This window comes from Haliaeetus leucocephalus, unplaced genomic scaffold (assembly GCF_000737465.1).
Source record: "Haliaeetus leucocephalus isolate CR32 unplaced genomic scaffold, Haliaeetus_leucocephalus-4.0 Scaffold932, whole genome shotgun sequence".
NCBI classification, from domain to species: Eukaryota; Metazoa; Chordata; class Aves; order Accipitriformes; family Accipitridae; genus Haliaeetus; species Haliaeetus leucocephalus.
The window spans coordinates 7119323-7191411 of record NW_010973368.1 but is presented as its reverse complement, the minus strand read 5'-3'; positions in this window follow the sequence as shown (position 1 = coordinate 7191411).

The window sequence follows — 72089 nt, the reverse complement described above, 5'->3', positions numbered from 1 at the left end:
CCATTTACCTCAGAGTTTTATAATACATCTTTCATCACTGTATGAATGTCTGTTTACATTATTCTAAATCTACAACACTTAAAAGCATTGGGAAAACATGCAATACAAATCACAGTATTCCCTCTAACAGCTCACTGCACAGACTTAAGGAGAGACATCTCTTGATGAATGCCTCATATTACTTCACTTAAAGTTAATGAGACTCGGCCTGCATATTTGACAGAAGACTACAGAGCAACAGATGACTTCGGCAAATATTATTGGTGTACGAAACCTTGCATATTAGGTGTCTAACAAAGTGTGCACAGACAGCTGGAATTAAAGATGGTTGCCATATGATGTAAGTTAGGCAATTTTCATACTGAGTGGTAGTATCTTGAGTCAGACTAAATGATACAGTAGAAAACAGCATACAAGTTTTTGGTACACAAGTCTTCCGCTTGGGCTGTTTGCTGTGTGTATGCATGTTCTTCGCCACTGTGTCTGTAACATAGCAATTACTATGTACTAAACTGCTTCAATGGGGTTTCACCAGCTTTTGCATTCATCTCCCCTAAAATACATCACCTCGAGACATATGACAAAAGAAAACGAAACACTGTGTTTCATCTTCTCCCTCCCAAAATGGGAGATATATTAACAGGGAGGGGTTATGCTGGTAAGGCAGAAAAACAGTTTAAAAGTCACATGTTCAAAAGTTATTTTTAAAGCAGGTCTTAAGTAAGACTTAAGTAGCTGCTTTGCACAGAAGTGAATTTGCTTTATGAGAAGGAGCTTGTGGAGCTTGTATACTGTTCCAGCTGTTCCTCGTTTGTGAAGAAAGAACTTTCATCTTCAAGGCATTCAATTCAACGTCCTTCTGCCAATTTCAAACTCACCACCACCAGAAGATATATATTATGCATTAAAAAGAGAGGACTATACCCCATAGATTTGGGAACAATGTGGAGGAGCTGAAAGGTAGTGCATCCCCCAGCATCACCTTGAAGATAAAGAATAAGTTGTGTACTATGGAACTTCTCACACTGGAATGAGCACCTACTTGCATGGTATAGTGGATCATGCATCAAAGCAGCTGACAATGCCTGTGAAAGCTAGAGGGATTACCCTTAGTACTTGAAAGCAATACAACTAGGCTAACTACAAAGAGGAAAAAAAGCATTGACAGAGCTGAGAGGAAAGATCTGAGCCTAAACATAAAATGCTTAAGCCTACAGACTTCATTGAAACAAGCATCTCCCTCAGTAAGGTACAAAAGGCAGCCAACAATAAGCACTTTACTGGAAAGGGAGCCAGCGTATACGTTTTAGTGAAATTCAATTCATTCTGTAATTGGGTCACATCAGTAAAAATGTATGCAAATTTATGGGCTTGCAATGAGGTTAGCAGTTGCGAATGCCTAATAAATCATTTGTGAAAAACAATGGTTTTGTATTCTCACCCCAAATGCCTGTCCTGTCATTACGCAACCCTACAAATGCCCTGCTGAGGTCTGACATCAAGTATGCACAGCACACATGCACAGAAAGCAGGAAGTAGCTCAAGACTTGTTTTTCTTTGAGCTGCCTGCATTGATGGGAGGAGGTAAGGACATAAACTCTTAATTAAAAAGGTAACAAAATGAGTACTTGAGAAATTAGTGCTTTGGTGGGTTGATGGCATTCAGCAGAAAACTCCACCGGAAAGCAAGGGATGATGTGGGTTTTGGTTCCAGTAACACAGCACTGTAAAAAGATGCCCCAGTCCTACCACCATTTCACAAAGAGGAAGAAATCACTCAAAGCCCTTCCAAAAGGATTTTTTTTAACAACCAGATAGGAAGCCATTTTCTCTAAAGACTTTGGAATGTAGGTCTCAGTGAAGCAGAAAGTGTTTTCTAAGATGATTGAATTACTTACAAAAATGTTGTGTGTTTATTTAACAGGATTAAAAGCACTTCATGTGGAAGTCTCCTGTTCTGCAATGCTTGCAAATAGAAGCTGAACTCCATCTTTGCACTTATTGCACCAGAGACCACTACTTCTTGGAAGGTTCTAGTGTTTTCATTAGCACACTGCTTTCCTATCAGTCTAAAAATTTCTAACAAGTGCACAAAGCCTGGATCAAGCAGCTGAGTAAGGATAACACTCCCTGCTGAGGAATTCACAGCAGTATTAGGCTGCCGTACTCTGAGGGTGACCTTGGCCAGCCTCCTCTCTGCACACCTTCAACATGTGCCAGGGAAGTTAGATCAAATCAAGTCCCAGTGTGGACACTGTGCAGGTGCCCTTTACCCACATGACTTATTCTTATTCCCAGATGAATAACTGCATTTACCCTAGAAGGTCAAGCACTGACTGAGGATCAAGGTCTGGATTCTACCCTGGGCTACACCACTGGCCTCCTAGATGTCAAGTAACTTCTGTGACACTTGGTCCATGCCTGTACAAATGCAGTAACGACGCTGACTTCCTGTCTAAAACAGCTCCAAAAACTACTCATGAAATGCACTCTAAGACATAAATATTACCATGCTTGAAGAGAACAACACATACGCAGAGTTAAGCCAGAAGTTTCCAGCAGTAAGTTCAGTAAAAGCACTATTAACGATGTATAAATGCTCCACATTCTGGGATTGTGCTACTTTTGACACTGTCAGCTAATATCAGGCAACTTAAGGATATAAATACTCAAAGTTACAGTGTAATGAATGACAGGAAATTTTCAGATTCATTTAAATATATTGATAGATATATATATATAACCTTATTCATTTAACAGCAAAACTAGCTGTAATCTTAATGCATGTGCATACACAGTCATTCCTATGCCTCCAATTCTACTTCAGTGAGTTTTCCTGAGGATTTGCAGGATATTCTGAAGGGGGCGGGGAATGGAGCGAAATTGTATTTCCAGAAGTAGAAGTATCCTTCCAATATATTATTTGTAATATACCCAGAAGTAAACTCTTACCAATTATAAAGTGTTTGTTCATGGCATAGTTGTAAATTACTTACATAGTAATAATAGTACCTAGTAAAATACGTAGTAAAAATACATAGCAGTTGTCAACAACTTTCTCTTGAAATGTATGTCTGTGTCTGTGTAGTTTTGGTAGCCTTTCTCCTGTGACCTTCCAATCAAAATCCATGAAGGGGGTCTCAGGAAGGACCGTGAAATCAATCTCAGTGTATTTAAAGGTTACAAACAAGGATTTAAAGCCCTGTTTTTATCAAGTTAGCCCAGCTAAATTTCCTTGCTGCCAAGAGCCACCTTCAGCTCTAAATTAGGCATTCAAGATGACCTTATGTAAACAAGAAGGAAAACAATTCAAATGCTTGTTGATAAAGACAAAATGTTAAAGAAGGGAAGCTTAAAGAATGGTAGTATTTAATGTCTTTTTAGAGGATAGTCAAGATCTAAGATGGAGAAACAGGTGAATAGGCATAAGAAAAAGTTTTACATATATACAATGTGGAAACAATCCACATAGTCTACAGTTCTGACAGTTCTATAAAGTTGTGAGTTACATCCATATGCAAGCTTTAAACAATGTACATGTGTGTGTATATATATAAATGTATTCATTGAGCCCAAGCTGAACAACTTCAACAGGAAAGGATAAGTAAGTCCCATTTGAGAACACTTAAAATATGATGATCACGGTATTTAGGAGGAAACTAGACCTAGTATCAGTTCTCTTCTATAGAGCAGATAAGGAAGAATGGATTGATCTTGGGTGTGCCACAGCTGAGATAACTTCCCTAAGCATGGTTCTGCTGGCTATAGAGTGTTCTGTTGGGTATAGCGTGCATATTGACCCAGCCTTCAGGGTGAATACCAATCCATGGGACGCAGCCTGAGAAAAATCTGCTGGCTCAGATCCTAAGATGAAAAAGGCCATGATCTTGTATCATCCAAGATATGATACTGTCTAGATTATTCTGTGTGAGTTTGCACCAATGTATTTATTTAATTTTTCAGAAACCTCAGCAACTCATGCCAGGAACAGATTGATTCCATTCATCAGCAGGTAGTAATCAATTAACTTTTCAGAAAGCAATAAAGGCTGGTAAAAAAAAAGTCAGAACTACAGTTCAGAGGAAACAATGAAAATTCATTATGCACCTTCCTACTGGGAAAGGCCAGAAAGTTCAAAGGCTTGCAGTGTATTTCGAATTAATACAAATTTGGTAGCCCACGCAGAGTCTACACTGCTAGGCACAGTTTGAACTAAACAAGTCATTTAACATTCTATTTTTATTGAGCTTTCTTATTTCTTTTTTTTCTCTATTCGTACATGTGGCCATCCAACTTCCCAACATGACTGGGCTGAGAAACACCAAAATTTAACATGAAAAGCTGAATCTCAGCTATTTGCTTTGTAAAGAAAAAAATCTCCTGGGGATTTCCTAGAAAATTTCCATCACTGACTCAAGAGAAATTAAGTCCCCTAATATTGTTAGTGTCCATACAACATATTTCAAGAGCTACTTATGTTGGCTCTGGGGAAAAAAAGAACTTAATCACAATTGCTATTCCTTTGGGAGTTTTACCTCAGGGGACTCAGGTTAAGAAAATTAAATACTAGAGACCTGAAAAAGGCAGAAGGATCTGGGAAAAAAAGGAGAGCCAGATCCCCAAGAACTTTTATTACTATCATTCCTTAGACCTCAGAGAAGCCAGTTCCCTCTAGCTGCAGTCATTCTTCTTAAAGCAAGATTAGTCCTGCCACTGCATCTCCAACATGTTTGCAGAAGCGGATGGCAGAGGGATGGGTAGCATCCTTCTGTACTGCTAATGTGAAACGAGTTCTGTGATGCATTACTCTGCATTTATTCCTCAATCTGTACAAGATGAACTTCACTAAATCACAGTAACATTTTGTATTCCAAACTTACAGTGTAAATAAATATTTACACAGCTTATTTACTTTGCTATGAACTGTATGATTGCAATACATATTTCCCACTGTTCCAGCAGTGACATCCAAGTAGGGCCTTGGGGTTGTGCTCATTTCTCTATCTCTGACTCACTGTACCACTGTGGACTAGTCATTTAACCTTTCTGTGCCTGTGTTTAACGTAAATGTAAAATGAACTGATATTATAAACTCGCCTGAAGTGTTTCCATCCCAGGTGTGTTGTAAGGCTTAATTAATCAGTGTCTGTGAAGCACTTTAAGCTCTTCATATGAAAGACAGTATATACTGAGGTACTATGATTGTTTACTATGTTTATTAATGTTTCACAGCACCAGAAGCGATTTTTAAAAAATGTTTTCCATGTATTTTAGAATCTTATTAGGGAGAATTATCATAGGGAAATCTATGAATCTAAGGCTAATTTACACTCTTCCTTTCAGACCTCTGTCTTGGCTCTGGAAGATCTCCTTCTACTCATGGGCTCCTCAGCTGGCTCTCCTGGATCCTGTGTGCACCTAAAAACCCCTAGTACTTGAGTCTGAATGGAGTCAAGGGGCTGCCTATGGCCAAATCTCAAGGCATTCTCATGGGAAACTATCTACATGACCTAGAAAGGTGCTAACCCCCAGGGTTTTTATACTATTTAAGGGCACCTTTTCCAGAAAGATGGATGCTTTGAATTCACAGACTTGCATGTCAGGGTGTGGAGATGGATTGCTGCAGCATGTACCACTCAGACATTCCAAGGGATTAAAAAAAAAAAAAAAAAAAGAAGAAGTTACTGCTAGAGAAAACAATGTTTCATGGACTTCTTTGTTTCAGTAATGCAGTAGCATTCACTGGTCTTAAAAATGTCATTTGTCACCAAGTGGGCAGTCAAGCAGTGCAATAGATTGCCCAGAAATTTTCTTCAGTGTCCATCCATGGTGGGTTTCAAGACCAGATTGGAAAAAACCCTGAGTAAACTCGTCTGACTTCTTGCCTAAGCTTCATGCATATCTCTTCATGCTTAGATGTTCCCTTATACCATTCTTGGTAATTTCCTATCTGCCTCACCGGGGACCTGAAACTTCCCCAGCATGCTTGTAGTTCAGTCACTGTAGTTAACATGGCTTTTTGGCTCTGGACTAGCAAAGATGTTCTGGACTCCCTACCAGAGGCTGATTTCACATCCTTACAGAAAAACTCTATGGTACATTTTTATAAATGACTACACAAAATCTACCAGAATTTAAAAGAGGTGCATAGGCATCCTCAAATCATCTCAGGCCTACCATAATGTCTTCAGATAGCAGATACACAAAATTTCCATTACTGAGCTTTCTGTTCCCTAACCTGTTCTATGGATCATATAATTTTACTCAGTGCAGTAAACAAACTTAGAACAACGAATATTAAAGCACATAAAATTAGGTCATAAACTATGGAGCACCACAACGGCAGGTTGCAGTTCTATTCACTGAAGAATCAGAAATTTAAACATGTAATAATTCTGTTCTGCAGTATATATTGATTTAAAAAAATGTTTCATGCAGACCAATTGTCTGTAATCATTAAATACTCACCAGACACCTGTAGATATATTCTAGAACTACAGAAAACTTTAGGAGTTTATGAATTTTTACAAAAATCATAATACATACAATTCTACTTTTTGTCTAAACAATGTCATTGTGTTAAGACAGTACAACCATTTAAGAAAAAGACAACAGCACCCATGAAGAAAAAAACTAAGTTGAAATTTTAGTCATTGCTACTAAGCAAAAAAGTTTGATCTCTCAAATATGGGGTCATAGAGTATCTCAATGACTTTGTTCTTTTATTTTGGAGTAAATAAAAATTCATATGTGAGCATGTGTTTACTCTAGAGTAATCAGGTCAGGGCAGATTTGGAAAAAATGAAAAGCCACTTGGAACCACCTATCACCACTGCATGTATTTCACCTAAAATTGATATGACTTTGCTCCAACAAACTAATGAGTATTTTGCCTATTAGATTCAGCAGGAACAAACTCCTTCTTTTCAACAATATATGATTAGATTAAAAGCTGCCCAAAATTATCTATAAAAGTTATTAAATTATTCATATGACAAATACTTTCAAAATGTTTTAGGCAAGCTAAAATTACTGAGTTTTCATCTAGTATTTTGCTAAGGTTTTAATGGGGACATTTATTTTCTTTTTTTTTCTTCAAAACCTCTAATAAGATGAATGTTTGCTATGTTAAAAGGACTACATATCTGCAGCCATTTAACAAACAGTAACAGCAATTCAGCCCCTGCCGATTACGTATATGTATGTATATGCACAAATGTACTGTCCAACAGACACAGTCACAAGTTGACATGCACTGGGGTACCAGTGCCTAAGCCATGAAAGAACCCAGGAATCCTGATCTGCAATGCCTACTCCAAGCACAAACAAAACTAATCCTGGTAAATCATTAAACACCTTTCAAAGGTCACTGTTTTAAATGTCACCCAATTATTCTATTAATAGAGGTTTATTTATATGACCACTTCCTTTGTGATATTCAGAACTAGCCTGGATAAAACACTAGCAAACATACACTAGCTGACTGCACAGCATCAGCTTTGAATGATCTATGAACACATTTTTTTAATGGAACTAATTCTCAAAACACAGTCAAACCTCAGAGCTGCTAGAAATGTTACAGTAGCTCCTGCAGAAAGGGAAAAGTGGTATTCTGCTAGGTTTAAGGTTTTAATTGGATTTTTTCTTTGTTTTTGAGAAATCTGTAAAATGAAAGGCTGTTGTAGTTTAAGCCCAGCTGGCAACTAACGACCACATGGCCTCTTGCTCACTTCTCCCCCTGCCCCAGTGGGATGGAGAGGAGAATCAGAAGAAAAGGGTAAAACCTCATGGGCTGAGATAAGAACAGTTTAATAGGACAACACAAGGAGAGAAGAAGTAATAATAATAACAATACTAATAAAAGAATGTATAAAGCGGGTGATGCACAATGCAGTTGCTCACCACCTGGAACCCGATGCTCAGCCCGTTCCCAAGCCACAATCCCTCCTCCCCCTGGCCAGCTCCCCCAGTTATATATTGAGCATGACATGATATGGTATCTAATATCCCCTTGGCTAGTTCAGGTCAGCTGCCCTGGCTGTGCCCCCTCCCAGCTTCCTGTGCAAATTAACTCTACCCCAGCCAAACCCAGGACAAATTGTTTTCCCTTTCATAGGATACCAGTCTGACCTCCTGTGACCATCCAAACTCCTGTTCTGTACAGCAACAGCATTTCCTGTTGGTGGAGGCACTAAAGATCTTCTGTTCCCTGCATCAAATCAGGATTCCTGTGTTACATTCTGGGCTCCTGCTCCTTAGGCTAAAAGTCACTTGACTTCCGTGCTTTAATTGCAAAAAGAAAGCTCAAAAATCAAGGCGAGAAATGACATTAACAGAAAAGATACTTTGCTGTGAAAGTGGATAGCCTGAATCAGCTAACATTCCATAAGTGCTCTGAGATATTCAAATGAAAGATGCCAGCACTAATACCAATTTCAAGCTGCAGTATTATTAATACCATCTAAGGAAGACTGGTGTTTTAAGAAACAGGTTTGCTGTTTTTAAGTTAAGCTACCACTAGAATTGTCTAAGAGAAGCAAAGCTAAGGGCATATGAGCCTCAGAGCTCGCCAGTGTACACAGCATAATAAATGACTCAAAGAATTACTAGAAAATAATTCCACTGAGAGGTTTTGGTGACATCTTTAACCATACAGAGCTCCACCTACATACAGTTTCTAAATATTTATAACAACCCAAGCAGGAAATTAATGTTATACAAATGTCTGCAGAATATTTATTTTGCTGGAAATTATTATATTGGAATAAGGAATTCTAATTTTGTAATGTGACTATATGAAAATGAAAGCATTAATTATTCACACAAATAAAACTAGGAAATTAATATAGGCTGTATACTACAGTTCCAATACAATATAACCTGATCCCCTCCTCCACAGACATGGAACCTGCTGCTTTTGCAGCTGTGCAAAATAGACACAGAATCATAGAATTGTTTAGGTTGGAAAAGACCTTCAAGATCATCAAATCCAACCGTCAACCATGCCCACTAAACCATGTCCCGAAGTGCCTTGTCTACGTGCTTTTTGAATACCTCCAAGGATGGTGACTCAGCCACTTCCCTGGGCAGCCTGTTCCAATGCCTGACAACCCTCCCAGTAAAGAAATTTTTCCTAATATCCAATCTAAACCTCCCCTGCTGCAACTTGAGGCCATTTCCTCTCGTCCTATCACTAGTTACTTGGGAGAAGAGACCAGCACCCCCCTCACTACAACCTCCTTTCAGGTAGTTATAAAGAGCAATAAGGTCTCCCCTCAGCCTCCTTTTCTCCAGACTAAACAACCCCAGCTCCCTCAACCGCTGCTCATAAGAGTTGTGCTCCAGGCCCCTCACCAACTTGGTTGCCCTTCTCTGGACACGCTCCAGCACCTCAATGTCTTCCCTGTAGTGAGGGGCCCAAAACTGAACACAGTACTCCAGGTGTGGCCTCACCAGTGCCAAATACAGGGGAACAATCACCTCCCTGCTCCTGCTGGCCACACTATTTCTGATACAGGCCAGGATGCTGTTGGCCTTCTTGGCCACCTGGGCACACTGCTGGCTCACATTCAGCCGGCTGTCAACCAGCACCCCCAGGTCTTTTTCTACCAATCAGAAAGGTCTGATCTTTTCAAGCTGTGAAAATTTTCTCAACAATGTAGGACTTGTATGTAGGGCATCATCAGTCCAAACCTGTTCAATTAATTTTGTGCGTAGTAATGTACAAGACCAAGCTGCTACCATTACTCCCGGTCCTCATCTTATCCTGCTACTTAGAGGTTTATTTGAAAAGCCCACCCCAAACTTAACATTTTACAAGAAACCAAGAGGCGCAATATTACCAAAGGTTGCAGTTCTACCACAGCCTCCAGTAGCATTTCTCATTAAGTTGAAGCATCTGGAAAGCATGTAATTACATGAGAATTTTCAAGTTTAAAGGAAAAAAAGACCGAAAAGGATAAATTTCTATTCTTGATGAGAAGAGAAGAGAAAAAAAATAAAACCCCCTTATGCACCTAAAAGCAAGAAAAATGCACATAAAAGCACTTTCCTTTCCCTTGAACAACAGAAAGCCAAGAACGGTCCTTAGTCCTAGTGCCAGTTCTGAACAGCTTATACCTCAGTCTACTGCAGTGAGGCAAGCAACTCAGACAATTGCCTTAGACCCCATGGCAGCTTCATTAGGCAGCACTGCAAATCATTAATGAATATGTAGAAGGAGAAGGGACCCTCAACAGAGGATTTTATCAGCATGTTGGTTGCCTTTTCATGGTCCTGCAAGGGTTAGAAGCAATGCTCTGGAAAAACATTTTCTCCTACATTTATTGTTTTGATGGCTGGGCAGATTCAGAACAAAATTACTAATGCTGACACAATAACAGAGCCTTTTGCTAAACTGTCTGTGCCTCAAGTCCCTGCACTGTCAGCTGTGTTTTAAGTAACTGACTCCTATGGCAAGATGTGCAGCTAGTCTACATGCAAGAAGAAAATTCCAGAGCGATGGCTCTGTATTCCCATCCAGCCATGAGGAAGGGGAAGAGCACTGAATCAGTGATCCAGGAATACCATGTCTGAATCTGATCACATCTTATGCAGCTTTCCACCAGTCACAACTGACTGATCACCCACTGCTGTCACATCTATATGTTACTTCCAAGACATTTACCTTTGCTCCATTGGAATGTCATTTTGCAGGGCACCGGCGATGCTCAGGATGTCCTAGGAGTGACTCAGGTGTCAACATTCAGCACTGAGACCTGTTATTGTCTTAAATGGATGGTGACTGAGACATGTCTGGTTCTGTTACAGCAGGTTCCCTCAGCTGTAAAAGGTACCAAGTTTGCCAACAGCAAGGACTGAGGTGAGAGGATATAGCTGTGTGAGGAACAGACCTGTGCCTCCCTTTTGACTCTGCAAATGGTGGCCAACACTGCTACCATGAGCAGTGCTCCATCGCAATTCGGCTGTTATCCATCCGCTCCAATGCATAGCAGCATTATCATGAAGCTCCTCAGCAAAATGTTTTCCAATAATTTTTTAATACTAGATCACTAAATGTTTTCCAGTAGACAGATCTATACTTCCACAAAGGATTACTAGTAACAGCAGGTTTCCTTTTCTAGAACTGGGTTTGCCATTCAAATAGCCATGTTGCTTAAACTGGCTTTAGTACCCTCTGCTTTGCCCCTGTCCCTGAATCATCCTCCAGGTAATGGTGGTAAAAACATTTATGTAATCAGGTTGCAAACCAGAGCAGGAATCTGGTCCAGCTGATAGATAACTCAGTTGGAAATCATCATTTTACTATTATTAGTGTTACTCTTTCTCAGATGGACCAGTTTCCCAACCCAGTTCACAGAATGGCTGCACAAACATATATGGAGAGCCAGCAGAGGACCAGGAAAGCACAGCAGAGTAATAACTACTCAAGACAGAACTGTGGCTGAAAAGCGGTTCATTAGACTGCCCAGGTTGCAGTCTGGAAGCCACAGTGTATGTATGAATACAATGCCTTTTAACATAGCATGGTCAAAATCTCATGGAAAAAACCCATCCAGTTGCACTTGCTGACATTCATGCCATATGCATCCATTAAATTGAAGCTTAAGATAACAGAGAAAACAATATGCATGATTTAAACACTTCTTGTTATTCACTCTGTGCTCCCTGTTAGAAAGAGAAAATAAAAAAGGAGCGGGGGGAGAGAGAGAGAAAAAAGGAACAATCTTTCTAACTTCTGTTTTGTTTACAGGGGATTAAAATTATTTTACCCTATGCACATGGCTGGGAATTTCAGCTCAGGGAGCTATACTTTTTGCACTGCACTAAGACATTAATGTGTTCTCAACAACTTAAGACCAGTATTGTGGGCCCTCTGTAAATGCAAGGAATTAAAGTCCTTTCTGCTGTGTTGCTTCATGCTGAGTAATTCTCCAATTAGTTGAGCTGTTAATTTTCTGGTTTTCTATATCTTGCCTCTATTAAACTGATTTCTTCAATCATGCCAAACGGTCACCTGCCGCCTGTGCTCTAAAGTGTCATGCTTGCCTTGGAAGGTGATTTCTTTGTCACACTTTGTTCACAGCATTTCTAACAGTGGGGCACATTTCCCTTCGTGGTATTTTTACTTGCTTCTAGAAGTACATCTGAAACTATTGGATGAACAGTTTCCAGCTTTCTGCCAGGTTCCCTCCAGCCCTCTTGTGCTGCTCCCAGATGAAAAGGACCTTATTGGAAAAACCCTACAAAATTGAATAGAAAATTAAATTCTCCCCCTGACCTAACTTGTGAATTTTAATAGACATAGTGCTACCTGCTGTATACATTCTCTTTCCAGTAAGCTTTGGATCAGGCCATGAAAAGAGATATATCTCTGTACCAGTGTATTTGAGACAGTTCCTTCTTTGGGGCCAGAAACATTTCAGTGTAAATAAACAGAGCTACATAAAATTAAAAATAGTCTAACACGGTGATATTATCCTGAGCAAAGCATTTGCAAAAAAAAACAAGCAAAGGGCACATATTTGCTTATCTTCTAAAAGCTTATAGAGCCCCTAACGTCGCCAGACTTTAGAAAAATGGCACTGTGACAAGAAAGAAAAACAAAACAGGGCAATTTTCACCTCCATTCTTGAAACTCAACCACTCACACAGATAGGTGAGCATTAAGAACATGAATTGCAAAAAAAGTATCCTGCTATGGAAGTGACTCCTCAGCCTCCACTAAAACTGTTGGTATCCCTCATCGGTCATCAATATTGACAAAATTCACTGCATTCCCCTGGAAAATACTGAAACCCAATAAGCAAAGTACAAGCAATGTAACTGGCATTATCTTAAACACTGAACAAGCTCAAGATTGATATAAGGTTTGCTTTGTAAAGGAGACATAACCAAGTCTCGCTATCTCACACAAACAGTCCAGTAGTTAAATCTTTTACTTGTCAGACTAAGGCTTTTCTGAGTCTTTAAAACACATGCATAAGCCTATCCCTATTTGCTAAGCATGTACTTACACGCAGATTTCCAGGTATTACACATAAACATCAGCTCATACATAAACATGTGTTTGACTAGAGCCTAGAAATTCAGTCCTAATACAAACTGGTGCCTCACTTCTGCTGACCTCCACATTCTTCACTTTCTTCTATCAGCTCTTTATGTGATTCATTACTACAACCCCACCAGTACCCTATCATAAAAATTGTGTACTGTATATGATTAGACCTTTCAAGGAGTTAATCCTGTAACATTGTGCTGAACCTTACCAAACTCTACCTCAGGTAAAACTGATCCATCAGTGAAGTTGCTGCTGTTCTCCCATCCCATGTGTATCCTCTGCAAGGTTACAACTTGCTAGAACTTCCACTTGATTTACCTTTCATTACCCAATGCCATAAATGCCATGTCATTCCTCTCTCTTACATACCCTTGGACAACTTTGAACAATTCTTTTCCCTACCTGACTTGTCCACCTGCCCAATTCTCACATTCGCTCAATAATGCATATGAAAATGCGGGATCTTCTGATAACGGTTTACCACATTTAATTTCCAGGGAATGTCAGCTTCCATCGAGTGATGCACAAACTGCACATTAATCAGATTCCATGTCTATAGGGGCCTGAATGTACCTACCTCATGAATATGCAGGCAACTCTGTTTCATTGAGTAAGACACAAACATATTTCTTGTCAGATAGGAAGTGCTGTTATGTGTATATATTTTCTTCCCTCTTGTTCTTTTTGCATAAAGCAGATGAGATTCGGTGTTTGCCAGAGCAGATATATTTTTTCCAGGGTACAACAGCAGCCTAGTGCTGGATGATAAAAGCTTTGCCTGCCATCCACATAATGCAATTGCAGTTTGAGTGTTCTGGGTTCCTGTATTTCTGTGTTGCACTTCACAAGTATAATGCTGAAATCACAAGCAGGGTGATAAATGTTAACTATTTATGAAAAAACTGAGAATAAGCTCTCTCCCTTGGTCTGCTTTCACTCAGATGTTTAAGACCAGAAAGGACTGTCAGAGCCCCTTGTCTGACCTTCTGTGTAATACAAGCCCTTAAATGTTATCATCACCTGTGCATTGAGCTTGGTGATTTTTTCTTCTTTTTACTAAAATATATCTTCTAAAAATACGCTTTTCATTGCCCTGTCTTCATTTGGAGGCTTCAAGAAATAAGGACTCCATGTCCCTTAATAGTTATTCCAGTAGTTAATCAATCTCACTCTTAGAAATGAGGCACCAGTTCTTAATTTGAATTTGTCTGGATGACACACTCAGCTATTAGTTTTCTTCATGCCTTTCCCTGCTAATTTAAAGGGGCCTTTATTATTTAGTCATTTTGACTTTTGAAAGTACTGATGTCTTAAAATCAAGTCTCTGATCTGTCTATTTTTGGGTAGGCTACACAGAATTAGTCTTTCCAAGCTCTTTCTGTAATGAATTTGCCAACCATTGAACCTTGCTGTGGTAAAGATTTCTCTTCTACAGTGTCTAAACTAGGGACTTAATCCTTTAAAAACAGTTGTCTTGTAACATGCCAAAGTTACAAGACAATGTATGTCCTGCTACCTTTGTTACACATGTATTCCGAGTCAAAGCCTGTACAAATGCCTTATTTACATGCACAATTATGTCCATTCTGTGCAGACCTGAAAGAGCAGACCTTGCAGTTTTAGGAGTAATTCTTTAGTTATAAACACTGATAACACATTCATATTGTATCATGCATTCATTACATAAATCAAAGCTGACTGTAGACAGAAAGTGAAGGACAAAAGAATTAAGTATCTTTTCTAAGTTAAGAGTCAAAGCTAGGGATAAATAGGCTTAGGGCACTATAGCTTCCAGTACTGTAAGCTACCTGCCTTTCCTAAACCCCATCTGCTCTTTCAATAAATACTTTAAATGCACTTAGTGATACAAAAGATCCTGAAATCTGAAGCATCCTTCTGGTATTTAACATCCACAGACCTGGTACGAAAGGGGGCAAAATACCGTAAAATTCTGTAAACCTTCTGCAATCATCTCCTAGAGTCCAATGCCCCAAAGAGAGAATTTCCTAAAGACATTGGAAAATGTTATTCCTCTTACATTGTCCAGTCCTTACCCTCCTTAATTGAGATTGCCAAAGTGGGCAGTATTTAATGCCGTTCCTGGTAGCAAACAATACATTGCTAACATCACCACTATGAACAAAAATTCACTTCCGCTATTCATGGGCTGCCAAAATGGCACAGTATTTTTACTGCTTTTCTCTGGTACCTAGGGCAAATCCTTTTCCTTTGTGACCAGCGGTGTTCTCAGAGGAAGGCAGCACAGAGGCATGATGCAGCAGATGACATTTCCCCAGTTGCTGCCAGGCGGGATGGCACTGCATACCTTTCCTTTGCAGGAAGCAAGGCCATGAACTGCCATGACTGATGAGTGGCAAGAAAGAAGCAGCTCCCCATCACCTGTGGAAAGTGAGCAGGAGTCCTTAGACTGCTGCAAGGCGCCATCCTGCCACACTGTAAGGGGACAAAGCACAGCTCCTACCCACAACTCTCTTCCAAGCATGGTAAAAACTCCTGGCTCTGCCTAACTTCTGGGTCAACCAGAAGGTCAGAGATAGTGTTTTGATGATGCAAAAAGAAAGGGCAATCTTCTTAGCACTCATGTTTATCTACCTACCTCAGAGTGGTCTTCTGAGGGTTATCACATTCCCACTCAATCTGCTAGGTACAAATTAGACAATTTGCAAGAAGAATATTTCTGTTGAAGAAATGGGTTGTGTGAGGGCACCCTGCCTGTAACAGAACCTCTGACTGAAACCCCGTTACTTTCAGTTCTTAGCTTTCTGAAAATGGAGAGACTCACCCTGTCCATGAGCTTTAAAAGCAGCAATAAAATAATCTCTCTGCTGTTTCCCATCCATTCTATTTTTCAGCAGCAAAATGACTGTCCCATAATTAGATAAAGGTGACGCTCATGCACACATATTATTTGCATGTTATATGGCCTACCTGTCAGAAAATATGTTCAACTAATAGTCAGCCTAGAAATGTTCCTTATTGTTTTTTAATACCAGAAAAGAAAATCCTGAATTCAAAGATAATTAATATTTTTATTTTTTTAATTTTGTTGATTGAAGCCCAACTCCATGGATAAAAAGAGAGCTCAGAATGAAATTCTTATACAGACCTAAGCCAATAAAGTGGTTTAGATTTGACCTGACCCAGCCCAAACAAATTCCATAATGGATAACTAAGAAAAGAGTTCTGACAGCAAACCTGACCTCAGGTCTCGTCTCTACATGCCACATTTTGCTAAGCAGGCTGGGAAACACTTTTGCTTATTTGTCATTTTCTTTAATCATGGGCCTTGATCTTTGACAGAAAGTGTCCAAATGAACCTTAATGTTAAACTGGAGCTCGTACAAGACACATTTTTAGCTTGTGGGGCTTGAGTAGTGTCCTTTGGCAGATTCAGAGCCCAAAGAGTGGTTATATGGTAAAACCCACCTTTCCTCTGTGCTGCATTTGGACAGTTGAACAGCTTAGTTTTTTCCACAGTAATCACAGTATTTTTTTTTACCTTTTTCAAACTTTGTACTCATTAAGCATGTCTAGTTTCACTGGCTTTGCACTATACAGTACTACCATCATCAAAGGGAAGAGTTGTAAAATAAGTCTTCATCTCACTAGGTGAATTTATTGCTGTCATAAAAATAAAGGCCCCCAAGGTTCATTGCATCCACTGTACTGAAGACACAGAGTGCAAGCTTGGGGAATTTACTGTAGTATACCACTGTGTCATTGTACCTACCTGAAAACTTGGCTCAGCTGACATCTGGAAGAATTAATAAAGAAAATGCAACCTAAGGGGAAAGAACCAGAGATGTTTGATTTGTCAAAAGAAGAATGTACATTATTATGGAGTCAGAAAGCAAGTTATAAGCCAGAGTTTGTATTTTACACAGTGAAGATATTGGGTGGGCTTTATTAATGTTTTCATAAATTATTTGCTGAAACAGAGCCGCTTACACAAACTGCATACTTATTTACCTGGTTTGGGAGTTTGCACCTTATAGGAAACGCTACCATTTGAGCAGGAATTTGCAAATGGTTCCACAGCTTGTTTTTTAAAGGTTGTTATCCTGAAAGTGTCAGGAAAGACTGTTTTCTCCTGTGAGTCCATCAGAGGCAGAGACAGGAGACTCAGATTGCCTGTAGCAAAAGAATGAGCTGGAGGGCAGAATATATCAATCAGATGAGGAGGCAGTAGGTGGTAAAGAGTTTTAGGATCTCCAGCAAACAGCCTTTTCCAGAAATGTTACGAGACTGGAGATGCTCACTGAGGAAAACAGGTTTGCAAGGAACACCCTGCTCTATGGATAATGTAGGTAATTACATGGAGACCAGTGATGAGTGGCATTCCTCAGGGGTCAGTATTGGGACTGGTGCTGTTTAACGTCTTTGTCGGTGACATGGACAGTGGGATTGAGTGCACCCTCAGCAAGTTTGCCGATGACACCGAGCTGAGTGGTGGGGTCAACACGCTGGAGGGAAGGGATGCCATCCAGAGGGACCTTGACAGGCTTGAGAAGTGGGCCTGTGCAAAACTCATTAAGTCCAACAAGGCCAAGTGCAAGGTCCTGCACATGGGCTGGGTCAATCCCAAGCACAAAAACAGGCTGGACAGAGAATGGATAGAGAGCAGCCCCGCAGAGAAGGACTTGAGGGTGTTGGTTGACAAGAAGCTCAATATGACCCGGCAATGTGCATCTGCAGCCCAGAAAGCCAACCGTATCCTGGGCTGCATCAAAAGAAGCATGACCAGCAGGTTGAGGGAGCTGATTCTCTCCCTCTACTCTGCTGTCCTGAGACCCCACCTGGAGTTCTGCATCCAGTTCTGGGGCCCTCAACGTAAGAAGGATATGGACCTGTTGGAGCAGGTCCAGAGGAGGGCCACAAAGATGATTAGGGGGCTGGAGAACTTCTCCTATGAAGACAAGCTGAGAGAGTTGGGGTTGTTCACCCTTGAGAAGAGAAGGCTTCAGGGAGACCTTATAGCAGCCTTCCAGTACCTACAAGGTGGCCTACAAGAGAGCCAGAGAGGGACTTTTTACAAGGGCATATAGTGATAGGACAAGGGGTAATGGCTTTAAACTGAAAGAGGGTAGGTTTAGATTAGATGTAAGGAAGAAGTTCTTCACTGTGAGTGTGGTGAGGCACTGGAACAGGTTGCCCAGAGACGTTGTGGATGCCCCCTCCCTGGAAGTGTTCAAGGCCAGGTTGAATGGAGCTTTGAGCAACCTGGTCTAGTGGAAGGTGTCCCTGCCCATGGCAGCGGGGTTAGAACGAGATGATCTTTAAGGTCCCTTCCAACCCAAAACATTCTATGATTTTATGATTCTATGAGTTAGAGGGCCCAGCAGAAGACAAGACCCAACTATGCAAACTGCTGTACAATCCCAGAAACAATCCCAGCCCTGAAGAGACTATAGCCTAAAGAAAATGGGAAGGAATTTTAGGGAAATAGAAGTAAACACGGTAAACTGAGTCTCCTACAGTTGTACAAGAGGTCAGCGGCAGAGCTCACAAAAAAACCAAAACAAAACAAATCAAAACCAAATCAGGTCCACAGCCTGTACAATGCAATGCTGTCTTCTGGATCAGCAACAGCCTACTCTGGAGGATTAATCCACAGTTTGAGGATTCAACTCATCTAATTTAAAGGCCAACTTCTCAAAGAGTTGGCTAGACTGTCTTCATAATGAATGGAGAATTATCAACAGAACATCTCCTAGTTTTTGTGTGTGTGTCCTTGGCTAGGAGGAATCACAACAGAGAAGTCTCCAGGATTTTCTGAATGCAGCAAGAAGAGTCCCACCCAACATGACTAGGACAATCATTACTGGCATCTTTTGATTCAAGTTGTGGTCGAACACAAAGAAAAACCCCAGCTGATTCCAGAATTAAAGAAGGCAAAGAGGAAATGCTTTAACATAAAAACAAAGTATTCTGCTGACAGCAATTGAAATTATGCATCCTGTCCAGAGAAAAGTTCTAATTCTCGATGGTTTCACATAATTACATGTACTATCAACAAACAAAAATTAAGGGCTCTCACTGAAGTTCCTGGGAAACTTCCCCGGTAATTCTAATGTAAACACAGTCCTACTGTATATTCTCAAAATAAACCTACAACTGACAGATCATACCACATGAGAACGCAGCTTTTAAAAGCCTAACAGTTCCATACATTTCTGGCATGAGAGATTTTTGGGATGGGAATGGGGACATGGTTTGCCATTGTTCTGAACTTGTTGCAGAAACATAGCCTAGCCAGAGATACAATTGTACAATATCCTGTGTTGAGATGAGAGAATATTTTCTATTTTTTAATATACCCTCTTCCACTGTGTTGGAATCTGTATTAAGAACTTAAATCACTTTAAAATAAATCAGACAATTTACAACCCTGAACACACACAGATTTGCTTGTTCTCCAGACACCTTTCTCCTTTTTTCCCCCCTCTGATTCTCCATCTCTAGAGAAGGAAGCTTTCTAAGGAAGGTTTCTACTTTATTCCATATTTTAAAGCCACTACCTTGAAATCTTCAAATATAACAAACAGAAATGTTCAAATAGAGACCCAGTTTCATAGATCCCCTCTGTTAAGAGGCTGCCAATGCATGAAACACATAGACAGAGCCATGCCACTGAGGTGAACATCTGCAGAAAGCATGCACATGAGTGATATTACTTGATAGAATGTCTACATTATGCCTCTCCATTATTGCCTAGCTGTAAAAGGTGACCCCACCTGTCATGTGAAAATCCCACAGCCAAAGCAGGTCAGCTTTGCCAACCAGCTGCAAAAAGCCTATAGGTTTCCAGAGAAAAAGGAGCTGTGTGCGTTGTTCAGCATATCACTGAAGCTGAGGAGTGGGCCAGAAGGACGAGAAGGAAAGCCTCATGGGAGCTGCAACAGGTCTGGATACTTGGCCATCTCTTCCCAGAACAAGAATGAACTAGAGCGACTGATTTCAAGGCAGACATAAATGACAAACCACTTAAAAAGCTTCAGTTGTTAAACCTATTTCTTCATAAAGCTACTTTAATTTGGTGTGAAAGTAACTATGGGAGAAGTAGCCTTATAACACCCAGAAAGAAATTCAAAGTACATATTGTCAGCTGAATTTTCATTGGTACTTTGGTGATAAATCAGAGGAAGTCCATATCAATTCAGCTGCATATGCCACAAACCAGCAGGATTGAGATTACCATTGTGTTCTCATGCTGCAGATCAGACATCAAATTTTGTGCTTCCCCTCACCTGCGTTTGGTCAGGAAAGAGACATCTCAGGCTGTGGTTTGAAGTCTGGAGTGCTATAAAAACAAGTTATAATGAATAGCACAAGAAACAGGAGAGGACAGGAAGACAGTAATTGAAATTTTTCAGCATTAGTCAGTAAAAAGTTGTGAAGAACTTAGTGGCTAGAAAGGTAATACTGGAGCACCTGTCATAGGTAAGTTGTGAAAATCTGCATGTTTTCTTAAAATGCACCTACACTAGTGCTTCGGCTTCAGCTCAGACATACCTTTGATTCAGCTCTGCCACCTTCCTGCCAGCTGTCTCCATTTGCCTGTCACTGATCTCAGCTTCTGAGTGGTTTTGGTGCTTGCACACTACATTTCTTTCAGAGGAAACTAAATGAACAGCTGTGCTTCACATGTACTTCAGCATTTGATGGGCGCACAGACTTGTGAATCCACCTATGGGCCAAACTACTGCAAGATACCCCCCAGAGTACCTAACACTCATCTACCAGTGAAATGCTCTTGAACCCTTAAAAGATCCTGTGGCAATCTGGAGCAGTTCACGTTTTGCAAAGGACCAAGTGCAGTGTTTCCATCTGGCACCAACTGCCAGCCCTCTACTGACTATTCCAACTGATCTATCAGTTACTCCTTCCAAAGAAGACACATTTTAACCTTTTCCCAGCTTTTACCTGGTCTACATTTTGCTGCCATATGCCTTTCTGAATCTTTTTCTTCATTTTACTCCCCTTCTCCCCTGCTTTTTAATTTCTTTGAATTCTCCCAGCATGTTGGCACCCAGGCCTTTCTCCCAGCAGAAAACTCAAAGTGGTGTAATTTGACAAACCAAGGAAATACGCTTACTCACAAAATTTGCTAGAAGGCTGGCAAGAATTTCTTAGGAGTTAGGGTTATATGGTGGCAGTATCAGAACACTGCAAACCTCCTGTTCACTGCTAGCTGAGACAAATTATGATCAATGACCATTCACTTTCAGAAAAAAACAGAAGGCATTTTGTAGAAAGATGAGAGAAGCAACGCACTTCAAGGTGGCAAAGTGCGTGCCCATTTGTTGGGAGCACTGTGTTGAAACTGCACTTCCACCAGATTTTTTGTTGTCTGCTTTCCCAACTGATCCCACGGCACCATCACCAGGAGTGGGCCATCAGCATTGTTCTGGCCTCCCCATCCTTGTGCCCCATAGAAAACACTTGCAAAGACATAGCCTAGGGTGCTGCTTTACCCCATCCAACCTCCCGCTGCAGTACCTTTACCAGCTCCCAATACCAAACCAGTTAGATGGAAAAGCAGCACTGATTCTCTGTTCACATTTAGTCCAGGCTGGGGAAGCGGAGAGAGGATGATTGAGGTTTCATGTACAATAATAACATTGTGTTCAGAAATGCAGAGAAGTGCTATATATTAGAAAGCAGAGCGATGGTAAGGCCTCTGATGCTTCTAAAAGCAATTCTCCCAAAGCCATATAGCAACTACCTGTGTCAGAAACCACCTGCCCACTCCCCACCCTCTTTGAATGCCAAGCTCAGACTCAGCATCAAAAAGAGCCGTGAATGTGGTGTGCCATGATAAAACATCCCTGCTAGACTTCCACAATAACCTCACTCAGTGAATGCCCTGTCCCTTGTAGGAAGCAGTGGTGAGAGCACGGTTAAAGGCACAGTTTATCCCTTCGCAATGATTTGTCCTAATTCCCTTAACTGGAAGGATTAAACAAGAGCTACAAGCGGGTTTAAGGGAACACAGAACGTGCTGCTGTTCCTGAATGCCTGTTGTGTGCATGCAGGGTGTTCACCTCTTATCTGAGTGGGGCCTGCAAGCGCTGTGAGTTTTCCCAAGCACATTCAGTTGTTTTCCTTGATTTTAATTCCTTCAACTGGGCAAACACAATTTTTTTTTAAGTGGAGCCCTGCTAGTTTTTTCAGTCAATGGAAAAGGGCCTGATTCATTTGACAATAGGCAGAGTTGCACACAGTCTTTGAAAACACGTGAGAATGACCAATTATATCATGAGGCAGAATACGGCACAAATTGTAGGAGCCCACAATGGCTCTCCAAGTCCAGGTTCCCATGTTCCTAGGCCCCTGCAACTGCAGGACAAGATGCTATTTCCCATTCAGAGGTCTGTTGGACCAAGGTGAGAATGCTGATTGAGAGTGGTTTGCACTGGTAATCTGGAAGACAGCTATGGTAACGTGAATGTGTGTCCAAGATCAAGGCACGGCAGGACCTACACATCACCGTGTATCACAGCCATGGTTCTGACAACCTTCTCCAGTTAAAATCTGAATCATTCTTTACATCTCCACCTAACAGACGTACCCTAACATAGACAAGTTAGACATCATCCGGGTATCTCCCAGTAACTATTGTGAGCTCCAGGAACAGAGTTAAGATTCAATCAGAATATTTTAACTATAACACCTGGTTGTCAAGAGTTTGTGGCCTCAAGTACCTTAACTTTAGTTTGTTTCCTGATTTCCACAGGTGTAGGTTTTGCTGAATCTGACATTTTAAAAGAAAGTACATACTACTTGGGAACTATAACCTTATCCTGATGACTTGTTTCAGCAACATGTAGACAGAGACAGAAATTGCAAAAGAGGAGCTCATAACTAGCAATAACTCCACTGACCTCTGTGCATTTGGTCATTATCAGTATTACTAATGATCTGGATTGTTAACAGAGAAAAGGTTTTTATACTATAGGCCTGCATCTCAGCCCAAAAATTTTCTAAGAAACAGAGGTAACCCACTGGTCTAGATAGCTATATGCAGCAGTGGTAAGTGCTTCTGAAACTGTGAAAGGAAAAAAAAAAAAAGAAGGGATATTCAGTCCTAGTAAATACTCTGAATGATGTCACACAGCAGTAGGGTTTAAGCACGTATAAAATGACATACAAACATAAAAGAAAGCATTTTAAAAGGTAAAAAAGAACTTTGGTAGATGGGGTTTCACCAACTAGATTTTAAAAAGAAGTGAAAGCAAAACAAAATGTAAGCATGAGAAACAAAAGATTGAGCTGCTCAGACCTTTCCAAGGATCACTGAGTGTTTTGAAGTATATCCATTTAGCACACCTTGCAGCATCCTCTCTAGGATGGGAGCATAGAAAAGAAGAGAGGTAAAATGAAATGAAGGCACTGTGGAAAGATTACCTTATAAATGAGGAAAGGGAAGAGAGATTTGTCATAACCACAAGTCAGGTGCCTGCAAGCAGCCGGGGGAAATGATAATACAAAAGAGAACTCTCTGATCATTTCTGAACAACCAGAAAGGACTTTCAATTTAATAAAGACAGCAGCACCTAGAGAACATACCAAGACATTCCGCAGCCCTAGAAAGCATCTGGCAGGCAATTCCATTACATTTGAGACAGGAACCAAAGACATTACAACAGTAATAATGGTTGTTGCATACATTAGGAGACAAGGGGCTAAGAGAGGTTCACATCACACTGAGGCATTTTGACAATGATTGAATTTCAGTAATCAAACCACTCTTTATAAAAATAAAAAGCGCATGCAGTTTAATATCCCAGGCAGAGGATCAGTGTAAACCCCAGCTTCACCAGTTTTTAAGGAAGAAACACAGCACTTTTAAGTGGCATGTGAAGATAGAAAACAGGGCATTGAAAACAGGACGTAGAAAATGGGGCACATTTTGTGCCAAGCATGGTCATCTGAGGTCCCCAGTAGGGAAACTCTTACTACATTGCCTCCTCTTGTTCAGACCTCTCCTTAAAATCCACCCTGCAAGCTTCGTCTAAGCCTGACTTCAGTGAGAGCAGAGTCTGCCTTAAAGAAATAAACACTAGCAGAAAAGTCCAGAGGATTTGAACTACTTGGCATGCAAAATCGGCTTCTTAAGAAATAATTCTCACCTGTGAGCTCTAATGAATGATTACAGCATTTAAGAACAAGTTAGGAGAGACAACATATATTTTTAGCATTAATATACAAGGAGTAAGATAAATGCCATTGATAAGCAAGACAGGAAGGCTGTACCAGAGCTGCAGCACTGCAGATGTAGTCTTTGCCTTGCCAAGCTTCTTTTGTTCTTTTTCCCCACACTGTCACTGATTCAATGGTATTGTCTATTCAATGCATGCTATTCATATGGGAAGCATATGTTTTCATCCACTGCACATTCTATTTGCACGTGTACAGTTTGCAATCAAAAGCAGTACAACTGAAGTTAGCATTCAAAAACCTTAGAAAAGTAAGTTAGCACTGGCTTTTGAGGCTGGAGCTGGTTATCAATGTGCTCCTATATGTACTTTGGCAATTAGAAAACATTTTCTCCCTACTTCAGAAGAACAAGCAATCACCCATTTCCTCCTTCCTATGCTCAAGGCCATTCATGTGAGGGAAATAATGAAAATGCAGCAACAAGCATGTGGCTAGATAGGTATTCACATGATACTGCAGCCTGTAATACTAAACAGGTTGGATGATTCTTGCAGAACCCCTTTCTAACCTTTCGTCAAGTTTGCTAGGTAAGTTGACAGGTGTCTTCTTCAGGTAGCCTGGAGCTGCTGTGGTACTTCAAAAATATATGCAATAACGGTGCCTTTCTTCTCCTAATGGACAAACCTGAGAAAAAAAAAAGTTCTCCTTTTCTTTCCAGGAACTATGTATATTCCTTAACCCAACACGGAATTGTTTGCGCTCAGTCCAGGACAAGATATTTATTTGCTGGTGGGCATAGGAAGGTTTATGAAGGGAAGAACTCCGTAAAATTCCAGATTTAGGCTGAGGAAAAACAACTGAAGGTTTAGTCACTAACATGAGCTCTCCCCTTCTTAAATTTTCTAGATGAGACTAGAAATGCCTCAAGAAGTGATGACTTCTCCACAAGAAGTTTCCTTGCATTTCTCCATTCACTATGGCCTGGAAGTTTGAGTCATCTTTAAGGTCTGACTTCATTTAAAAACTGAATAAAAATTCTTCAAAATCTTCGAGTGAGTTTTCACTTTCATTTTTACATACTTCTACTGGCAATTTAGTATTATTTATTACCAGTCTCCCTTGACAACTCTTAGCAGTGTTTAAAGCTTATTAAAGAAAGTGTGCTTATTATGCTAAACAAGGAAATTAACAAAAGCTGCCATATAAACCACTGCTAAAGGCAATAGCCACCTTGCGCTGAACACAGGCACTCATTAGGAATGATCAGTCATTCCTTTTTAATTTTTTACCACAGGAAAAATAAATCCACCTTTACAGCATCGAACAAATTTTGAGAAAGTTCTCACATACTCCTCTTGCTAATATAATGACACACTCATCCTTCACTGCTCTGAAAAAAAAATGACCCCTGAAACAGGCACCCTCCTTCCTTGTCATGAATCCAAGCATCAATAACACAAAGGTCCCTCTCACTAGAACACCTCAGGCATGCCAGCCTTGATCCAACAGCAGACTGTATTACTCTCCTTGAAGCGCCCCCAAAACTTCGGTACAAATTTAATGCGTCTTCAGTCAGAGATTTAAGCAGTTGAAGGCTTCAGTAGCTGTTAAAACCTGCTTACAGATCTAGATTTGACAGTACACCCATGCAAATCCAACTGCTTTTTAACCATTTCCTGGACTGATGTAGAGCCAATGAAATATGCATGATTAGTAGCCCCTCTTACCACAAAGAAACACAAGGTTGCAAATGGCTCTGTGACCTTTCATTGCAATTGGCATTTTGCTTATAAAGAGTATAAGGAGTGAAGTAAAGGTTGGCCTTTTTGATTGGTATTAAGTTCTCGGCTGGGCTTTCTGCTAAATGGCATTCTTGGTGGTTGTTGTGATACTGCTATCAGCCTACTCGTTTCAGTTCTGACTCAAGCCACCTCTTTCATATAGGTCACTAGAGGGTTGTCATGTAGCAACATTTGGTCACAGAAGTGGATTCACAGAGACAAACGGTAGTCTGAAGAACTTCATATCTCATTTCCAAACTAGTGGGCCCACTGGGGCATGACATTTCACATATGGCAGATATGTGATATGGCAGAAACAAAAAAGCTCAGAAAGTGATGAATCTTAGAAAAACAGAAAAGTGCCATTTCTGATAAACTTGACTGTTTTATCAAAGCTGGAAATGGGAAAGAAACTGTCCGTGACAAATTTAATGAGGTCACATTTCAGTCCTTACAATCTGACTCAATCAGATAATTTTACAGACTACTTTGTCTTTTTACCTTGGTGACTCTATGCAAATTATGACTGGAGACATGAGTGAAAAGGAATTTTGTGATCCTCTTTCTAATAGAACACATCACCTGAATATATCACTGATGAGCTCTGTTTAGCATTTGAAGGTGTGGATAAGCCACACACAGAAGAGCTCATCTAACCCCATGTAACAGTAAGGAAGGTAAGAAAATTGCTCCTTACAATCAGGTTTCAAGCAAACATTAAGATACATCAGTAGATTTGTTAAGTGCAACAATATGGATTAGTATATGACAACATTCAACCTGCTTATTCAGGGTTTGTAAAACCATCAGTCTTTTTTCACACATCCTAAACTAACACATATTAAAGATAAGCTAGTATAAAGCAATGGGGCACACTTCATGTTCCTGAACCTCTGGCAAAGATCCCATCAAATGAGAAACGCGTGCAAGATTCTGGCTTTATAGGTCTCAGTACGTTAGATTAAATATTTGGCCCTGGGACAGCTGGAGTCTATATTTTTGCATTAAAAGGGTAGTTTGATGAATTTTTCTCCCTTTTACAAAGGCTAGGAGCTTTGAACCTGAATAAGCTTCAAGTCGGATAACTATTAGGATCCCAATTTAGAGAAAGCCAGCATAGTAACAGGAAGGCAAGAATATATTTTCCTTAGGCAAACCCCTCTTCCCAATGTCATTCAGGTTTGCTTTTGTTTTCACACTTTTTAAGAATAGCCTTGAAAGCTCTCTCATGCATCTCTGAGGCAAAATGACACATTTGTCTGAAATTCCTTAAACTCAAACTTGAAGAGCTGACTGCTCCTTTGGGGCTATTCTGCATTTCACTGCATGAGCTGATTATTGCTACAAATACCAGCACAGATTGAAAGAAGACAGCAGAGGAAATGGTGGAGTACAACATAATGGGAAGCAGCAGGATGCACAGAGGTGATGCAGGACTTGGTGTGAGTCAGCAATTGAAAAACAGAGACAACATGTTATTTGAAAATAGATAAAGAAAAGGATATGTGTCAGAAATCAGGTTTCATCTTTCTTATGTTTTCATGGCTGCTTCTCATTACTTGAGTTACCATGACTTCAATATGAAGTGATGGTAGAGTAGTCAAAAGCAAGTTGAAAAATAGCAGGTGTTCCACCAGAGCAAGGGGGACAAAGTATGAAAGAAAAAACAAAAATGCTGCTACTTACAGTTATGTCCAAGCAACCCTCACAGTAATTACTGGATTTCATCCACATAATACTCTGAAGTCTGAAGGAACATGCCTGCTTTGTAAGTGGATAATTGAGCAAGTTATGCAGGGAACTCTAAACTAGGTGCCGTGTGGTGAAGAGTCATCTTAAACAAATGCAATCAGCTGATGCTCAGCAAGAACAAACTTTTGCGTTATTTGGTTAATTCCAAACTGGCAAATAAGAATTGTGATGGGGAATGAACAATCACCTGTACTGTTAGAGTGACTTGGAGCACAGCTCAGGAGCTAGCACAGGCCAGGAAAAGTTTCAGATTAACTGGTGCAGATAAGACCTCACCCTCTTCACATGCTGGCAGTGGCACGGTACTGCTGCAGTTCTGTGGAGGGTCTCAGGCCTCCACACAAATGCATAACCACGTCTTAACACACACCCCGGTCCATACTCTTAGGAGCTGCAAAGAAAGAGCAGAGCAGGTCCAAAAAAGCAGCAGTGCTGGTCTCTGAGGATGACCACAGCACAGATAGTGCAGCAACATGACCAGCAGGGCACAGTGCCCCAGTCCCAAACAGGGTGAACAGAGCAGGAGGAGTAACTGCAAGAGGTCCCAGCTCCAGCATCAGGAGTCCAATAACCATCAGGCAAAGGCAAGGTAGTGAGTCAAAGGCAAGATCCATCCAGTAAATTAGAACAACAACTCAGGAACAGCAGGGAACAGGATTGGAGGCAGGCACACATAGCTCCAACAAGGACTGGGTGCCAGAGTACCTGGAACAAGAAGCAGAAGGCATGTCAGGGCAGGGGGGGAATTGTCCCAGGTGAGGCTGATCAGGGCAATTAAGACCTGCTGGTGCACTCAGGACCCTGACACTTCTTTCTTTCAAGGCATTAGGGGGAAAAAAACCTTATGAAACAGCAAAAAAAACATAGGGAAATGAAAGACAATCTTCATGGACATCTATAAGAAAGTAGTTCAGGACCAGTGAACCTCTGAACGTACATGAGGTGGTAGCAAGGCCACTCAAGAAGACGAGCTACTGGTGGGTTAATGCATACAGTCCCAGTTTGAACTTGCAGTCCTGTGTTTGGGCCCAGCATTGCAAATACTGGTCCAGTGCTGTTCAGCAGAGTTCTCTTTCTCATGAAAAATTGACATTCATCACCCAGGACTCAGCTGAGATATTCTGGGACTGTAATTTAAGATGCGCCTCCTCTTCCCCTCTGACTATGTCTAGCGCAAAGAGACAGACATTGCTAATGAAGGGCCTTTTCAGTGCTGCCTTCTTACCATTTTTTCCACCAGCTCTGTGGTAGACTCCAGAGCAGAAGGCAACTGTAATGAACTCTAGTGCATTTGACTTTCAGAAACAGGAAGGAGAGTGGGCACACAGACATATTTTCAGACCAGGTGACACTAGGGAGCCTTTGACAATGGCACTGGGCACTTAAATCACACAAAATTTCAGAAATGATCATTGCAACATCCAGCCTGGCCCACACAGTTATCTCCTCTTGCAGTCAGGCAGCTGACTGCAGTCTCAGACCCTTCAGGACTGCAGGGACTACATGGAGCAGCATAGTTACTGCCAACAGCCATGTCATTTAGGACCATACTGGTTATGTGGCATCAAGTACAATGTGCAGTGGTGACATTCAAAGTTTACACAGCCTGATATGCACTGCTGGGAAGAAGATCAGCCTCTGGCCTCATAAATGAAAAGTGTACTAGTAGTGTGGATGCTGTCAGTATAGCCAACCTACACGTGTCCTGGGGAGATCACCACAGACCTCCTCTGTCAGCTTTCACATTTAATAAACATTGCCAATTTGGCCATGGATACACAATCTGATTAACTGCCTCAAGGACTCTGCCTACTTATCAGTAAAAATTAGCAGTACCTTTTAATTTTCAACTGAAATTGAAATAAACTTTCAATTTTAGAGTAGAAAGTTACTGAATTTTTTTTTTATTTTTGTTTCTTCAGTATGAAATTTCAAACACTGGAACATGTTGATGAATTGGCATTTGCCAGAGGAAATGCATTCAGTTGTGTACAGCTGAGGTCAGTTTAACACAGACATACCTCAAAATAGCCATCACATTTCCCCTTCCTAGGCTGTCGCATAACAAATATTTATTCAAGAAAAAAACAATTCCTTGGCCTATGGCCCTCATTGCTGAGTCAGAAGTAACAGCTATTATGTTATTGCCTGGTAAGCTGATCAAAATTAGAGTAAGTGTTGTCACCGCACCCTAAATCTGAAAAAAGACAGTGAAGGCAGCAAGCGTCCTTTCAGCCAAGGACAGCACAAGTGAGACTTTGCAATATGTATGGATAAAATAGTGGATAACTGTACCATAATATGTTTTTTTCCCTTGGATTCATTCAGGTTTGTTTATTTTCTTTTTGTTGTTGACTGGAACAATAAAGAAGGTGCAACATATAATATAAGCCTGAGGAGTACAGTAATAAACCCACAGTTATTAATGACCTGTCCTGGTTCTAGCAATGAGACCCTGACAGCTGTCAGGGTTCAGACACATCAGACGCCTACTATGAAATGTAGAGAGAATATGGGGGCCTGTTATGATTGTCAGAGTTGCATATGCCTGGCCTTGGGAAGTCTGACAAGCCCTTTGGAATTATGCATCATGCATTAACATGACAAAACTTTTATAGACAGAGAAAGATCATCTTATTGTGGGATTTGTGTCCTTCTTGGTTGTGCAGCCCTCACCTTTCCAGTGATCATGTGTTTGCACACTCTTCCAGCAGGACACTGGGTCTACATCCAGAATCTAAATTTAGGGTATTTATCATTCATTCAGCCAAAATATAAGGAAATTATCTACCCATCTGGTTGGAATGCAGTATGAGAGTACAAAGAGTACATAAGTTATCAAAGGACCTGATTCTGTGAAATTTTCCTTGTCTGTGGAAAGTAGCAAGTACCATAAATTTCCATTTATTTTGGAATTGCTTAAGCACGAGGCTCCTATCTCACGCAGGATACACCAGGATGAGCACGGCAGAAGTAAACAGTTCTTAAGTTCACACTGCAGGAAACTATGTGGTAGACCTTCAAGCAAGCACATGCGTACTTTTGAAAAAAAGCAGAACTGTGCTTCAGAATGAGGTAACAGTAGGATCATTTCTCCTTGGAATATATTTTGGGCACATTTGGGATTGGTAACAGGAGATATGGTAACTCAAATCCCAGCCAAGCCATCACATCAAGGGTGAAATTCTAGAGTTCATTCTTAATATCCTGCCTCAGGGAGGATTGAGAGAAATGGAGAGAGTAGAATTTGATATACTGTAACCATGTGAGAAATACATGCACTAAACCACTAGAATTCAGAGAAGCAGAGTTTCTATACACTATGACAGAGTCAGCCAACAGTTCCCTCTCATCACTGATCTCTCTGTATTTTGATCATGCCAGGCATTGCAGACTGCTCTCTCTGCTTCCAATATCCTTCAGAATTTTTCCTATTTGTCAATTTACTTCTGATGCTGCCGCGATTGTTGTACAAAGGAAGCCACTAGCTGTCGTGAGCTCATTCTTGTGAATACTGTTCTCAGTTCTTTTCTAGGTCCCAAAACACAGAAAGGCAAGTCCTTCCACCATGCTAATGCAACAGTGAACCAATACAGACAACAAAATCAGTAAGGACAGACCTGAAAATGAGTATCCAACCTGGGGAAGCACTCTACCTGAAGGACTTGCTACAAAACTGGTTGTTCCACTGCTGGAACAAGCTATTAGTGGGGCAGCATTCCTGGCACAGCCACATATCCACTTCAGCTCATAAGGAAGGCCACTTTTAATGCTTGTTGTACCCACTGCATGCCTATAAGGGCTGCCAGGAAAACAAATATAGTTTCAGTCACAAGGTTCTCAAAACACTACTTGCTGTTGTGAATCTGTCCATGATGAAATCCATGATGAAAGACCAAACTGCAAGTTCTGTCAAAAGCTCAGTGCTATATCAATATTTTTAAATAATCCATGGAAAATATCTATTTTTAGTAATTCATTGAAATAGGTATATTTTTTTCTCACTGCTGTGTTTGCAACCAAAGCATTGCAGCAATAGGTTGATAACTGAAGACTTGAAAGTGACAGTGAAAAATCTAAATGCAATTTGTCCTGTGTACAGTACCTTATGCAATATAATTCTGGTTAGTGTCTCCAGCTTATCATAGGCCCTAACTTAATGCCAACAACAAAAGGTAACAAAATAGGAGACCCTAAGGAAAAGTGGAACTTCTGCTTCAGCTGATCAAATGGAGTAATTCGTAAAAATTAAAAAGACTATTTATATTGGTAAAAAGCAAATTAGATTATTAAAAGCTGAAAATAATAATCTAAGTGACTGTATGTAGCCTAAGGAAAGAAATTTTAAATGTATATGAGTTTAACATCATGACTAACTTCAGCTATAGCAAATCACTTCTGTTCACATGGCAAATACCAGAGTATGTGATAGGATTATTAATGTGTTTGTTTACAATATATATGTGAAAGATGAATTATGTATGCTTGTTTGTATGAAAAAGAGTAACACAGATCTTTGTTTAAAACAAATGATGTAAGTTACAGGGTGCCTTAGCAAATGTATTTACTAAAGCGCCTTTAAATAGAAATGGATTAATGAACATGCTTCAGAGATAAACTGAATTACAATAAAGATGTATTTTTAGGATTTTCTCAGAAAGTATTGGGAAATGGGACTTCCAGATGTTACAGTTAGAGTATTCCCACTGGATACATGAAAGACCAGATTCTTTGGCAGTAAAACCACAGCTAAGACTTTAACATACAGAACATGTAATGAAATTTGTGTACTCAGACCTGTAAACAGATACAATGTTACTTAGTGTCAAAATGTCAAGGTGAAATCTTGTCTCCAGAATTTCATTTGACTTGTGGTAGAACAAGATTTCACCTCCCTAAGTGTCCTGCAGTCACGACAGTCAAAGACACTTACCTCAGTGAAGCAGAGTGAGACTGGAAGAGCTCTTTTTGAAATTAAAGAAGAATATAATGAAGATTGTGTGGCAAACTACTACACAAAATAAAGGTCCATCTACCAGGACCCAATCAAATATGTCTCAGTGATATGTTAAAAAACAAAGACCAACAAGTCTATCATAGGAAGTGTTTGTTTCAGCCTGGGAACATCCTTGAAGAGAAAGAGGTAGTATGAGTGAGCAGTGAGGTGGGTAAGAATGTGCAAGGAAAGCAGACAGACAGGAATTGGAGAGAAGAGACTGAACATCTCCTGGAACAATGTCCCAGAAGAAAATAATCCTCATCACCTCATTTTAGAACACATCTGTAAGAAACTGCTGTCACCAGTATGTGGACTAGGCCATGCAAGCCTTTGTCTCCAGGAGGGAAGCAGGTTAAATGGCACTGATATCTACTTGTTCTACACACAGTACAACTGCAAACTTAATCCACCCTTGCAATCACAGCAACCATGGACCTGCTACCTTTGCATCTACTTGGAAGTATCATATTTGTGGCGAACTCAGGTTGACCTTCTATGCTTATTTAATTGCTTCATTTAGAGAGAACTAGCTTGAAATGGATGAGAATAAGAATATGTTCTTTCTACCACCACCGGATCCCTCACAGCTAGTGCAGTGGATGCTTGCCTTAAGGATAGGAAAGATAATTTCAAGTCTATTGAGGCAAAAGCGAGACAAGACTAGATTTCACTGTGCTGGGCAAGTACCTTTGCCACAGAGCTGCTGGATAAACTTTCTCCTCAAATGGCCTGTCCAGGGTCCAGTACTTGAGTTTAAATGCGCTCCCAGCTAAGCAATGCAGTGAGACAGAAGAACCCCTAATCTGAAGAACCCCAAAGAAGGAACAGGCATGAACAAAACTGTAAGATCTTGTCATGACTGGGATGCTTCACGATATGAGGAATTCTGTTAAAGCATAAATACTTTCAAGAAAAGAGTTTCCACAAAGAGTTAGACACACTCAAGGTTATGTAGAAGTTCACTGGTAGTTCTGATAATTAAATTTTGCACTGTTAACTAACAGTGCTGGGCAACTCATTCCTGAATCACCTCCTCTGTGGACTAATCATGCACCAGAGGTTATAGAGGAAAGGTGCAATAAACAGAAATGGGATTTGGGATGTTAATTCTGATTAGCATTTTTTAAAATCAACCCACCAGTTTTGCAAACCCTGGCCCGAGTTTTTCTGCTGGATTTTTTTACTCAGTAATGTTGGATCACAACAATTTCTTTATCCATCAGATAATCAAGAGCAGCAATATATGAGCATCCACTCCATTTCTGACTCCGTATACCAAGACAAAAGCAGCAATCTTAATTAGTTAAATTAAAATAACAAGATATATACAATCATCCCTTTTTAGACCAAACCAGCTCCTAAAATGACAACTGATGCAAAAATAATTAAACCAAGACAGATGTGGAGGAGGAAAAGGAGAAAGAATGTATTTAGAATTTGAAGAGAAGTAATTAGTTTTGGCAGGTTATTTATTTATGTAAATTGAAAAATTAGCTGTAGCAGGCACAGACAGCAGATACAGATGCCTGCTTTGCTCTCTACTCACAACAAAAGAAGAAGAAAAAAGTTATGGCAAAATAGCCCACTGGATTTCAAAGTATATATACTTCCTCAGAAAATACATAAGAGAGTGTTTTCCATGATGAAACATTCCTGGCCAACAACAGGCAGAAGATAGTATGCCAAGAGACAATCCTAGTAATCTTAAAGTTTAGGAGTCTTTTTGTTTGGTTTTGGGGTTTTGTTTTTTACCAGAGACACTTGCCTGGATTTCATTTTTGTAGCAGTTTTTCAGTTCTTGAATTGCCACTGCAATATACATTGTCTTCTCAAAATTTCCTACAGTTCAGAAAATAAATTGAAGTGTGACTCAGTAATATAGCTCAGTGACTGGATTAGTACTGCTATCTGGAGAAAAATAGATGGGTTTAAGGCACTTTGTTTTAAGGTTTAATGATGCTATAGTCTTATACCTCCCACGCCCTTTGATTAATGTGTCCTCTGGAGACATCAGTGATGCCAAAATTAGAAAATTATTTAACTTCCTGGTATCAGGTGCTACTCTTTCTATGTTTACAGAGGCACAGTATCACTTTAGCTAATATTAAGAAGCAAAACTGGAGAGGCTGTTGTTAAACAAACACACAACCATTTTGTGGTTTGTAACATACTATTCACTGTCTTTCTTCAGCCTTTCTTCCCATCTTTCTTCCTCTGTATGTATGTGAAAACCTATGCACACCACCACTATCAGAAGGCATCATGAGTCTCTGTACAGAGGTTAAGGCACCATCTCCTATGATTGAGGCAGGATCAAATACCAAGAATGATCCTGTCCCTTTTTCAACAAATGGTGCCTTTGTCCTCAGACTCCCCTGTTTGACAACTACTAAGCTTCAAATTTAGTTTCGAGTTGCAGTCTTCTAATACCTCCAGATTTACAAAGATTAAACCAGAACTATTTGAGTAGCACCTTCAGACAGACTCAGGGACTTCAGTTCTGCTTTAAGCACCACAGTCTGGTAGGGGATGCAGCCTGTCACCTCAGCACCTCCATTTCCTGATTTGCAGACTTACAAAACATGCATGCTGAAAGGCATGGTTAACATCTGCTCTCCCCAAGGAGATCAGCAGCCCGAAGGCAAACCTCTAAGTACAAGGTAACAAAAAAGAGTAGTTATTACTGCTATTCACATTCACTGCCTTTGACCCAGAAAGCCTTTCAACCTTTGAAGCACCCCTGAGTTGCATTTTAAGTCATTGCAGTCCACTCTTTCTGCTCAGAAGCACAAAATAACAGGCAGCAGAAGGACTATAAATTGCTTTATGGATGCTATAAATACAAATAACCCTCACCCATAAAGTTGCATTGGCATTACAATGATCTAGTCATTTCTTTAATGCATGGCACAGCCACTCTGCCACACTTGGAGGAGGCAGATGATCATGTTGTCACAGAGATTCCATCTTTAGCTTGTGAAATGTCCCTCTGACTCACATAACATGTGAGAGAAAAAAATGCTGCGAATGCAAGCACCTGCAGTACACGACAGCCTTATAATCATAAGAAGCAATAAAGAGTACTCCTACATGTCAGCATTGAACATGAATAGCTGCATCCCATGATTTATTTCCTATCCCAAATAACTTCTGAAGAGAAATAGAAGCACAAAGGAGAAAAGTCCTGGAAAAAGTTAATTTAGTAAATCTTCCAGAGGCTTCAGCTTTACAAAGCACCAAAGATCTGACAGTTCCACTTCAGGTAGAAGCTGTGAAGCCCTGCACTTTCTCCTTCATCAGCCTTCATACCCATATTTGTATTCACTCAAAAAAAAATAGCGATGTTTTTTAAACTAAGTTGTACTGTTAAAACACTTCTATTTTGGAATAAATCTCTGCTTTGTTACTCCATAGTGAGATTAAGATAATCCAAGACTTCTTGGTGCAACACAGAATGAGATTTCTTTTCTGTTTGGGGAAAAGTGGCACAGCAATTCTCAGACAAGATATAACCTGTAGCTTCCTGAGAGCAACAGGGAGCTATCATAAATCATACCAGTATACCTATGTTTTGAGAGTAGAAGCCACTACAAAGACCTCTGACATTGGTTCATCTGTTAATCTGGATGCATATTCAACTCCCAGTAGCATAGTCTCCATCCCCACCTTTCCAGTCCACATTCTTTCCTGATTGCAATATATGCTTTATTTATTCTTTCAAATTAGCGTATTCACCACTCCTGGAAAAACTTGTCCCCAGATACCAGCACTGGATTTAAAATCTTCATGTGGAACTAATATGATGGCAGATTAATATTCTTTAAATGAACAACACAATTCTCAGCCTTCAGAAACCAAGGTTACAACAGGTAGGAATTGCCCTGTTTACTCTCAGTTCTTATTTTCCTTTTACAAGCCAGATATTTCACTCTAGTTTTCAATTCAGAGGAAGGTCTTTAACAATCTCTTGCAACAGTAGCCTCTTTCTTCTGGACAGTTAGATAAAGGTCATGGTTTACGAGTTAGCACTAGAAATGGTGTTACCCTAGGAGACTGAATAATAAGAGCTGTCACGAGTGAATGCTAGGTTTTTTTCTGTCCAAGACTGACAGCTTTGGCAAAGTGGGTGGTATAACATCATGGCTTTAGAAGGAAATTGCCAGCCAGTATATGTGACCCCCATATGTAATAGCATGTCAGTTTTAGATGGCCACAGGGAAGTCATTCCTTAAAGAAAAGACACTCTCCTTTCATTTCCTCACTGTAAAATAGTTATTATAAGGCTTAAGTATTTTGCAGTTGAAAGGAGTTTTTTAAAGAAGCTCCAAACAAAGAAATTCTGGCTCAGATTAGGAATTAGACACTTAACTGCTATTTAGCTGCCTAGGCATCTGCCAGATCTGGCTCTATACCGATGTCTTGTGTTTATACAGGATGAAGTGCTCTTTAATGCTTTTAATTAATATCATCAACTAAAAAGGGGCGTTGGTCCAAGAATAAGGGCATTAAATCAGTATGTAACTGCCTTTGTATTATCCACCATTTTGTCTGGATCTTTACTATAGTCTACACAGTCTGTAATCAGATAAAAGTCAGACAAGACTTGAAAAAAAAGCAATTTGTAGAATTCAGATATCATGCTAATAACTTACATGATTCCTGTGGAAACTAAGTTAAATCATCATTAAGGTTTTTGGGTAAGTTGTATCAATACTGTCACAAAGAGCTGCACATATACACACAGCAGTTCTCCTAGGACTCATCACTGGTATATTGTAATGGTTGCTAGAGTATATTACTTTGTTTGGTTTACTGATAAATTAAACAATCCCAAAAGACCTTGATACCTATTATGACAGAAAGAAACACATCTAAGAGAACATGTTTGTCCTGTAACATCATCTTCACAGCCCTACTGGTGCACACAGCTAGTGGTAAGCCTGAGAAGGCCAATAAGCAAGTGCTAAGACATCATGAGAAATACAGGTACAGGGTGTGCTGCTTTGCTTTCAAACATCCCTGAGGAGAGCCAAATCAATCTACAAGCAACAGTATAGGTGTGGATGGAGAGCACTAGCTCCTATAACACTCTTGGTTTTAACTGAGCTTCCTGAGTTGGCCTAGGGCTAGCCGCAGTCTGTGAGAATTCAGCATCTTCACTGCTTGCTTTTATGAACAATCAAGTCCATCAAAGACAGAACCTTGAAAAGAGAAAATAATATTCCCACTGAAACTCTACCAGTCCTGAGTCCATACACTCAATAACTATCTTTTTGGGGAGATCTTCATACATATGTCTTGTCTGTTTTTTAAATTGTTTGAGGTTATCTTTAGCCTCCAGGGAACCTAAATTAGGCAAGAATTAAAAACACCCTGACACTAAAAAGAGTTCTTTTAAAAATCTCTAAGACTAAACAATGAGACAACTGCCCAAAACAATTCAGAGTGAATCATTTAACTGGGTTCCCAAAATTAAGAACTGCCTAATTAACTAGCTATTCCCACTTGTGAATGAACAAACAACTTCAACATTTAAAGAGGCAGCACAAGGAATACAGACTGAGAGAAAAAGTGTGCCCTAAATTCCTGTGGTTAGGATAGTCCTGTGGCTGATAAAGTTACTAACTAAAAGGTGAGCACGGACAGTAAGTGGCATCCAGGTATATAATGCATTTCATGACTCTTGCTAGAGTGCTCATTCCATATTTAGGGCTTATTCAATATTTAGTTGTGAATATTCTCCTAGTACAGTTTCCATAGTCCGTCCTTGCAACCTGTCATTCCTGGGCTACTCTGGTGTGGTAGGTTGACCCTGGATGGACACCAGGTGCCCACCAAAGCCACTCTATCACTCCCCCTCCTCAACTCGACAGGGGAGAGAAAATATAACAAAAGGTTCGTGGGTTGAGATAAGGACAGTTTAACAAAGAGAAAGCAAAGGTCACACGTGAAAGCAAAGGAAAACAAAAGATTTTATTCTCTACTTCCCATCAGCAGGTGATGTCTGGCCACTTCCTGGGAAGCAGGGCTTCAGTACTCATAGGGGTTGCTCCAGAAGACAAACATAAATAACAAATGCCCCCACTTCCATCTCCCTTTACTTAGCTTTTATAGCTGAGCTGATGTCATATGGTATGGAATCTCTGGTCAGTTTGGGTCAGCTGCCCTGGCTATGTTCTCTCCCAAGATCTTGCCCAGCCCCAGCCTGCTGGTGAGGGGTGGGGGGAATGTTGGAGAGACAGCCTTAACGCTGTGCCAGCACTGCTCAGCAGTAGCAAAAACACTGGTGCGTTATCATCACCTTTCTAGCTACCAATACAGAGAACAGCACTACAAGGGCTGCTATAGGGAGAATTAACTCCATCTCAGCCAGACCCAATACAAACAACTCTTCTGTGAAATTACTGAGGGTCTTCAATCAAGGTGTTCTGAACGTAAAATAAACCCATGTTTTCATTAATCAGGTGGAAGCAATTTGCTTCACATCACGTAGAAATATAGGACGGCTTCCCCAGGTAGAAATCAGCTGCCATAATGAAGAAACCATGAATCCTTTTCCTGCTCTCTCCTCTCTCCTTTGCCTGCCACCTCCCCGCATCTTCAAGGTTTTACAAAGAAAATCATTAGTATACAATGTTGTGTTCTGAATGAGACAGAAACCTTACTATAAAAAAAGTGTTTAGTATCATGTCTCTGGTACTGAAGTGCACCTAACCAAAGGGAATGAATTGCATGGACAACTTTTTAATTGCCTCACTCCCCATTTGCTTATTGACTGCCAGGCCTCTTCAAGTGTTTGCACCTAGAGCAGCCATTGCTTGCAGCATTTCAAAGTCACAATCATAGGTGAGGTTCTGATCATCTCTCACAGGGGTGCTCTCACTGTGGACACAGAATTTAGCTGCAAATCTCTAGGCAGAATCTGTAGAAGATATGTAAATGTGTTTCCAAAGACTTGCTCATTAAACCAAATATTAACTTCTTCCTCTAAAGCAGGATGGCATTTAAAACAACTAAACAAACTACATTTTCGCTATTCTCATTCTCAAAAAAACAGAGCCATTTACGACAGCGTATTCAAAAACAGTATTTGCATCAAGCTGACATTCAACATGGGAATTGTTTGGGCCATGTCATTAAGTCTGGCAACTGAAAAACTGGATCTTTTAAAGGAATTGACCTTTAAATAATATATGGTTCTCAACTGTTGTGGAGCTGCTACAATTGGCAGTCTAATGAGGCCTACCTATAATAGCTGGAGTGCTAACATTTAATGTAAAGTAGTAACAGTTAATTCTTTTCCTTGCTTTCTATGTCACTATGCTTTAAACTGTTACTACTCCAACAGAGCACTGAATATAAAAAAATAAGCAAACTTGAACACTAAGCATTTGGAAGAAGGTGAAATAGGAATCTGAGACATGAAGCCCGTGTATCCCATGCACACTACTGCAAAAGGTCAATTTGTCTCTCGGCTACCTGTACCAGCCTTTACGTAGGAAGACTGATGATTTGATGAGCAGTAACATGCTGCTGACTACAAATTATTGCTACTCCAAAGGGTGACGCCATACTTTTTATCTCACTTTTTAACAATTACACAGAGGGAGAGAACTTTCCTGGAGTGGTTTCCACTACATTTGGATAATTTTTGAGTTTTGAGGCAATTTTTAAAATGCTATCATCTAGTGATTTCTTTCCATCTCTAGGGAACTTTACCTTAATATGCCCTTCTAGAGAGATCATTTGGATAAAGTAAAAAATACAGACAGCAAGTTGGCTAGAAAAGGTTTTTTAAAGGGCTGGAAATTCAAGCCAGGACCTATACCTAGGCCCTGTCAGGATGCAGATTTACTGAGTGTTGCTCAAACATGCATACAGCAGTTCCAGTGATGAAAGGCCAGCCAGTAGCACCTGTGGGAACTGCTCACTTGGTAAGAGAGGCACACAGCTGCTGAGAAGCAAAATATGGCTGTAGGGGATAATGAAAGAGGAAGAGTTGGTCAGAAGGATGTACTGCTTTCTATGGCATGGGGTTTACTGAGCATTTAGCAAGTAAGCTAAACTCCAGTCACAAGCTGAGTTCCTCAGCTCTGATCTGATGGTTTTAATCTGTAAAAAGGTTCAGCACAGTGTAAAGGGATCCTAGTACCTGTTGTTCCAGTCAGAGAAAGATTTCTGTAGTAGAGCTGCCTGATGTCCTATTAAAACACCATAGCAGACCATGTTAGGGCTACGCTTGGAAAAAAGCTTGTTTCCTAGGCAGAAACTCCATCCTTACAAAGGAGTGCTAGAAAGCTCACAGAGGAGTAAGCTGTTCTCCAGGAGGTATTTTTGATCTCCTCAAAACTGAGAAGGTAAAAAAAAAAAGGGAGAGGGGAGTTTCAGAGTAACTGTGAATAACCCCATAGTGTTTGCCTGAGATTGATCAGCATGTGTGTCAGCTTTATTAGCAGAAGTCACTGCACTGCTTGACCCAGGCGGCAGTTGCCTTTCTACAGAGCAGCCATGGCCGCAATGCCAGGCTTTGCTCTAAGTCAGGATGGATCTGGGCATCCCCCCCACCTGAAACACCAAGTCACGAATTTGATGCCTGAACTGAGGCGTGTCAGGGAGGCAGCGTGATCCATCTCAGTTTCACAGGCACTAATCATCTTCCTCCACACCTCTAGCCCAGGGACAACTCCTTCCGCTTAATATCTCTCTACGATAACAATTTATAAAACACCATCAAGAGATGAAGCTCAGCAAACACCAGAAAGCTATTATGAGGGAATTGTAATGCATTAAATGTAGCTCAGGATCGCAAGGCTCTTAAATGATAGTAGCATTTGTTTTGGGACATTTGCCTGGAAATGTTAGAAGATCTTTTAATAAATGTACTAAATAAGATGCATAATTTAGCTTCTTCTCAGCAGAACGCTGGCTGGCTGCCAGATCCAGTCGCAGGCTTGACTCAACATCAGGGCTACCCGCTGGCCCAGTACAAATAGACTCATTAAAAAATGGTTGCTGCTGTGTGCTCGGGCTCTATTTCTCCTACTAATGGCTCAGTTTACACCTCCCCTTCTTGAACAAATAGAGGAGCAGCCTCCAGAGAGGACAATATTCTCCTGTCCACACATTCCACACACATGAATGCAGGCAACATGCTGGGAGGTGAAGGAAAGCAGAAGAGAAATGGCTGCCCCCATGCAGGAAAGGGAAGACATTCAAGCTAGTTGTATCGCATAACATGGATGCTAAGTAACCATGTTATTTATTAATTGTAACAGAGAAAGATCGCAGCCCAGACCAAGTCTCCATTTCCATTGTGCTAGGCATAGTCAGAGACAGATCCATAGGCAGAGCCTGATATCTGAACAAACAGCACAGACAAAGCTGAGAGAAGAAAATATTGCTGAAGGAGGCAGCTACCCAGGGACAGCACTCACATGCCTCTATTTTCAAGCCCCATTAAGCCTTGTTCCTCTTCTGGATTCAGGTGGGTTTGTGACTATTGCCAAACCTAACAGAGCTTCTCAGTTTTCAGATTTGCTTTCTGGTTGTTAGTGAAAACAGTGGTATAGGTAAAACTGGCTTTTTGACTCATTTGCGTTAGGAGAGCAAGGAAATGCCACTTTATATTCTATCTGGACCTCTGGCAATATCTAATAACGCTACTGTGTTTCTTTGACTTAAAGTTTTTGTTTTGTTCCAAGAGTTGACAAAAGGCTGATCATTGCACTGGAGAGCACATCAGAGAACGCTAGCAACATATATTATCAGAAGTTGCATACAACGCACAGTAGTTTAAAAGTGGATGTAAATGCAAAGGCTTAAAGTCTCAAAACACCTCTGTCTCCTCACCAAAACTGAAAACTTGTAACAGCCCAGAATGATGTTTCTATTAACACTACAAGCATTGGTAACTCCTGAAATGGCCTTAAACCAAGCAAATCAAAACTCAGGCTAAGAGAAATTAAAAGCAGTCTCCAAGCTTACACACTGTCAAGACTGATGTGCTGCTATCAGTCACTGTTTATTATTTGTGGGAGTCATGTTCAGGTACTGGATAAATGAAGGCACTGCACATCCACCTAGCAAAGTAAAGTACTGTTGCCACATTGAACTCAGTGGCTGTATTTCACAAGACTAGATCAGGTCTCTATCCGTGAAGTCAGAAACAGCCGCCATCCCACCCACCTCCAGCCCAGCAAATAGTGCCTTCTTTCCTCCACAAAGTCTCACCATCAGAAGCACCTGCTGTGTCTTCCCACATTACTGCATCCTGGAGTAGCCTGTATCCCCACACTCCCTCTACTAGACTAGTTCAAAGAAAAGGCAGGCACATGAAATAAAAATATGTTTTATTTTTGAGAAGAGGAGCATAATAGGCATCTCTTCTCAGGTAAGAATTCTGAAGCAGAAACCCAGATACCCAGCCCTCACCTTTCAGGCACACCCTTACATTTAGTGTTTCCTACTTACTTGCTCTGGACTATGGTCCATCATCCAGACTGTGCTCTGAGGTGCCTAACATTCTTCAAGACCCTGCAAAGAATCCAGGCACCCAAACCAAGCTTCTGTCAGAGTCCACAGTACTTGTAGGTTCTAGGTGTTATTTATGGAGTGACACCTAGAATCAGTGACAGAACAAAGGTACTTCTTGATACTTAAGCCCTCTTGCTCTGCTCAAGCCTGCAGTGATATTCCAGCATGCTGAATTTCAGAGCTGGAGTCTTTGAATCTATCTTACAAAATTTGAAAAGCACTACAGCTTAAATCTAGTATACCTGAATCACCACCCTATTAATTCTCCTCTGAGAGCATTACAACCCTGCTGAACTAAGTTAACACCAGACCAAAAAAGCCCCTAGAGTTTTAGATTATTTCTTCTGCAACTATACATCTCCCAAGCATACACTGTTTGCAATCAAACTTGAGGTCTCTAGGTAGCCTATTAGCAATCATTTTTCATTCCTTTTCCGAGGTCTCCATTTCCTCTCTCATAGAGATTAACCTCTGCTGAAAACACACTCCTTAATACTACTTCTGTATTTTCTTAGCATAAAAGAAAAAAGCTCTATTTTAGCTTTCGAAAGAAGCTGAACTGACACACCTGCTAATCATTAGTATCTTTCAATACTGCTGACCTCCTCTTTTTAAAGGGCCTCCTCTTAGCCCCATCTAGTCTATTAAAAAAAAAACCAACTGAACAAAAAAAAATGAAACCGCAACAAACACAACTTGTTATTAGGGTAGTTACATTCAATGGTTATGCAGAAGATGTTAAGACAGTTACGTAGTTTTTCTAGATGCATTTTTGGTTTAGAACATGTAATGGTAGAAAGCACAGTTATGAAGACTTACAAATATATATGGGATGACAGACAGGTGGATATATAGCAGGGAATACATGTTCTGCAATTTGTTCACTATATATTGAAACAGCTTTGTCAGTTCTATACAGCTAAAAAAGAAAAACTTCAAAAATAAAAACTTTGGAACTGTAGTAGTGTTTTATTAGAACTGGTTAGCTATCATCTCAATGAATCAAAGAAATAAATAGACAAAGTATAGTTTAAGGATGCTGTCTTCAAAGTGCACTGTTATCAACTCTTCAGATAGTCCATTTCAGTCCTATAGAACAGGCCTGCTCAGATCCTAGTCTTTGTATAGCTGTGTAAACTAATTTACCCTTCTTTACGTATGCGAAAATGTTCAAAATGTCTATCAGTTCTGTGCAAAGAGGGTGTTTGGTGCCTGTATAGCTCAAATAAGACTTTAAATTCTGGGCTGACTGGAGTTCTGCCATCACAAAAGTTTGCCTGTGCACTGTCAGGTACCAGTTCTTCATTTTAAGAATATATAGTACCTTGTTTCGCAATTAGATGCTACACCAAAATCAATGGAGTCCTCCTTTGCAGCAAGATAGCAAAGCAATGTTCCAAAGCCTTATTGATTTTAAGAGGGCTTTGCTAGGACAGAAAGACCTACTTGTGTGAAATACTTTGTTGGAGTGGAGGCTGGAGTTTTAAAAAGCCTGAAAGGAAACAGCTTTCCTCTAAGGGTTATATGCATTTGTGAGGACTACGAAGGATGCTTTGTAGTTCGAGTATTACTGCTGTAGCTATCTTACTCTGTTTGTCACTGAGAATTACAAGCCTTATTGACACAAATGTACTGTGTTTCATAACTGGGATTTCAAAGCTGAGCATACAAAAGAAAGTCATGCTTATCTGATGCATGCCCAAATGTTCCCAACTCTCAATATGCTAAACTTGCTTCCTTCACTCTCTCCTCCAAGGGATGTAATTTCTGAGTCAAGTTGTAGAAAATTCCCTCTCATCCAAGTCACATCAAATTATCCACAGTGATTCTGAGGGGAAAAAATGATACTTCTGCTGTTCCAGCATCTGGAAAGCAGCCTGATTGGCAAGACTAAAGAGCAGTCTTTCTAATTGCATGTTCAAACATTTTAACTCTGCCCTTCCATATGGAGTAATCATTCTGTTAAGAACAAACAGCAAAAATTCCCCATGACAGAGGTGTTGGAAAGATCACCCTTTACCAATGTTAGCATGTCCAGGGTCAAAACTGCATAGGTTTAAAAGCCTGTAGTGTTACAATGTGTTCAGATTCAGAGAGACTGAGTACAAACAAGAAGAAACAGATATATTGCAAAGCTGAACAAATTATTTAATAAGCTATATGTGCTTGCACTGATTAGCTGAATAGACTGAGCAGTTCCAGTGAACATAATGTTATGTACTCAAGTATTCACAGAAATAATCCACAGCCACAAAACCTATTAAGTCTTTTTCGTTACAAGGGCATCCTGGGACAAGTCCAAAGAGGAGAGAGCAGCAGCAAGGCACTTTATTTTGCTGAATACTATAGCATAGTCATAGGAAATCCAGAGTTGTATAGCATAAGCATCCCTCAGCATACTCTGGTCTCTGATTAGTAGGAAATGAATGACAGCAGTGGAGCTACTCAGTCTAATTATCAGTTTTGCTGCATTTCTAATAAGCTCTTAAAATCTAATTTTGGAAGCGGGAGTTTTGTCTCCTGCAGGGAATGGCTGATAGAAATGAGCAAGACTCCAGTTTGTCAAGCCTGGGCATTTCTCTGGCAGTTAAGTTCTCAGTGAATTGATAGGTGAGGGGCAGAGTGGGATTTGTGGAAACCCTAATCCACTTTTACCACTATTATTCTACACTTTTCTAGGGATGCAAACTATTTCCACATTTAGACATGGCCCCGCCAATTCCAAGGTCCCCTGCTAAGGTTGGGGTATTAACGAGAATGACTCCATGATTTCATACATGCCTGTCTATCAAGCGATAGACTGACCATCAATTAATTTCAGACAGTTGCTGCGTGGTAACAGTTTTCAGCCAACGACTGTGTTGTGAGGATCAGAGCTTGCAACTTAGATACCAAATCAATGTTTCAGTAAGCTACAGGAACCATTCAGTCACTATTTTAAGTATGCATTCATAATTACACTTGCTGTAGCAACAGGAATTAGGCTTTTGGCTGCTCTCAGCTCTAACTCCCCTTCCCTCAGACTCTACTTTCTTTATCACTATGCTAGCAAGAAAAAGCATCAAGCTCTCCCCTCTGGACAGCTACGGGTCTTGGGAAGATGTGTCTGGGGACACAAACCAGTTAATGACTCCTGATACGGACTAATTTCTGAAGGCTATTTGCAAAAGTCATTCACTATTAAAGGTGGTAATTTATTACAAGGAAAGCTGGGATTCTGTGACCAAAGGGGAGGTCAGGTGGCTGGCTCTTTCCAGCGCATATATATCTTCTTTGGCTTATTAGATCACAGGACATCAGTGAAAGAGCTGTTGGATTAAAGCTCTGTGACTGTTATTCAAATTCAAATTCAAGAAAGGCATGGGAAGGAAGGGAAGGGAGTAAGGAAGTCTTCAAAGTCTCCTCTTTCCTTTTCCCTGCTTTCCCACTCATGTTTTGTAAAGCTGCCTAACCCACAAGGCAGGATTCTGAGATGGCAGTCCTGAGGTTAAGGAGAATGGGAGGAGGAAGAACCTACAGGTCAGTGCAGGCCATTTATCAATCTAAATTGGCAACTCATGGGAATCTCTGAATTGTTAAGTATTAATGGAGAAAGAGTGAAAAAAACCCCTGTATGCAATAGGTACTGTTTACATTGCTAAAGGCAGTTCTCAAAAGGAATGACATTAGAGTAGTAAGAGAATAAACCTGACTAGAAGAGGTATGACCAATGCATCACATTCTCTGAGGAATATTTTCATCAGCACTTGCTCATGTTGCCTCATTTCAGGGAAGAACCTTACTCATGGCTTCACTGTGTGCAAGGGACAAGCAGTACCAGGCTGTCCTTGACATCTTAATGTAAGTGGCAGTTTTGGATGAAGGACATAACCAGACTGCAGAACTCTGATCAAAAATGAACTTATGTGTAATTTAGACTAAATACGTTTTCCCCATTGTGGAGTGTAATCACCTCCTACATATAATTAGAAGTGAGTAGGGAGAGGAATTGCAAGCCAGAAAAAATGCTGAGATTACAAAATATTTTCTCTTCCAAAATATTTCAGTTTGGTAATTGCAAGTTATCCTTTTTTGGTACTTTACTATTATTATAATTTAAATTTACAAGTGGAATAAGCATTTAAAAAGTAAAATGGAAACCTTTTCATCTGAAAATACTGAATGAGGTATTTAAAGTTTTTAATATCTATTTTTAGAAACAAAGGAACCAGAACAGACAATTTCCTCCTTTCAGTCTCAACAAACTGCTGTTTTAAGAATGTCTCCATTCTTACAGGTACAGGGCAGAAGCATGGTTAGAGAGCTGAAGACTTCAAACCATCTCAAGAAAACATTTTCAAAACCCATCTTGATGATATGTGCCTTCCCACGGGGAGGCAGAGAGCATATATGCGAGTCTCTTTCCTTCCTTTAGCACACTGCCATTTTGAGGTCAATGTCAGATACTGGGTGTTGCTTTGGGGTCAGTCTGTACTTTGTGGGGCTCAAGAGCTAATTACCTTTTTTTACCCTCTTGCTACATTTTTGTAGCCCTGAGAAGCTATGTGATTACTTCCACTTTGTTCCTCTGTACCATGTGGAGCAATCTACAGGGATACATCCAATTCTCTCTCTCCTGGTGGAATTAAAGATTCTGCTATCTCCAGTCCACAGACAGTAGTTAAAGGGAAGCTGTAGCAAAGACTCTTGGTGAGGTGGACCTGTTGGACTACTGAAAATTATTTTTTCATTTCATATGGGTTTTTTTCCCCTGGCCACTACATCTGGAAGCAGAGGTGTGTCAGTTCCTAAGCCATGTTGCCCTGGTAACTTGTAAAACAGCCTTGTTGTCTAATTATGCTGTCTCTAAAAATTTCAGACTTTTAGGTGCTTCCCTGAAACAAAAGTTCCAAATTATTCAGGCTTCACCTTTGGCTAATTTCATCCTTTCACAGCAGTGAAAGCACATTGGTATTATTTTATTTAGACTTCTAAAGTTGTAGAAAACTAAAGCACTGTGATGCTTTGATGATACTAAAAGCTTTGAAGTTGTCGTTTCCATTTACTGCTGTCTTGTCTTCACTCCATCCTCACAGCCCAACTAGCTGTTGTACATTTGACTTTGAAATACAGCGATCACTGAGGAGGACAAGCACCAGCTGACAACTTCTCTTAACAGGAACCAAAAGGGATACAGAACAAGGGCAGAGGAGAAAGTGAAAATTAGCTATTTTTCAGACTTGCAGCATATGTAAAAATAAAGTTGTGTGGCTACACAGGAAAGCTCCCTATCTCTCTCCTCCTCCTTTGTAATCATACAGCTTATCCCAGAATTTGGAAGCGGTATTGATGAAACACTTAAAAATCTAAACTAAGCTGGGAAATAACAACTGTGAGCAGCACTAGAAAAAGCAAAGTGGCTGAATAACTTGGGAATCAAAAATTAAAGGGAAGTCTGATGAAATATGACGATGAAACTCCTATATTTACCCTGTACCTTTTTGTTCTAGAAGATATTGGCTAGTAGTTCAGGTATTTATTTTTGCTTTTCTGAATACCTGCATTTGATCATTCTTCTGACAGATCCAAAAAGGGGATAATGGTGTTAAAGTCATTCCATTTATTCATTTTTTAGATGTCTGGATTCCTGCCTCTCTCTAAATGTTACATTTGGGGCCCTGGGTGCTCAGTGTGGTCAAACAGGGCAGCCATTCAAAAATCAGCTCTTCTCCCATTTGACATGAAAACTGTAACTCTGAGGATTCCTGTTCTCTCTGTTTACATTAAGCATGCCTGAGAATGCCCATCAAAGTCAAACACTAAAGTGATGCCTACATCCTGAAGCCTGATTAGACTTTGTTTCAGCCTGTTTATTTCACTCATGACCAATGGACTTCTATGCATAAAGAGAAGAACATCTGATGCGTCGGGAACTAAGAAACACAATACTTAGATTGTTCAGAGACTTCTGAAATTAAATGGTAGTTGAACGGGGTTTTCAGGATTGCAAGCTTGAGCTTCAGTGTAGGATCTTAAATTTCACTTTGATACCTAAATCCTATTCTGGACATTTATATCTGAAAATATAAATTTATATCCAGAAAATAGTGGATAGCAAACAGAGGCTATAAGGATGACAGCACTAAATTCAGTAAATGGGGGAAGGAATAGAAGTAGCTATGATATCTTTGTTTAAAACCACTTCTGTCTGTACAGCTAAATTGATTAATGCATTTCTCAGGTGAGCTGGAAGCAAGAAAAGTATGCACCTAAAATACAAATTAATCAGCACTGCACCACAGTTCTCTATGCTGTATTGATTAATTATGCTACATAACCGATGCAGATTTAATCACTCACTCTGATGGATTTTGCTAGGGATGGTGATACTGAAAAGCTGCATTTTACAAAATTTATGAATGTTCCACAATCACTTAAACTGTTGAAAGATTCCATGGGATGCTTTTTCTGACAGATCCTGTGAAAAGTCTTCACCAATAATTAGCAAGTTTGTGTGTGTCCTCATTGATTTATTTCAATGCAGTATTTTCAGTGGTTTTAGTTGGGAGTGAGTATAACAACTGATAAGCTAAAAAACACTATGAGATGTCTCCTAAGAGAGAAAGAGATCTTTGCCTAGATCTGTCAAACTGTTGACCCTAATTCGCTATAAAATTGATTTTATTCCAGACTATTCCAGGGAAAATAAAACTTTTCAACAAAAGCCACTTGAAAATCCTGAGGTTTTCTTGTGCCTTTTATGAACTTCCAGGCTTCTTTACAGGGTCTCATCTTCGGAACCTCATACAATAGTCCATAAAATGAACTGTCACTTGAAAGTGAATTTTAGTTTCACTTGCCATGCAATTAGTGCTTTTTCAGACAGTAAATCAAAATTAATGCTTTGGTATTTTACTAGGAACTCCCCACCTGGCCAGTCAGCAGTCTATAGGCTGCTCGTTACTGAATTAAATAAAGGGATAAAATGAAAAGGATGTAATGCAAGTTGTATCAGGATCTTTGTTTAAATAAGATTTGTAACAACATTTTTCTGATTAACATAAACAAGAAACAAAAAAGACCATGGACAGTTCAATCAGCAAAAATAATGAGAGGAATCTGAATTCCATACCATTCCAAGTATCTCCACCTGTAGAAAATGCTATACACTGAAAGGAGTACAACAAAATCCTTTTCTAGATCTGCATGGTAGCTCTCGGTGCTTTTACCTTGTTCTTCCAGTCTTATTCCCTACTCTGTACCTAGGTTTTTGATGAAGGAGCAGGAGTTCTAGGTTAACAGTCAATAATTTATAATTTTTACATATTGCTCCATTTTTTCTCTTGTATGCAACAAATCCATGACTATCTGGTTGGTACAGGGTAGCACAGTAGCCATTTCTTGCTTCACAATGACATATTTAGTTCAGTTCCTCCCGCTTCAGCAAATCAATTCAGTGTCACTTGAACCCAGATTCTGCTTCCTATCTAACAGGGATTTAGGAAACACACAGATATTTTGATCAAATAAAACCAGCGATGGTGATGGACTTGCATTTAAATGTACACATTCTCTCCAGTTGTGCCTTTAGAAAATACCCTAAACAAAGGGAGTTTAGAATATCAGATACATTCAAGAGCAATGAAAATTCCTAGCCTATTTGTTCAAATTTTTTTTTCTGGTCTCTGACTGGCTGAGAAAGCTTCTCATTATACTACTGAGTAATGAGAGAGTCTTCAAAACAGTTCCTAAACTACATTCTGAAGGTGGCAAGCTGCAATAAATTTCACTGAATAGCTGAAAATGAGCCTCTAATGATTTGGAAATATATTTTCCCATAGTAGGCTCTGTCTTTACTTGCTGCCACTGAATACAATCTGCTGTTGTGGCAGCTGAAATTAAAAAAAGGAATGTAGGAAAAGAAAGGATATATATGCAGAAGTTTGGTATTATAGAGCAAGGAGTTAGCTTTTTTTCTCTGCTGTTGCAGTGAAATTACATTGATGATACAGTATTTAGTCCTGGACTACTCACTAACACAAAAGAACTGAAAGAAAAAAGGGCACCTAGGAAAAGATGAAAAATAAACATATGGAGAGTCTGATTTAAACGCAATGATGTGATGAATGGACTAGTATTGGTGTCAGAATTCTTGGAACTACTTAATTATGTATCAGTCACAGGCAAAAATGCTCCAAAGAATATGCTGACAAGTCCTCCTTTTTTCCCCATTTCTGACTTGACAAGCAGATCATGATTTTGTTGAATTAATTTTCTATTCAGACTTATTTCCCAGATAAATTTAGTGGCTCATCCACAAGTACTTAGCTGTAAGGATTTGCTATTTGAAATTCCAGCTGTGCTGTTCAGATTTGATAGGCTACAGCAAACACATGGCATGTGTTTGTTCCCAGGAGGATGCCTATAACATCTCTGCTGGCAAGCTTGCCTACTAGAATATTTTTGGAAAGCAGGCACAAAAGGGGCAATAACAGTGACAGAACATTGTGTTCAGACACACAGGGCATGTTTTCAGGGGATGGTTCTATTTCAGGACCCCATGTTCAAGAAAAAAACATCTTTTAGGTCAGGGGAGTGTCAGCCAGCGAGCACAATAAGAACAGAAGGATCTGAATGTTAACCTGCTGACAGTAGAAAGGCCCATATGGCCATGATGTAAAGTGTAACAGGTACTGGTCATAGAGTTGTCAGCCATATGGCAACTAAAGTTGATGAGAGACAGTACATGAGAATCAATAATAAACACTAAATGTATTGGGATAAGGACTCATTTGCAGAACAGAAATAAAAAGTGAAATTAAGCAAAAGAAAACTAAATTAAATAGCAGAAATATTGTACAAACCTGCTATGTATTGGGCGATGGAATTAGCATTTTGAGGAAAAAATGTGGAAGTGCCATCAGCTAAGAAACTAAGAGCAAACATACATACTGCAAGGAAATACCCCTGTTTTCATCATTGTGAGAGACATGGGCAAGAGATAATGAAATATCTTTGTACCAGATTTGCATTCAAGTATACAGAGGAATCAATATTTACAGGTTTTGTTTTCAGGCTCCTTCTCCACCCTTGTTACAGATAGAGTGGAATCTGCATGCAGTGAGTGCATCTAAATGATTTGCAGCTCATTTCCATTTAGAATGTCTGTTTAAATACTGATTTGACCTCTGGCTGTCTTTGGTGTTGGGTAATACATGTAAAATGGTCACCAAGAATTGTGTATGAAGCACAAGTTGAAAGGAACACACTGTACCTTCTTGGCTTTTTTTGCCTGGTGTTTTATTTTCTCCTTCAGGATATCAAAGGGAGAGGGGCAACGAACCAATAAGACAAAGAAGAATCAGGATATCTACAGTAGAACATCAGGGAAAGGAAAGCTGGGTGCCTCCCCATTTCGTCATGTAAAAAATGTGCTTTATGAGCACCCTCCTGGAACCCAGAATGCAATACTCTATTTGGTGCTCAGATACCATGCTGATGAGTTTCAAATACTTGGCTTGAAAAAGTAAATAGATTCTTAAGTAGGTCAGATCTAAATTAAGTTTTGTTGAAAAACTGAAGATTTACTACAAGCAAACGTGATGTTTATGCTGGTTCTTTTATCATTATTTATAATAAAGCTTTGGGAAAGGTCTTTTGTTTTCTTTAATGTTGACTTCCCCTGTAACACTGGAAACCAGAACATCACAGGAGTGAATGAGAAGTGATTATGCCTGTGTATAACAAGTGAAATTCTGTTAGCCATCTACTTCATGCAAAGCAAATAGCATTTTTTCAGTTTTGGTAGGGTTTTTTACATTTTTTAAAACTCTCCTTACTTTAAATTCCTCCAGTTAATTTTTTTTGTATGAACCGTATATCAAAGTAAGATATATTCATAACTATCTTGCAGTATCATGGTAAATATGTAACACTGTCTCTGTGCTGCCCAGTGCTAAAAACAGTATTGTGTAACATAGAAAAAAAGGAGATTTTCACTTGTCTTTAGGTTCAAAATATTCCAAATGCAGTCTTTACAATACTCCATTTAAAGTTTAGATAGGCCATAAAGGTTTTTTGCCCACAGGAATCAACACCTTCATTTAAAAGTAGAACTAAATTGCAAATTTTCCTATATGAGGCAAGTCATTAACCTTTGCCAAATCATTACCTCCAGAGATAATTAACAGTGATCTCACAGAGAACCTAACTAATAAAGTAAGCTCTTGAAAAATAGTACGAAGAACAAATGTGGTCTGCCTCCCAGCTAAGGGACTCATGTCCCTGGAGAAAACAAGTTTCTATGGACTTAAAAGAAGGGCAGGTAAAGCAAGACAGGATTATTTTAATCTTACAAACCCCCAAGCACTGGTGATCTTAAAATCAGCTGTGATGTTAGAGTAGACAATTTATCTTGATATCAAGTAAACTCCAGGTTACATTAACTAAACCTTAATTCAATTAAACAATAATAAAACTTTTCACCAATTACTCAGTAACTAACCTGTCCTGAACCTGATGAAATATGAATTTGCCTAGTTACATAAGAAAGTTAAAGGCTTAATGTGGGAAGAAATGCTGCTCTCTTGTCTATTGACTTCAGTGCTCACTTCATCTGATTTTCTCTCTTACTCATCTCTAAAATACGTACAAAAGTATTGAATTAGTTTACAGGAGGATTGCAAAGATAAATACATAAGAGTAGAGTCCACCAGGTATAGCATACCTTATGTTCTCTCACCTCCTGGCAGTTGCATGATCTTTATGAAGTTGCAGGAAATAAATCACTGTAATTTTATCATTCTGTGTAATCCTTCTATACATTATTTATAAGAATCTAGTAATATGTCACATTGATTCATGCTATAACCCTATAAATAATCAAATAAAATATAAAACTATATGTGCATCAGAATCAAGCAAATTAAAATGAACATTTACTACTGTCACAAAGGCTTAGGCAACTAATTTTTTACAATGGATTAGGAGACCTGGTTTCAGAACAATTTCAAAATAGCCTTTTCCTCCTAATGAATTAACTCAAATAGGGACTATGGTATCAAGAAAGACCAACAGCCTATCTCTGTTATCGTGCTATCTTGTGTTACTGCATCTGTCAGTTCCTGAGGGGAAAAATAAGTGGAAATTAGGCCATTCATACAAGATAGGTCAATGCTTCTCGTTAATTCTTCATTCTGCTGTTGGATCCTTTGGGGAGCAGTATGAAACTTCCCACATAGTCTATCTACTTGATGAATCATTGTCCTTCCTGTATGTGGAGTCAGTTACATTTTGAGTGTAAGGCTGACAGCAGCAAGGGGATTAGCTGGACATCTATAGCATCTCCTCTCAATACAGAGTGTGTAGCACAATGCTCCAAGCAGTATTAATGAGGCTAGGGAATAAACAGTCATCCTCCGCATGGGCTCATGCTTCAATGAGCCCATGCCAATAGAGAATAGCAACAGCCAGTATTACACTATGCATTTATAGGAAACCAGGATTGTATTTTAACATAAAGATAAGTACTGAGGCCTCTGCCATTTCTTTTTTAAGCAGATCATCTTCAGCAGCTATTAGCTAATCCATCTCTTGCACAATCAAAAACAGCAAACCTCATTCATAAAACCTGCACACTACAAAATAATGCTCTGCTAATGACCCAAGCCTAAGAAACATGTGTTCTCCACCTTTTCTGCCATTGACTCTTCTGTCTTGAGTAAGACCCTGGCATATTGTTTTTCTCCATTTTGTGCATGTCTGCCTCAGTGAGACCTTTTGCAGTTTTCGGCTTCTTTCCTCCACTTATTACAATAATAGTGAAATATATTTCTTCATGCTACCTTTTGTATTGATGGGCAGCTGGGCTTGTCCACAGATAAGTCTAAAAAAATACATGGAAATGAGTGCTTTACTACCATAACCTCTCTTGCTAGCAGAAAGCAGTGACCATGAAGGCACAGATCTATTCAATCTGTTAAAAAAGCATTTGTGTAATCAATAACTGCAGAACTTTCAAGCTCCTTAAATTGGGCTGAGTAGTTTTCTGTGAGAGTTTTGGTATTTGCTATAGTTGCAAATCAGAAAAATACCAAAGTAGTTTGATAGATTTTTGTATTTGGGGTTGTTCACATGTGCAAGGTCTTTAAGATGGGGCCTCCTGAACTGCTGACTAGCTAATTGTTCTAATAAGCTCCATGAGATATTTAATCCCGGACTGGATAAATGTTTACATACTTCTGGATCAAGGATTTGCATTAACAAATTTAATATTAATTTTCTTCTAAAGTTTTTGCATGTAATACCACAGCACCTGCACGCCAGTCAGCTGAATCTCTAGGATATTCCCAGAAAGCTACGCAAGAGGTATGTGAGCATAGAATCATAGAATAGTTTAGGTTGGAAAAGACCTTCAAGATCATCAAGTCCAGCCATTAACCATGCCCACTAAACCATGTCCTGAAGTACCCTGTCCACTCGCTTTTTGAATACCTCCAGGGATGGTGACTCAACCACTTCCCTGGGCAGCCCATTCCAATGTTTGACAATCCTCTCAGTAAAAAAATTTTTCCTAATATCCAACCTAAATCTCCCTTGCCTCAACTTGAGGCCATTTCCTCTTGTCCTATCTCCAGCCACTTGACAGAAAAGACCAGCACCCACCTCACTTCAGGTAGTTGTAGAGAGCGATAAGGTCTCCCCTCAGCCTCCTTTTCTCCAGACTAAACAACCCCAGCTCCCTCAGCTGCTCCTCATAAGACTTGTGCTCCAGGCCCCTCACCAGCTTGGTTGCCCTTCTCCGGACACGCTCCAGCACCTCCATGTCTTCCCTGTATTGAGGGGCCCAAAACTGAACACAGCACTCGAGGTGCAGCCTCACCAGTGCCGAGTACAGGGGAACAATCACCTCCCTGCTCCTGCTGGCCACACTATTTCTGATGCAGGCCAGGATGCTGTTGGCCTTCTTGGCCACCTGGGCACACTGCTGGCTCATATTCAGCCACGTCCACCACCAGACCCAGGGTCCTTTTCTGCCGGGCAGCTTTCCAGCCACTCTTCCCCAGGCCTGTAGCACTGCATGGGGTTGCTGTGACCCAAGTGCAGGACCCGGCACTTGGCCTTGTTGAACCCCATACAATTGGCCTCGGCCCATCGATCCAGCCTGTCCAGATCCCTCTGTAGAGCCTTCCTACCCTTGAGCAGATCAACCCTCCCTCCCAACTTGGTGTCATCTGCAAACTTGCTGAGGGTGCACTCGATCCCCTTATCCAGATTATTGATAAAGATATTAAAAAGAGCATGTGAAAAGTAAGTGCATTCAAAACGTGAGTGAACATTGGCAGGAAATATCCTGTGATATTTTGCTCTTATGCATATGGTAGAAAAGGATATAGTCGGGAAGGTAGTGGGGTGGCACAAGGAAAAAGAAAATATCAAATGCTGGAAAGTCACATTGATGGATAGAAACAGAATGTCCTGACCTTAACATATAAGTCTAATGGTCAGATGGGAGATGCACATGTATACTGAAGTCTTAAAGCTAGAGCAGTACAACTAAAGCAAATTTAAGAATCCAGGAGACTGTTTCTGAAAAATCTTAACTGATGGTGACCTGCAGAGGTGACCTCAAAACACACTGAATTTGCAGCTGTTACGAATAACGTTCCATGTCTAGCCTCTCCCAATTTTAAGTGTCCCTCCCCTATTTATCTGCAAAATTATTTTATTTTGCTCTCAGAATTTGATTCAATGTTACATCCACAGGTAATACATAATTAAGAGTCCAATCAATGTCAATATTGAGATATATAAACTCATTAATGATAAAGAGCAGCTAATGGTATGAATATGGAATTAGGAAGGAAATTAATACATTCAATAGGATTTAAGAGATAATTATAGAAAAACAAGGCTGGAAGAAGTTCCAGGGGCCAGCTGTTCCATCCATGATGACAAGAATCCTGTCATGGTCATTGCTTGGCCACAATGGCCAATGTTTTCCCCACTCACAAAATTTCATAATGATTTTTCAAGTAAACTTCTAATTCCACATTGTGATGTCATGAGGATCTTCAAAATTCTCTCCAGAAAGAAAAGCTAAGATTTGCTGAGCTGGGAAAGATATAATTTCAGCCATTTGTTCACATTCTGACTAATTATTCATTTGGAACAGACCTCCCTCAAGTTGTCCTGTTTAGCTCTGGTTAATTCTCTCATTACTAAGCCATAATATTGAAGATGTTCATCTCTCCTTTTTATATTTTTTTCCACAGTGTAGAACAGCTCCAACACAATAATATGTTTGAGTGTCAGCATAAAATATACTGATGTTTTAGGAAGTCACTAAGTATTGGAATGAATAAAATTATTGGTCTGAAACAAGTAGAGATGAGGTTTGAACATGATTTCCTTTTTTCTGTTTCCCACAAAAATTCACCCTGTACTCAGGAACACTTTTCCTAATCTAACTTTTATCCAGCCACCTAACTTTTTAAGTGAAAATGCATGTTTTTACCAAAGAACATTTCTGTGATTGTAATGTTTCACCAAAAGCATCTTGAACTCCATTGCATCTATGTGTTACGAGCAGTTATCAAACTTGAAATATGTTTTCTCCAAACCATCAGAATCCCTATCATCCCAGAGAAAGAACCTCCCTGAGTTTTTTAATTCAGCACCTTTTGGTGGTACTTTTCTATGTCATCTGCACAGGTATATCTTTTACTGTTGCACTGTATTTTTCTATTTCTAAAAAAAATGCCAGTTTTTAAAGTTTTGAAGGTACACAGAATTGTGTATCTGTTCTAACTAACCAGACCAGCTCTGGGCTGATGTTCTCAGGAATAAACAAAGTAAGGTGAAAGTTATTCTCTCTATATGGAAAAAAGATAGTGTGGTCTTCAAAACAACTGTGAAATGACCACAGAAGAGGTTTAATAATCAAAAAGAAATAGCACCACAGATAGAGCTATGTTGGAAGTAAATCACTTCAGTTTAATAGAAACAGCTGTAAAAATCCTATCTGCCTTCCAAAGCAGCCTCTAAAAGAATCCTCCAGCAGGATCAGCATCTCTGCTCCATGCTTCTCCCTCAATGCTCATACTAGGGACAAGGGGGACTCAAGCCCCAGTCATGTTCTCCTTTCTGATCCTGGCTCCACTGCTGGATGTAGCAACAGAAACAGAGACCTTACTCCTTAGGTTACAGAATGTATTACAGAAACTTAAAGTTTACTGAGTGACAACTTCTTTCCTGGTTACATTAATTCAGATTGCACAATCCTATGGAATATAGTAGTTCCTGAGTCTTCCAGGAACCACCCATGCAATGAATAGAGCGTAGCTGAACTACCAGATAGAGTCACTACATCATCAATAGAAAATCCCATTGGCTTCACATACCATCAGTGTTATAGAGATATCTAGCAACTTCTGAGAACTATTGCATTCTGTCATGGGATGCCAAGTAGTTTGGTTTCAAGCAGAAAACTAAGTAAGCCTCGGGGAGTCTTTTTTCACTTCCAAGACATCTCACAATTTTGGACATCATTGGAATTTCTTTGAAACTCCTGTATTTGTAAGTATAGAAGGTGAAGTCCAGTGAAATGATAGAAGTGAAACAAACATGACACAAGGAAAGAAACATCATCTTTTGTCCTACTGTAGGACACAGGCTTTTTTTTTTTTTAGAGCTAAAATTCATTGGAACATTTGGTAACAATGGAAAAGAACGTGACAAGACAAGCAGTACGCAGTGGAAATTGGAAATTAGTAGTTAGACTGCAGAAATGGATCAGATCCATCAACGCCCAAACTATGCATATGTTTAATTCAGCTCTTAACTCTTGGTACTTTCAGCACAGATATGTAAATTCTGGTACAGATCCAGAGAAAATTTAACTAGATATCAAATCTGACTTGATGAAATGAAATAAGCCAAGTTTTTCCAGTCCCTGAAGATTCAAGAGGAAAAGCTTGGGAGACTTATAACAGATTTTGTTTAATGCTTGCACTGTCAGCTAACCACAGGATAAAACCATCCCCCAGCTGCTGCTGGGATGATAAAAGGTAAAATACACATGTTAATTCACCGGCATCAGTGTTCCAGAGTTAAAGGTCAACAGAAAAATGGTGTTGTACAAAATACACAAACCAGTGCCTCCACAGAATATCTAATTCATCCTAAACATTGCAAACAGGAGCGCGCTTGTTGGGAGAACTGCACAATGTACATGACCAACCTAAAGATAACCTCTACCCACCAAGACCATGCCTCTATCAAATAGATTACTTTTTTTGAAGAAACTTCTTGTTAGGCACATATCATCGTATTATAAGCCACATACTATCCTATCCTGGAACATATATAGAAAGTCAATCCTCAAACTATAAACTATCCTGGAAGGAGGTCATAACTTGAATCCCTTTTTCAAATTCCCTTTTCTCCTCTTCAAATAAAGCCCCTCCCTTTCAAAATGCTCAGAAACAAATTTCTGTACACCCACACAGACCAAATAGAGTCAGACTGTGCCTAAGCGACAAATGCAACATCTTCCAATGCATTCCTCACATCTACAAAAAAGTATGTTCACCTTGCCCCCATCTCAAAGCTCTCCCAGAATGAAACCCACTTCCTTCAGTGCATTACAATGCCATCATACATGTTCTGTGGATGAAATCAAACTGCTTATACAGCAGAGTAAACTTTCGCAGAACAATCAGTAAATCAGAAATACCCATTTAAAAGGAGAATAATACTCTTCACAAACCAGTCATCTCATCTGACCTGTCAATCTCTGACCTTTCAGCTCAGATCTACAACAGAAATCTACAAAACACCCTTAAAAGACAAGACTGGGAACAAAAATCCGTGACTACTGGTACACGTATGCCATGTTTTTAAATCATGGTTTTAAGCCTTCTACCTGGGTCCATTTTCAGATGCAGGTAATACTGTACATACTGATGTGGAAAACTGAGCTAGTTCCATCCTGATATTAGAGTAACAGGATATCACGTTTGTCATCTACAATAAAGGCATCATTGGCTCAAACAAAACATTCCTAAATTGACAGACCTGGACTACTTTCAGTACCCAACAGTTTTCCGGGAGCAGCAAGGGCCAGCTGCTCCACAAGGAAAGGTGAGCCAGCAGCCAAGTGTGATAATAAAGTATGTGGGAGCAGTGTCCTAACCAGCAAGGAGGCAGGATGCAGAGCAGCAATTTCAGGTCAGAAGAGACAGTGATCGAGAGACTGATCAGGGTCAGACACAGCACAGTGACCACCCAGCAAGCCTGCAGCAGTGAGGCAGGTCCGAGGCCAAGCCAGGAAGCCAAACCAGCGGGTCCAGGTCAGACTCACAGAAGTGGAAGACTAGGCACAGACCTAGCTGCTACACAGCTGCGGTGTGGCACAAGCAGGGGCAGCACTAAAGTCTCAGCTAAAAGCAGCTCCCAAGGGACATGAGGGGCAGGCCCTCAATTCTAGGACTATTCACAACAGCTCTTATCAGCAAAGGAGCTGACCTTGGATTCAGCCCGCTGAACTCTATACCTTCGCCAGCTGAACTCCTAGAAGTCAGATGCTCTCCAGGACCTGACAACAGTCTTACCAGAATCAGCGTGAAATGCTTTCTAAACTGTAAATTCCAATTGGTAACCATTTCTGAGAGTTGGAGAAATGTCAAAGGATGGATAACTGCAACTAAAAACTCAATAATCAGAAAGGGAAATCTTAACCAGGAAGACTCAGACATCCTCGGCGAAACACTAGAACACTGTGATGCGACAATTTCTGGACAGAAATGTGGAATGTTTCAGGGAAGACAGACAGAATTTGTTAGATAAAACTTCTGCTTCCTGTAAGTTTTACTAGGTTGGTTGTTTAAAGGCAAATCAATTGATATAGTATATTTGGATTTTTCCACATTACTTGATTTAGCATTGTCAGAAATTCTGATTTAATACTTTATTTTCTAAACTTCCCTTTCAGAAGCAAACTTCACATTGTAAAGTCTTGCAGATACACTTAAATAATCTTAAAGAAACAAATATAAGCAAAAAATCTTACCCCAAGACAGCTGGATTTGCCTTTGATACCTTTAAGAGAAAGAAATGCAAAAATGCACTTAGTGGAGAAGACAGACATACATGAAGCACATCAACTAAAGTTCTTTGGTTAAAAATAAAAAAAAAAGATTTTTTTTTCCCTTCTTTTTGAAAGGTGATGCATTTTCCTTTTTCACATTCATTTATTTCACAGTTTTTCAGATGGACATATGATACAGTCACCTCACTGTCACTTTCTTATTTTAACACAAACTACAGTCTGGCAGGTGCTCATCACAGGCTTGCAATAGAGACATTCGTTTTCAGAGTACTCATTTGAAACATTCAAACTGCAGCTGTGTAACAGTACAATATCATAATATATCCTGTGCATATTGTACCACTCAGGGAGGCTAGAATTCAAGCTAATAAGCACAGTCACAGTACATATTCTGCAGTAAACACATTTCCAGAGTAGGAGATGGATAGCACTGTTGAGTGAGAAAGAGGTAAATAAAAAGCCATGCTCATTCAATCAATAAGCGAGGTCATGCAGGGGAGTTAAGCTGTGTCTCACCAGTGGTCTACCTAGTTCAATATCCTGCTTCTGGAAAGAGCCCACACTTAGTACTTCGAGTGAATGAAAAGCTATTGACAGAGCCCATCATGTGACAGAAGATTCTTCTCCGACCTGTATAAACAACATACAGATGCATGCTGATCTCAGCATGAGTGAAGGGCAAGGTTCAAAATGCTTCAGGAGTTACTTGTTCCAACTGAATGACATTGTTCTACTGTCTGCTTTCTCTTCTTACCATTTTTTTCAAATACTTATGAGCTCTTATGAGGCATTGCAGCAAATGACTGCAGCTCCTACTGAAAAAAGCAGTGAGTGTCAGCAATCAGAAACTCTTAAAGGCTAGTCCCTCTTCTCTGCTTTTAGTCATATTGCTCTTGGCACGCAAGTTAGCGCACTCTAAACTACAAGATTGGTCTTGTCAACATAGCAAACTAGAGTGCTAATCATTAATAACTCATTCCGAGATAATATTGACAGCTGCTTTGCTTTATTATCAATGCCATCTGTGCCTAGCTCCCCATCTTCTCCTTTCTACAACTTGAGCTTGCACTCTAAATGTTTTTGAGGCTGCAACAAGCAGAATGGAAATAACAGCTTGAGCTTCTCGAGAAATATCACCAGCCAACTCACAGAGCCTAGAAGGGAAGGAATAATATGACTGTAGAGTCCCACCAAGTTTTCAGCATAAGTCAGACTTAAGAATAACATGCTGCCGGATGTCGTTTCCTAGCAGTGATCACCTCCACTGTTTCCACAGACCAATGTCATACATGTAAAATGATCAACTGGTCTTATTCTATTTTGAGCAGCACTAAAGCCTCAATAAGATTGATTAGCAGATAACAGTATCTGTAGCATTTCTGAGTCTCCGAATTATAGTAATAATACTATTGCTTTGATCACAAACTTCTCTCACTCACTCAAGACTGAAGTGAACAAATATTATAAGAAGGTAGCTCCCAGTCTTCTGCTGTGTGACTTGAAGATTTTTCATTTGTGAGTTTCCAAGGTGTTTGCACTTCAGTACAGAATTGATAATGAGAAAAACACTTGTCCCTGCTAACTAAACTGCATTCCTGTGAACAAATGAAAAAAATCACTCTTGAGAGGTAAATTTAGCATAACTCATTAAAGACAAGTCAATTTTAAACGGACACCTACCTAGAAAAATGATTTTAAAAATTCTAAAGAAAAAGGACTGACTGTTCATTCAAGCCCCTCTTATGGATCAGCTCGACTGTGATGAAAATGCTGAGATAAAAAGTATAAATAGACAGATATTAGATTGCTCTGTGCTAACATTTTTGGGAAAAGGGAAAAACAAAGATTTTCAAAAAAGCCATAGAAAAACTTTTAAATGTGGATGGATTTCTCATGGTTTAGACAAGTGTACTCTTCGCTGGGTGAAAAACTGGCTGGATGGATGAGCCCAGAGGGTTGTGGTGAATGGGGTGAAATCCAGCTGGCAGCGGGTCACAAGTGGTGTTCCCCAGGGCTCAGTTTTGGGGCCAGTTCTGTTTAATATCTTTATCAATGATCTGGATGAGGGGATTGAGTGCACCCTCAGCAAGTTTGCAGATGACACCAAGCTGGAAGGGAGGGGTGATCTGCTCAAGGGTAGGAAGGCTCTACAGAGGGATCTGGACAGGCTGGATCGATGGGCTGAGGCCAGTCGTATGAAGTTCAACAAGGTCAAGTGCCGGGTCCTGCACTTTGGTCACAGCAACCCCACGCAGTGCTACAGGCCTGGGGAAGAGTGGCTGGAAAGCTGCCCGACGGAAAAAGACCTGGGGGTGCTGTTTGACAGCCGGCTGAATGTGAGCCAGCAGTGTGCCCAGGTGGCCAAGAAGGCCAACGGCATCCTGGCCTGCATCAGAAATAATGTGGCCAGCAGGAGCAGGGAGGTGATTGTTCCCCTGTACTGGTGAGGCTGCAGCTTGAGTACTGTGTTCAGTTTTGGGCCCCTCAATACAGGGAAGACACGGAGGTGCTGGAGTGTGTCCAGAGAAGGGCAACCAAGCTGGTGAGGGGCCTGGAGCACAAGTCTTATGAGGAGCAGCTGAGGGAGCTGGGGTTGTTTAGTCTGGAGAAAAGGAGGCTGAGGGGAGACCTTATTGCTCTTTATAACTACCTGAAAGGAGGTTGTAGTGAGGGGGGTGCTGGTCTCTTCTGTCAAGTAACTAGTGATAGGACGAGAGGAAATGGCCTCAAGTTGCAGCAGGGGAGGTTTAGATTGGATATTAGGAAAAATTTTTTTACTGAAAGGGTTGTCAGGCATTGGAAGAGGCTGCCCAGGGAAGTGGTTGAGTCACCATCCCTGGAGGTATTCAAAAAGCACATAGACAAGGCTCTTCACAACGTGGTTTTGCGAGCATAGTTGATGGTTGGACTCAATGATGTGGAAGGTCTTTTCCAACCTAAATGATTCTCTGATTCTATGATTTTTAAAGTACATGCATTTTTGATCTTTTAATAATGCTATTTTGGGCAGAGGTAGAACAAGCCCAGTGGTCTACCATTTCCCTTGGAAAAAGAAAACTGTCGTGTTTCTAAGCAAATTTGATCACTTGCAATCTTTAATTCAGAGGAAAGAAAATTATAACTTGTGCTTTCTTTATATGAGCTCATTCTGAATGCAAAAATTCAAATGCAAATTTGGTCCAAAGCAGAAAGGTCTGGAACAGATGGCAGAAAGTCTTCTGAATGTTAGTTGGGGAAAAAAAAAAAAAAAAAAAAAAAAAAAGGCTGTCAGTTGCAGACAATGATACCTTCAGTAAATAATAAAGGAAAAACTCTACAATGAAGGAGAAGTTTAGGCAGCTTGTTAAGAGCACTTGTCAGGAAAAGAAGGGAGTGAGTGCTTCCTGGCTGAAGAAGATACACTTCTAATGTTCCAAGGAAGAGACGGGGAGCTCAGAAAGCTTGTCTGCTTTTCCCCAACATCATCATTGATCTAATAAAATACACTACCTCTGCAGAACTTGCTTCTAGTATATATCTGGAAATCATAGGTTCAGCAACCTCACTACTACCATGCAAGAGATACAACTGAGCATGAGGAGAGGGGCTTCAGAAGGCTGATTAGAGGCTGTCACTTCAAGGTAAGGGTTTGGCAGGCCTATGGTGGCCAGGCTGAAAAAGTTGATGAAGGACAGGAATTACTACAAGTTCAGTGTAAGCAATTATCTCACATGGATGACTGGCCAGGACTGATAACATGCTGGCAAACCCAACATGGAAATTTTTTTTAGCTTGAATGGTGGAGGTTGGCATCTGTGGTCTTCAGTTCTCAATGAATGACCACAATTTCTGCTTAGTTAGTGTATTGTTCGTTTTGCTTCCTCAGCACGCTTGACCCTTGACTGTATTTATTAGTAGTCAACAGAAGGCAAACTCATCACAGTAACCCTGCCTCCTGTGGTATCACAGACCTAACCTCAATAGAAACAGGACCTGCTAGAGGGATATAATGCTTTGAAAACTGGATTTTGTGTCTCCACCCATCTGTAACAAGACTGAACCCTGCAAAATCAATGTCTGTTTCATGTTGTCCAGGCTCTCTGGACCACAATAGGAGACATAATGAAGAGAGGACACACAAGGAGAAGCCTGGGTGACGAGAGCTAACATCCTACCAGGGCACAAAGCATGCCCAGGAGCTACTCCCCTCCGACCCTGATTTGGGATTCTGCAGGAGACTGCAGCTGCTTGTGAACAGCATGAGACCTGACAGGTCTGCTTTGAAAAAGGAGCAGAAGAAAGGCTCTTTTTCATTTGGTCATTACTCTGTCTGTCAAGCTGTAAAACAGTGCTCCCCTAGATTATGTTTTCAATACCACACACAAAGTCATTGATAGTTCCTGTTGGTTTTTTATAGGTTAAACACAGGGAACATTTGATCTTATCCTCAATTCTCCATCCCTTTTTGCCATTCACAGCATTAAAAAATTCAAAAGCCAGCTCAGTCTTTCTCCAGCAACTAAAAGACTGAAAACAAATCTAATTGATGATTTCAATAATACTGAAAACACTTAGGAATAAGGACTGAAAAATATTTCATTAATTAGAATTCTAATTAAGATGGTGATTTACATGTTAATGACCAGGTGAAAATCTTTAGGATTGGGGTTTGTTGTTGTTGTTATCATTGCTTTGGTCTATTTTAAATAAAAGGAGCTTTATTTATAAATTCTAGTAGCCTCTAATGGGCATACATTTAGTTACATTTCCACTAAGCTACCCCTTTATTTCATGACATTTGCAGTCTCAGATAGAATGACTATCCTCTCCCTTCAGGCACACTTTTAATGTCAAAATAAAAGGCTTTAGCAATAGTCTTTAGAACTTTAAATATGGATCTAGGCTTTTGAAATCACACTGGATACCATGTATGGAAAAAAAGAGTGTTGACTATGTCTGTATCTAGTCTAGCCCAAATGGTGTGTTAAGGATGTGTTTATTGAACTTGAAATTTGCCAAAGCACAGACTGCCATAAGGTCCAACACCAGGTGTCAAATAGAACGACAAGCTGAACTGCAAAGATGGAAGAGGGATTTTCTTTTTCTTCTCATTTTTGTAAAAAACCCAAAGCTCTCTGACATGATTGAATGTTTACCGCAGAAACAGCAACTGAAAGAATTGCCAGTTTTTGCTGAAGGACATCTGAGGAGGTCAGCAAAAGACAGTCTGTCTTGGTTGACAAAATACAGATCAAGTATTGACTAAATCATCTCCAAGTCACTATGAGGAATCTCTTCCCTGTATAGAAGAGGGCTCTTGAACATAAAGAAAAGTTGAATATAGGCAAAATGAACTTGTACCAATACATGATAGACATGATATGTATTAGACCTGACCCGTCCCAGAGAACTCCCCAGACCTGACCTTTTGCATCTCTACTGTCTTAGAGGCTACTTAAACCTGGCCTGTGCTCAGAGTGCTTAGAACTCCTATCCTTGTAGCAGCTGATGCTTGGGACTCTTCTAGGGAAGTACTCAATGCCATCTGGCTTGCTGGCCATCAGCCATGTAATACCTCTATGAGAGCAGATGGATTAGAGGGAAGCTGCTCATCTAGGCAGAGTCCTGGACCTTATGCATATAACAGCCAAGTGCACCCTTGAGTGGTATGCCCTGGGAGTTTGTTCTGGCTTGCTCAAAAGGCAGCCCTGACAGCACACCCAGCAACAAATTCAGCAACAAATTATATGGATGGTTGGTCGATGTGACCACGTGCTTGCCCTTAGGGCCAAAAAAGTGTAAATGCAGTGACTCAGGCTGTAAACAAGGCACACCAAATTATCTCATTCTCACAGCAGTTTTGGACTTGCTGAAATCTCCTGGGCTGTGTCATATAGGTGGATGAAATAGTCATAATGGTAGATAATAGGTCTGGAAGGGACCCCAAAAAGTGATCTAATCCAAGGCAGGACCAACTTATGTTTCCAGTTCTGAAGAATTCACAGTCATTTTTCCAGTGCTTCGCTTTCCATTACTCTTACAAATAGAAAGGCTCTCCTACTGCCTAAATTCTTTGTCCCTTCTCACTATAAATGTTACTAGTCCTCAGCTGACAGTTTTTTTAAAACGCTAAGTAATTTTAATTTTCCCAAGTGGACTTTGTCTCTGACTAGAACCTTTTGGTCAAGTGACTGAACAGGGCAGGAAAGGGTAAATCCACTCCACATTTAACACTAGATGGATCTCATGAGGACGGGCAAGGTGAATAACCAAAGGTCAGCTATCACTTTTTTTTTGTGCCTGAGCTGTAATAAAGACTTCTGTGGAATCTTACTGATTACAGCCATGGCATAAAAGTCCTCCCTACGCTGTACACAGCTCTGTTGCATGCAGGAGTGCTAAGGGCTTGCTGTTTGCACCCGTTAGCCAGTGCTCCTCTGATTTGCAACTCATCTTGCAAAGGCTCTGAAATTCCTTATCTAGAAAAGCTTTTATGACCATCTTTCCCACAGCCTATGCTACTAATATGTCTACCACAGAACTGCCATCTAAAAATAAACCTAACACAAATGTTTATATTTTGCATTATATTGTGACATACCACATAGAAAAAAAGAGACTATAAAAGAGAAGATGCCTGAGAAGTTATTAGCTTATAGGTTTTGGTACGTAGATCTTGTATATCAACATATTTTCACTACACACACACAGACACACATATATATATAAACCCATATCTTTATCCCTCAGACCAACTTCTTAAGCTGTTTTAATAAGAAGACTCATTATTAGCAATATCCACCACACTAAGCCCACTGAAATCTAAGCAGCAGTGAATGGCAAGCTTTGGTTTCTGTTCACTCTTAGGAAAAGGTAAAAGCCAGTATCACCTAAGACTGAAAGGATTTATTTATTTAAATTTGCAAGTCAGTAAAATATTTGGGAAAGACAGACTATTAGCACAGGGTAGAGCAGTCAGATAAACAAATTTCAGTTACATTTCCTTTAACTGACACCTCTGCTAGTATGTTCAGATTAAGCATGTCAGAACCACCTGATGTTTCGATGATGAATCTTCTACATAGTTTCTCGATCCTGACCTATTTCACCCACTGCTTGTGACTCCTGATGACTCCCTTACAGTTGTCCAGTTGAAAAATCAGTCTTGCCTGCCTTGTCAATGTATATATACCAACGCTGAAAATGCAGTTCCACCTTGTTAACTGTTGTATTTTCAGTTTCAAAAGCATTAACTGCTGTCCATCACAAATGCCTGTCCCAACTCTGGTATCACTTACTGATCACTTTGAAGTCTACCAAAATGTGTGGTAAATGCTCTGGTCTAATGCTACGTCTTTCAGCTATCCCTTTTATTCATTTTAAGGGCTCTAACTGCTGAAATTTGATAAATCATAACACATTGACACTGAATACCCACCTCTCCCATGTGCTGGAGGAAAGTACTCTTCAGATGAGTTATCACAACAAAATGTGTATCTGTGTTTCAGAGTCTAGTTCAGTCTGGAGTATTAGTTTACACTATCAAGGAGAGTCTGTTGCTTTCCTCTCAGTAGTAGTAGCAGCAAAATGTACTAGACAAGTATCTCATGGAACATAATATTTAATGCAAACATAGCATGACATACTTAGAACTGCCCAGAAGCAGTGGCAGCACACATTTCATTCACATTACCCCTTTACAACTTCATCCTCAAGAAACTAGTATAACAGAGTAATTAACTATCTAGGACTGAGTGCAGCCCCAATTCACATTCAAGCTTTTGTTTAGTGATTGAGATTACCGAAGACTAGTTCTTCTAGACCAGCTGGTAGTCTTAGAAGAAAAGTGGCTTCTACTTATAACCAGACATAACGATGGGGGCACTACTGTATTACTGCATCCTTCTAACTCCATTCAACTTTGCTACCATTTGATTATTGCCTGGTGGTAAAACCACTGGGCACTTCTGAGGCTGGATACACTTAAGCAGGAAACAGGAATATGTAACTCCAGATACCAAGCACTTGGGCTATTCCCAAGCATATATCCACCTGCAGAAGTTGATCAATTCTCTGTACTAAGCCTTCAATCAAAAAAAAAAAAAAAAAAATCTATGCCTATCATGGAAGTAAATCAGTCCCAAGCAAAACTTAACCATTGTTGTGAATCTGCTGTTGAGTGAAAGGAAGCATATTAACCATTTTTCATTTAGGAACAGAAACTGTACACAGAAAGCTGGAAAAATGACTACATGGAACAGGTTCTATGCCAAGATCTTCTGCTTATTTCCACTGGCATAATGGCCTTTCTGGTCAGGATGCCAAGTCTGCTATAATCAACAGAGTTAAGGGATCTCAACACTTCAAAAGATTGGACCCTAATTGCTGCAAATTTAGTTAATGCCAAAGGGGACACACAGGCATCAGGATTTGGGCCTTTGCCCCAAAGAGCAGTACAAATAACATCCATATTCATTAGACAGTTGACAGGAGAGTGCTGAGAACTGGGCTGTAGAGCAGCCTGCCTGCAAATTTGATGAACTAAAAAAAAATTAATGAGCTTTGGGTTCAAAAGGTTTCTTTTAATGTGCATCAAGCATTTTCATGAAACACAAGTAACTACACAAATTTGCTATTTAGCAATAATGGGTCATGTCAGAGCTGGATATCCTGTTGAGATGACAGCATGTACCATGCACTGGTCTTCTGCCAACATGAAATGAGTGTTAGCAGATTTACCCTTAATGAGCTCATCGCACTGAAGGACCAGTTAAAGGGAGTAGGTCACAAATTACATTTTAGTTGTCCTGATGTGTCTTTCTTGTTAATTCAACACACAAATGGGGTGTTGCAGATAGGAAGCACCCCCAATCCACTGTGCCTGACCAACCTCTGCACCGACATTTCAAAGCTTTCTCTCTGCCTGAACCTAGGGTAAATCAGCACAACCCCAGGGTCTACAGTTGAAAGAGTTTGATCTGTGCCAGCTTTGGATCTGGCCTTGCACTTGTGCATTTCCCCTCTCATGATATTTTCTGACCTTTTTTGCTACTGAAAAAAAGTCTTAAGCAAAGTTTGGGGTAGGGGACAGTTTCCAGCCCTATTATACTGATACTATCAGATCATGTTTCTGTTTATGCATTTACCTTTCTCTTGCATGTTTCTATGTGGTAAAAGCCTCAGTCATGCAACCCCTTTAGATTCAAAGATGACTAGAGGAAGATTAGGAATGAGAGGAGACAGCCCTGTGATGCAGGGATACCACAGAATCTGCTGAAACACCCACACTACATTCTGTTCAAGGTACCTGAGAAATCTGGGACCAGCCAGTGGGTACTACTACAGCACATAACAGCATGCACAGCCACATCAGCAGATATTAATGTATAGAGAACACCACAGCCCTTCATTTCCTCCCCCCCCACAATGAATGCCTACCCACCTTTTGTTGTAATGCCTTTCTGCACTTCAGAACATCCTTTATGTGAAAGTAGGGGACTTGCTAGAGGAAGAATATCTTCAAGCCCCAGAAGCTCTACTGCATCTTTGTATTTTATTGTGTGTGGGAACTACGTTGACTGTTTGCTCCATGACTTCATTTTTCTGTTGGAAAATGCCTGAGATTTCATGTGAAGTCTTAATCCCTTTCTCCTGGATGGGAAGACAGTATCCAGTGCCACATTAGGAAGGAAAGACATATGTTAAGACAAAATAACCCTATATAACCATATACATACAAGTATATTAATTTTCTTGCAGCTGCAACATCTCTTCTGCTATTCTTCTAACATCAATCTCACTTGAAATATTCTGTCTTGGATTTCACAGAAGCAGCAGTATGTGATAATGCTCTATGAACATTTAACAGCAAATTATTTTTTTTATTTTCACTGAAATCAATCTTGCATCATAGCCTATTTGGTACTTCAAGGCAATGCAGCATTTGAAACTGCAAAATCTTTAGTAGGGCATATAGATTACTCAGTAGAATCTTCTACGTGTCAGGATATGCTTAAACTGTGACTTTGATGATGGAGATAGCTAAAAGGGCTCCTATTCCTCCCTCCTCTTCAGTTTTGTTCATAGAGCTATTTGGGAAACCACATTACAAATGGATTCTTTGAAATAATTCAGCTTAAAAGGTAACCCTTTCTCTTTTTTACTGAAGAGGGGCTGAATCCAGAACACAGTGGTGTAATCCCACTAGCAGTTGTACTGGCACAAAGAAGGGAGAACACAGGGTTGCATGAGAGCACTAATAAGCAACAGAGAGTGAGAGCTCCTTGAGCCATTTTCAGTGTTTGTAATCAGTGTCTTGTGTATCCCTACACTTACCCAAAAACTAGTCCTATCAATGACTAGTTCTTGTGATTCAAAGTACATTTTGGTCAATGATCAGTTTCCCAAGGGTTCATCCCTTGCGATTCTAAAAGTATACAGAGATTTTTCATCAACTTGGGCTAAATTATACTCCACAAGAGGCAATTATTTGCAATACAGGTAAAGCATAAGAAGATGCTACATAGTAATGGTGTCAAACCTGGCTTCCTTTTGAAAGCAAGAAAGTTAAGGCAGGAATGAATTGGCATTACTGGCAAATGATAAACCCCACCCCAACAGCAAAAGCATTTCACTGATGGAAAGAGAGTCAATACACAATAGCACACCTGTGGAGCAGGTTATGGTGGCTACACAAGACAGAGTTCAGTAATAGTA